The 56,536-nt window shown below is 41.8% G+C and overlaps 1 long non-coding RNA gene across 2 annotated transcripts; it reads left to right on the forward strand.

Moving 5' to 3' along the window:
- The first annotated feature begins 664 nt into the window (after positions 1-664).
- Positions 665-29,341, forward strand: LOC147358417 (uncharacterized). 2 transcript variants are annotated; one of them, XR_015141637.1, is made up of 4 exons: positions 665-5,253; positions 6,923-7,110; positions 16,642-16,961; positions 28,767-29,341. It is a non-coding gene; the product is annotated as an uncharacterized LOC147358417 (long non-coding RNA). The 2 variants fall into 2 exon arrangements; XR_015141636.1 differs by lacking the exon at positions 28,767-29,341 and having other exon boundaries at positions 16,642-19,505.
- The last annotated feature ends 27,195 nt before the right edge of the window (positions 29,342-56,536 follow it).

The raw sequence follows: 56,536 nt of genomic DNA on the forward strand, positions 1-56,536 counted from the left end.
GACCCAAGAGACATGGGTTCACTCTCTGGGTCAGGAAGATCCCCTAGTATGTGAAATGGCAACTCACTCCAGTATTCTTGCCTGGGAAGTCCCATGGCATTCATGGAGTCACAAAGAGTTAGATATGACTGAGCACACACACATGTAATAGTAACTTTATATAATCTAACTTTGATAAATGTTTGCAAAAGTGCCTGAAAATTATAAACAGTTGGCTTTGGCAAGCTGGTACAAGCCATCTTCAGCACACCACTGACCTTACCCTTTCCAACTCAAATCTGTGGTTCCCTAATACCAAGAATGCTGGGGACAGGAGAAGACATGCCGGTATGCCATGCTTTTTAAAGTACAGAGTCCAGGGCCCCACCCCTGGAGATAAGTCTGAGATGAGACTTGAAACTATAGAACGAAACCATACCTCCCCAGGTGATTGTGATGTGTGACCAGATTTAAGAACTATTCCTCTGGCACGAGTGCCTACAGTTCAAGCCAGCTCACCAGGATCCATCATGTCAGGGTTTGCAGCAGGAGTCCCATTAACAGTCGTGTCTGCTTTTGCCTCACCTTGTTCTCTGCTCCTTCATTATGTCCCTTTAGAATCTTCTGGTGGAGAGAGGAGAAAGCATGGAGGCCAAGGAGAATGAGTTCTTGTGTTTAGGATCCTGGGGCTCAGCCACTTTTCCTACTACTGTTAACACAGGGAATCTTGGCTAGCACCCCTGTGGATCATACAGAAGTAGATTCTACCCCACTTTCTCAGTTCCTGACTAGAAATCAAGACTCTTAGAAAATACTGGAAAAGCAGAACTAGATATGAAAGGCTGTGGGCTAATTAGTTGGAACTGACTCATGGGTAAGTTCTATCGCCTATAGCCCATATTTTCATGTCTTTGTTTAGTAAACCTTAGCAGCAAAGCTCGATTGGCTCTTGTGTTGGTGTGTAGGCTATTCAACAAATGTAAGAGAACAGTAGCTTCCATCCTTTTTTGAAATTAATTCATGAAAACCTGAAATTAGAACACAGGAAGTGGGGAATGATGTCATCTTTTCAAAAGGACTTTTGCTTTATGAAAAGCAGAAAGTCACCTAAAAAATACCCTTCAGATAATTTTATTTATTTTTTGTGTGTGTAATAAAGTTTTATTAAAGTATAAAGGAGATAGAGAAAGCTTCTGACATAGACATCAGAAGGGGGCAGAAAGAGTACCCCCCTTCAGATAATTTTAAATGGTGCTTGCAAAATCCTGATACATTGTATTGTAGAAATACTCCTATTGCATTAAACAGACTAAACCTATATTCATTGTGCAGTACCCAGAACCTGTGTTCTTGTGTGTGTGTGTGTGTGTGTGTGTGCGCGCACGTTCAGTCGTGTACAACTCTTTGCAATCCCATGAGCTCTCCAGGCTCTTCTGTCCATGAAATTTTCCAGACAAGAATACTGGAGTGGGTTGCCATTTCCTACGCCAGGGGATCTTCCCAACCCAGGGATCCAGCCTGCCTGTCATGTCTCCCTACACTGGCAGGTGGGTTCCTCTACCACTAGCACCACCTGGGAAGCCCCTGTCTTGTTATAATTGTGCAATAGAAAGTACGGGCCAATTGGGACAGAGTTGGGGAGAGAATTGGGGAATTACATACTATCCTAAGTGTCTTTGGCAACAGTCAAAACACTAAAACCTTTTTCTTTGCTAGACTGAGAGTAATTTGCAGGCAACAGGCGTGAGCCAGCAATTTTGAAACTGCTTTTGTCCCTGTAACACATCCTGGCCAGTGAAATTACTCATGAGAATTAAGGAACCTTCGCTTGAGTGAAAGTTTTAAATTCTTGAAATGTCCATCATAAAGCATATATATAGGGGGAAAATCTATGGGTTGTGGAGCAGAAAGCCCAATGCATGAAATCAGATAAACCTAAAGTTGCATAGACTCATAAAATTCTATTGTTTATTTAACCACTTTACCCAGAATTTCTCATGGAAAATTTTAAAAGCCAGTTCCCCGGGATGGAGGGGGGGGATCTTTCAGGGTTCATTAGAAGTCAGATCGTTTTCCTGAGCAATTTCCAAGTCTTCTGATGAGCTTTAAGTACATTAGTGCATATGAGCTATGCTACAGATGGAAGCAAAAATAGGAGATGATTAGGGCTTGAGTTTTTATTTTTTATTTTTTTAAGTAATGACATTGCTATCTAAAAGCTTCCTTAAACTCTGTGAATGTATAATTTCAAAGGGAGAATGTCTAACTTGATACGACAGGCAGGCTGCTGTTGGACGTGGAGAACAGAGGTTGGAAAGAGAAGCACGCAAAGCATGAGGTTTGTTTTACTAATTTTCTAGTAGTGCTTCACGTCTGTGCCGAGACCATTTACTCTTACTGTCTTCTACCTTAGCTGCTCTGACCTGGAAACCTGTAATAGTCTGTGCAGCAGCATGCTCATGACACAAAGGGAACCAGCAGATCTGACCCCTTTCCTGTCCCCTACCTCCTCCCCTGGGCTTCCCAGGCGGCACTAGTGGTAGACAACCCACCAATGCAGGAGACGCAAGAGACCCAGGTTCCATCCCTGGGCTGGGAAGATATCCAGAGGAAGGCATGGCGACCCGCTCCAGTATGCTTGTCTGGAGAATCCAATGGACAGAGGAGCCTGGTGGGCTACAGTCCATGGGGTTGTGGAGTCGGACATGACTGCAGGGACTTAGCCCACAGCATGCACACACCTCTTTCCCTATCCTTGTCTATCTGACAGGTCGCATGTGAGGCTTCCTGACTCATGTCTCTGCCCCTGGGCACCCACTATCTTCCTATCTACAAGTGCCATTTACATTGCTCTTTGCCACCTGGATCCCTCATGTCATGACCTTATGCAAAGAGATCCTGTTCCAGGGAGGCTTCCAGGATGATCACCACCCTGTAACCCTCTGCAGACCAGACTACAGAACAAGCACCGCTGAGCCTAAGGTCACTGCTGTAGGTGGAGGGGTAGGCTGATGCCCTGAACTGGCACTAACTCCTGACTAGCCTCTGCATACTCTGTATGCTGTCCCTGGGGCCAAGAAGCAATGCCAGATGGAGCTAATTGGCACAGAATCTGACTTTCAAGAAACAGAGCCCTTCCTGACCTGCCCATGACTTTCTAGCCTCTCCCTTAATCATGTCCCTCTGCTGCATCCACGTGGATCCATCTGTTGTTTGGCCTCTCCCAAAATGACCACTACTTGCCTTTTAAAATAAGGTTCAGATCAAGCATCACTTCTTGGCTTTGGGATGTATTCTGGAATCTTCTAGATAGAGTCAAACAGCCCTCAGCACACCTATAAATGCCTTGTGGATCTTGCTTTATGACACTTCTAGCTTTATCTAATCATGACCTTTCTTATTTGTCATATTGTGAGCTTCCTAAAAGCAGACCATGTTTGTTCAACTCTTATCTCCCGCACCGAACAAAAATGCCTGACATATAGTAATTCTTCAACTAGTGGTTGAATGAATGAATGACCTGTTGCATGCCTGGGAATTAAAATGAATGAATATGAAGAGAGGAAAGAAAGAAAAAAGATTGTCTCTGAGTTCAACTCTTAAAGAATTCTAACACCATCCTGTGACCTGTGCGAGTGACCCCCGTCTGTGATTGATGCGGGCTGGCAGTCTGACAACATGTGACTCAAGTATTCCTAGGAATATAAAGCCTTGAGAGAGGGCAAACATACCAGTCAGGAAGAGCTTGAAACAAAAATTATCGTTAAACAAACACTGAGGGAGAGCTGTCTTTGGTAAGAAATAATGCCATAAGAATGCCTCAGGATTCAGAACAAATAAATCTAGATAAAGAAGAGATTGTATCAAAAGGAAACCTATTTTATTAAATGGAAAGGTAAGACGGGTGATTCATAGCTCTCCTGGGTTAACAAAGTCCAGCAGGTAAATCAATGACATGGTAGTAAAAAATCTACAGCTGCTTAATACAGAGTGCTTTTGGCTCAGGGGAAGAGAGGTGTTTCATTCAGCTTGACAGCATGTATGCCACATAGCCGTTTGGTTGATAAGGTCAAAGAAAGTATCTCTATACTTTCCAAGTTGATGGTAGTACTTATCAAAGACCACTTAACAGCCTAAAGCTGCATAAAACAGCGTAGTTGTGTTGGTTTCCCCCAAAAGGTCATGTGTAACTCGTGGATGTGCTATGTTGCATAAGGACAGCTGTAACCAGAGTTATGTGTCGTTCCCAGCCCAGCCCCACCCTGCTCCAAGAGGATTAATGATGGAAAAAACCTGAAGGGCACAGAAGCAACACTCATTTTAATGAAACTGTTCTGTAGTCATTAAGCATTGAAAAGAGGCTGAATTCAGGATCTCTCGGGCCATAGTGCTATATATAGTGCTATAGAATCAAGATAGTATTACAGATTGCATCAGTATCATTCTGCAGTGAATTGGCAAGAACTTTCCTGGTAGAGAGTCTTGTAGGGTTTGGGGTTCTTACTGAACCTGTTTTTAGAAATGGTCAAGCATGTTATCTTTTCCTCTGCAAAGATCTTGCTGGACTGGTGTTGGGCTCAGTGAAAGACACTTGCTTTTCAGGAACCTAAAGCTGGGAGTCCAGGGCAGTCAGAACCTCAGTGGCTTTGTTTGAAAGACCACTGCTGCTGCTGCTGCTGCTGCTGCTAAGTCTCTTCAGTCGTGTCTGACTCTGTGCGACCCCATAGACGGCCTCCTACCAGGCTCCTCTGTCCCTGGGATTCTCCAGGCAAGAACACTGGAGTGGGGCTTATTTTTCTAAAGTAGTCTTGAAACTGGCTCTCTTTGGTCTGGCCTCTTGTGTTCCCTCATCCAATATCATTTGACTATTTCAATGCACTAATAGGTGGCAAAGAGATCCCAAGCTGATCGATGTTTTTTTTTTTTTTTTAATGATTTTAGGCTTTACTGCCAGGATCATCCCAATTTACACCATTGCCATGAAGTGCTTGTTTGTCTATGGTGATGTGTGCACTAAATAATGCAGGGAAATCTGGCAGGTGGTAGGTAGAGAGAGCAGGCACTGGCTACCTTTCCTGTTGGCTCTTTGTTCATGCTGTTGACTTTCAGGTAGACTGTCATCTTCACCCTTCTTCTCTCACCTAAGCATGTGAAAAGGAAGTTGAGACCTCTGATCTGCCTGTTATCCTGTATCCATGGTGGTTACAAGCACTTACCTTAGAGCCAGACTGCCTGAGTTCCTACCCCAACTCCACTGCTGCTGTGTGACACAGGGTAAGCTGCTCAACCTCTCTCTGACTTGCTCCCATCTGAAAAACCCGGGGTCATCATTATACCTTCCTCATAGGGTTCTGGAGAGGATTAAATGACTTAATATTTGTGAAGTACTTGAGTGTTAGGTACTGTTATTTTTAAGCCCCCTTGGCATGCAGATTCTCAGCTCTTCACCCTTGCAATTCCACACGTAGAACTTATAGCTGAAAGAGGTAGGTCTGGTTGTTCCCCTTTTTTAATAAAGGAGAAAACTTAAATCCAAAGAACAGACAGAACTTTTCCCAAAGTCACATGGCTGTTAGGGATAGGGGGAGGTCAAGCATTTGAGCTCTGCCAATTAAGGCATCTTTTTAGTGGTCCGTGGTTTGTGGGCAGTGAGAGGATCAGATTTCCATATAGCAAGCTGGCTATTTCTCAGATGAACTAGTCTTATCTGCTTAGGCTTTCTGAATGGGCATAAAGGGGATGACTTTATAGTTTAAGAACATAATGCCCAAGTCAGTGTGCAAACTCAGGAGGAGACACAAGGATTTCAGAGGACGAAATTACAAATAGCCAGGGGCCAGAATGCCCCTATTTAGAGGGCCCTGGGACTCTGGTGGGAACTGATGACTTTATGGTGACCAAGGGGGGCTGCACAGGAGGAGGGGGAAGTGGATTTGCCAGCCAGGACTTAAAAAAGAAGAGACCTGTGGTTCATAAACCTATTCAGTTGGGCGGCCAGGCAGTAAAATGGGCATCTTTTATTATATAATCCACTCTCACACAGTACCAACATAATATTCTCACCATCGCTCCCCCAAGATCCTGACTGTCCTTATCAACCAGACAGAGTAGGGCCCCTCTTGACTGCCTCTTCTGCCTCCTCCCCTCATTGGCTCCTTCTTGATCACCCTTAACATCAATTTCATTGTGACTGAACCTCAGTCTAAAGATCAGGATGAAGCAGTGTGAACTGCCATGATAGGAAAGAAAGAAAAGTCACCCTTTGGATAACACTAGTCCACAGGCTTAAGTTGCCATGGTTACAAAGGTTATGCTTTTGTGGAGGGGGAGGAGGGGGAGGGGGGCAGCTGTCAACCTTGCTGGTCAAGTGGTCTCCCAGAGCCAGGGACACAGGGTCACCCCCAGGATGAGGAGGAGAGCTCCTCTCCAAGTCTGCAGAGCACACGCTTGCTTTATTTTTTCCTATTCTTTTTAAAAATTTGTATTTATTTAAAACAGACTTTTGGACTCAGTGGGAGAAGGAGAGGGTGGGATTATTTGAGTGAATAGCATTGAAACATATACATTACCATATGTGAAACAGATGACCAATGCGAGTTTGCTGTATGATGCAGGGCACCCAAAGCCAGAGCTCTGTGACAACCTGGAGAGATCGGGTGGGGAGGGAGGTGGCAGGGGGGTTCAGAATGGGTGAACACATGTACACCTATGGCCGATTCATATTGATGTATGGCAAAAACCATCACAATATTGTAAAGTAATTTTTGTTGCATCAAGATAGATTCTTCAATCACCTGAAGGGTGAGGATAACTTACTGTTGTTTATCTCTTGGGTTCTCAGGAACTGGCAGTTACCACATGTTGTCAGTTAATTACTTAATTGAATCTTTATGCCTCCCTGAGCTCTGCAGGTTGGAAAGTTAAGTGTAGTGTTTTCTTTTAGGACTGCGCCTGCTCACCTTTGAAATAGCTGAGAGTGGCCCTGATGTTGGCTTCCGGCAAGAGGCATGGACCTCCTTCCCTCTGAGATCTGGCCACCTCCAGTAGACCTGTCTCCCCATTTGTTTCTAACTAGGATGTTGCAGTTAATGCTGGTGTGAAAATGATTAGCCTGAGAAAGCCCAGCAGGATGTGAGTAAATTAAAGAGTTGGGTTTTTTCCCCTGGGTTTTTAAGCAAAAGGAACCTACAAAACTAAATAAAAAGTACCAACATTAATGAATATAGGGGCAAGTCCAAAGCCGAGATAGCATTTTTGCTCTAAGTAAATCCACAAAGGGAATTTCCTTCCTTTAAAAAAAAAAAAGCAAACTATTAGAAAAACTACTGCTTTCACCATTCTCTCTATGCCTATTTTTCCACTTCTGGGGTAAAGTGGAGAAGGGGTGGGGACTCTTGGAAGCTAACTAGGGAGAATACTGTCATTGGGTTAGATGGTTCAGGAAATTTATGATTAGATACTCAGAGCCTTTATTAAAGGGGAAACAACTTGCTGCAATTGATATGGGTCAGAGGACTTGATCACACGGCCAAAGTGACACAATCAGGATGAGACTACCCTGAGGGGATATACTGCTGCTGCTGCTGCTGCTAAGTCGCTTCAGTCGTGTCCGATTCTCTGTGACCCCATGGACTGCAGCTTACCAGGCTTCTCCGTCCATGGGATTCTCCAGGCAAGAACACTGGAGTGGGGTGCCATTTCCTTCTCCAATGCATGAAAGTGGAAAGTGAAAGTGAAATCGCTCAGTCGTATCTGACTCTTAGCGACCCCATGGACTATAGCCTACCAGGCTCCTCCATCCATGGGATTTTCCAGGCAAGAGTACTGGAGTGGGGTGCCATTGCCTTCTCCCGAGGGGATATACTACTATGTTACTAAAAAGTCTGGAGACCCCAATTTCTTAGAGGGAGAGGGCCAAGCTTTGGAGTTGCCTGCCTCAAGCATTAGAAATCTGCTGACTCTTGTCCAGAGCTATAGAGCTGGCTGCCTCAGCAGCCCGAAGTCTGGGTCCCTGTTTGTTGAAAGAGGTCAGCCAGCATTCTGACCCTACTCAGGTTCCTGATTACTTTGAATTAGGTGGCCTGGAAAGCCCCAGAGATTTCACATCTGATATCTGGAAGTCAGTTGAAAGAGAAGCTTAGCAACCCCATCCCCAGAGACAGTATAAAGGTCAGCACCTTCTAGCAGCTGGTTCTGGTCTCTGGAGTTTGAGTGTCTGCATGAGGCCAGCCCCATGGGGGGTCATGCATTTCCATGTGGGGCAGGCCACATGGCATCGTCTGACTCTGAGCAGTATAGTTTCTGAGATTTGCCTGCTGAGAGAGACGCTACTTCCTTTATTGTTGTTGCTTTGAAACACAGTTTTGTTTTATTTTGCTCTTGCCATGGAGACTGTAATAAATAAAGAGAAGCGTGATTTCTTAATGGTCTCCATCTTCAGATGTACTTTTCTGCCTGATTACCTCAGAGCATGCAGCTCATGGGAATAAAGAAGGGGGAGAGGAAAGGTGAGCTTTGGCAGGAATAGGCAACACATTCAGGGCTGGGAACCAGTGTACTCTCAGGCCAGGTTCTGACATTTGGTGTGTTTTTGTTTGCAGAAGGATATGATATATGCATTATGCAATTAGAAGCAATTTCTTTTTGAAAATTGAGTTAAATCCAATTTTTTGTATGTTTTGGCTATCCTAAAGAGGGGTTGGTTTTCAATTACTTCAGTATGGTGTTGCACAGACTCATTCTAGTGGAATCCAGTTAGATGGTCCGAACACTTGTTCCAGAGGTTGACATGTGTTTTGATTTACACTATGCCTGGATGGACCGTGCATACCCTTCATTCCTATGGAGGATGTGAGTTGCAACAGAAGACTTGGGATAGCAGCATCCTTGCTAAGCTATTGAAGGAAAAAAAATAGGATTTTTCTGATTAATTCCCAAATCTAATACTGCCTTTCAGATAGGTACCATTTCAAGTACCATTTCAAGTGCGATTCTCAATTCTGGGTCTACAACAGCCTCACTTGAATGGAACGTTAATCCCATCCATCTTATTCTTCTCACCCCCATCACTCCCAGAGAGACCAGTGTGTCTTGGGTGGGGACCTTGGGATGGATAACAGGTGCCTTTGAGCCTCAGCCACGGTTGAGAAACTGAGTTTAAAAATGTAGTTGTTTTTTTTTTAAGGGTAATTTGTTTTAATGACAAATAATAAAGAAACCTAAGGATACAAAAAAGGAGATGCTTATAGAAATAGAAACAACCAAATGTAAAGCAATTGCCCTTCAATTAAAAAAGAAAATAAATTTTAAAAAAGACAACTAAATAATGTCCATGATCATAAGGCACCTTGCTTTTATAATCTGCTGCCTTATCTCGTGGGCTAATTTGGCTTTACATCAAAGTAAGTGCTATAAAACTATAAAATTCAATTTTGTTATTGAAATCAAAAGCATGGGAAAAAGCCACCTCCAACTATTACAGGAAAAGAGTGCCATTTCACTGGGTTATATCTGGCCTCACATACCAAGGTGATATGTATTAGTCTGCAGGCAAGGAATTGTTAATTATCTGGATAGTGGTTGGCTTGTTCCTGGTAAATATAGTCTCAGTTGGATATGGACGCAAGCTTTATAAGGATTGTTCAGTACATATACAACAGATAAGCTGATAACAACCACTTAACCATGTGCTGCGTACTCTTCTAATGCTTTATTTATATCACCTTCCAGCATCTCTACAAGGAGGTATCATTGTTCCTGTTTTACAAATGAGAAACTACGTACAGACATTTGTCCACATTCACTCGGCTAGTTGACAGGGTTTGGAACTCCGATCTGTACGGCCCCCAAGCTATGCTGCAAGCGCCGCACACAGGTCTCACCCCTGCCCCGTGGAGTTGGCCATACTGCAGCAATAAAGACCGTGGAGCTGACAGCTCTGCAGCTGCTTCAGAGAGAGATGTAGAGATTTATGCACAAAGATGTGTGCCTAAGATATGTTATAGCAAAAGGCCAAATATTCTTGTAAAAGTGGCAGAGATGACTGAAGAGCTTTATTAAGCATGTATTAAGTATGTGCAGTGGAGCATTACCATCCGCTAAATCTGGGTGGTTTTATTGACCTCTCTATTTTGCTGTATGTTTGAAATATTTCATTATTAATCATTCTTAGGCAAAAGGAAATGGAAGAAAGCAGGTAAGTTCTGCATTGTGAGTTGTTCAGGTAGTTTTTGCATAAACTGGAGGGCGATAATTGCTGATATGACCTCAAAAGAGATAAGGGAGCGAAAGGAAGGTTTGCTAATTAGCTACTAAGAAGAGAGAAATGTGAGAAATAATTAAATCACCTGGTTCGGTGTGCTCCTCCAACGCATCCTCCCTGACTGTCTCTTCCAACTTAATGACTCAGAGCAATCAGCCAACGATACACTCCGGGAGAAGAGAGATCTTGTTAAACTTCGAGTTTGATGCCAGTGATGCATGCATTGTTTTCACAAATTATATTAGTGCTCATGCACTGGAATTGCTGTACTTTAGACACTCAAAATTATGGACCAACTATCTCTAGTGGTTGCCTGGTTTTGGAGTGAACCTCAAAGGCGAGCCTTGGCTAGGAAAGATTTTTCCATATTCCAGCAGCTTTTGTTCAAAGCATATTTTGTTTATACTTCCTTCCAAGTTCAATGTGACACGGATGGTTGTGCTTTGATTTTTTTTTCTTTTTTGGGGTTCATGGAAATCATAAATGAAGTTTAATTTTTTAATCTTGCCCTTCAGAGCAGCTGACACATCTCAGCCAATGTTTGTTGTATGTGCAAAATATACGGAAGGGAGGAGTCAATTAAAGCCAAAAGGAGTAACAGAAAGGAAATACTTGAGAACAGAAACCAATAAAATAGTAGGGAAAATGAATAAAATAAATTGGTTTTTTAAAAGATTAATAACATTTTTAATCCCCTAGCAAAATTTATCAAGGGAAAAAACCCCACACAAATTACCAATGTTAGGGAAAATATTATATATACACACACACACACACACACACACATAAGGAAGGAGTAGCTATTTCAATGGCTATAGGACATTAATGTGGATGTCTTGTTAGAGCCGTTGATTTGATTTTAAGAAAGCTCATCATTGTCGTTTATTCTTTAAGTTGTGTCCGACTCTTGTAACCCCATGGACCGTGGCCTGCTAGGCTCCTCTGTCCATGGGATTCTCCAGGGAAGAATACTGGAACGGTTACCATTTCCTTCTCCATTTAAGAAAGCTACTTATATAAATAAGCTATGACAGAGGGAGTTATCCACGTTTTAGTGAGACAGCTTAACTCTCCTGCTAAATTAATACATCTACTTTGAGACTTTAATCTCCAGGAGAAGTGGCAACAGAAAGGGCAGTTGAAGAAACACTCCTTGTACACATTCACAATGTTTATTTTTATAAAATCAACACTGTAATATAATTCCACTTTTATCTAAAACAAAATGTATAAATGCAATTAACACTAGAAGAATATACAAACCAGAATATTCATAATGACTAATTTTCTCTTTTAGATAATATTTTAGATTATTGGATTTTACTTTTCCATGTTTTCTCACTTCTCTGTGTCAAGCCTATACAACCAGTTTAGAATGAGAAGTGAAAGTTGCTCAGTTATGTCTGACTCTGTGACTCCATGGACTATAGCCTGCCAGGCTCCTCTGGGATCTTCCCAACCCACACATCAAAACCAGGTCTTCCGCATTGCAGGCAGATTCTTTACCAGCTGAGCCACAAGGGAAGCCCTTGTTTTGTTTTCTTTGGCTACAGACATGTGGGATCTTTGCTCCTCAACCAGGGATCGGACCCACACCCCTTATGTTAGGAGGTGAAATCTTAATCCGTAGACTGCCAGGAGAAGAAAATACAGTAAATGTTTCAGGATCAAGAGAAAAAAAATGAATATACACCAATGTTTAAGGGTCAAGAAAAAAAGAAAAATGAATATGCACCTACATGCGACAGCTGGACCATTTCTAGTGATGGAATGCCTTAGGTTTCATTGCTCCATTTGCAAATGAGGAACACAACACCTCTGTGAGAACAGCCACGGAGGTGACCAGGAGTGACTTCTGGCTGTCCTGCAGCTTCTGCAGTGAAGAGTCTAGACAAATCTTCCTCCCCAAGGAAGGCTTTGAGGAGTGGAAGCTTCAGGAGAAAAGGGCAGCCATCCACAAGCAAGTCTCCTACCACCTTACCTCGAGCAGCATAAGGGCAGGACAAAGTGTAGCCGGTAAAACATCTCACGCAGAGTTGAATGGCAGCGACGTCCTGGCTCTTCCAAGACACTGTAGAGCAGATATTTATGGATTCACAGACAGTCACTCAGAGATGTAATAGGCAGCCAGTTCAGCATCTCCTGGGAGCCTTTGAAAATGCAGCTTTCTGCATTTTCTTTGTCACTCAGGGAGATTTGGGTTCAGTGTTTAAAGCATTCCAGCTGATTCCTACACTCTGGTTTGTAGGATCTACTGTAAGACAGACTTTTACAGACAGGAGAACTGAGTCAATGGAACTGAGTTTTTCTTTTTTTATGCTGGGTATTCTACATGACCATTGTCCTTCATCAAGTGTCTTCCTTCAGAAGTGCCATGGCTATCCCATTGCCTTCGCTGAAAACATCGCTGTGACTCACTTTTTAGAACTGCTTTCAGAACACAAGGCATTCTTTTAGCCACCCTCAAAAGTATGGTGGCAACACACTTTACAGAGGAGAAAGGAGTGCTAAAGTAATTTGTTATATATTTTTGAAGTATTTATTGACTGAGAAAGGTTTTGTTACATTGACAGAATGACAAAAACTCCTGTTTTATTCAAAAACATTTTCAAAAATTATTTCTAATAAACTGGATGTAACATATATATATGCAGAAACTTTGAATGTCTAGATGTTGATTATATGACCATGAAAAAATAGCAATTAGAATAGTTAATCCTGGTACTCATCCTTGTTCTTCAGTTTCTTAATAGTTTTTATCCTTTAAAATATAAATTTTTGTTGAAGTATATTTGATTTATATCAATCATATATCATTATATCATGATATAAATATTATATTTATATCATTATATTACTCTCATAGTGATTTGATACTTTTATAGATTACACTCCATTTAAAATTATTATAAACTGTTGGTTATATCCCCTGTACTCACATTATATCCTTGTGTTTTCTTTATTTTATGCCTCATAGTTTGTACCTCTTGACCCACTTCCTCTGTCTTGCCCCTCCCCCTCACTCCTCTCCCCTCTGTAACCACTACTTTGTTCTCTGTATTTCTGTTTTGTTTTATTCATTCGTTTGTTTTAACTTTTTAGATTTCACACATAAGCGAAAACACGGAGGATTTGTCTTTCTCTGACTTCAGCATGATACCCTCCAGGCTCACCCTCAGGATGAACCTGGAGGGTATTATGTTGTAGTGGATGGCAAAGTTTTCATTCTTTTTCATGACTGAGTAATACTCACAGCAAAACTGAGCAGCAAGTGTAGAGATTGTCCTTACCCTCCTGCCCCCGCACATGCACACATTCCCCCGCTGACATCTCCCACCAGCGTGGTACGTTTATTGAACTGACACACCATTACCACCGAGTCTGTGGTTTATATTCGGTTCATTCTTGGTCATGTACATTATATGTGTTTGGACAACTGTGTACTGACATGTATTCATCATTATAGTATCAGGCAGAGTATTTCCACTGCCCTAAAAATCGTCTATGCCCCACCTAGTCATTAGCCTTTTTTAACTCTAAAACAGTCTCAACTAGTATTTTTCCAAAGAATTTTTTTAGTGTATTTCTATTTTTGTGTGGATTTTTTCCCTTAAAATTTCTTAGATAGTCAAATTGTAATTTCTGGCTAATTTAAAATTCTTGACGTATTCAGTTGACTCTTATTTGTAGTTAAAAAAATATATTTTTAATTGAGAAAATAAGTTACAGATGCTGGTAAGATCAGGATGATTTATGTTAGATGAAGGATATTCTCAAAACTATTTTTCTATATTGAAATAGCTAAATATTTCAGCTTGAATACTTTAGATACTACCTTTCAGCTTCAGTTTGAAGTAACTTTTTTGACAAATATTTTTAAAGACAGAATTTACCATAAAGATTGCTTGTATTAGGACTTCGCTGATGGTCCAGTAGCTAAGACTCCTCACTCCCAATACAGGGGGCCCGAGTTCAACCCTTGGTCAGGGCTGCAGCTAAGACCTGGTGCAGCCAAATAAATATATAAGTAAATAAAAAATATTTTCTAAAAAACTTTGCCTGTATTTATTATTATTTTTAATGCTTCACCAAATTTAAATGGTGAAAAATCATGGTTTTTACTTCTACTTCACTCCAGCAGACATCAAATTATCTAATAAAAAATAGATGCTCCATCAAATTATTCTCCTACATGTTGAGATACTCCAAACTCAATTACCAATTTTCCAAATCAAATCTCATATATTGTTTGAATGCTCATTATTTTACTTGTTTAGTCCATCTTTCTTTTAATAAGAAGATATTTCAATGTCTCCTCATTGGCAAGCTTTCCCTTATTCATGGCAGTTCCCCCAAAATTCCAAATGCTGCACTTTGAGGGCTTTCCATTTATTGCATACTTTAAAGATTTCCAACTGATTTTAAATGAAATTCAACCAAGTTTTAGAGCTCTCATTTCTGAATAAATAAACAGAAGTTTGATATATTTTTGGACACTAGTCTTAATCACCATCAAAAGATCCTACTTCTTAATTCTGTAATATTAGGGGGTTTGGTTTCAACATCCAAATTTTGGAGGACTCATTCCATTTGCTTTCCAATATTAATAGCTCTTTGAAAAAGAGCTAAATGCTGCTCTCTTTTGGGCTTCTCAGGTGGCTCAAGTGATAAAGAATCTGTCTGCCAATGTCATGTAGGATATGCAGGCAGGCGACGTGGATTCAATCCATGGATGGAGAAGATCCCCCAGAGGAGGAAATGGCATCCCACTCCAGTATTCTTGCCTAGAAAATCCCACGGATAGAGGAGCCTGGCAGGCTACCGTCCATGGGGTCTCAAGGAATCAGACATGACTTAGCAACTGAGCGCACACAGCACACACAGGTTGATAAACAAAATAAAAATTGAAAGACCTAAAAAATGTTTTACATCTGATTCATTATGAACAGCAAGGAAGTAAATCTCATGTTACTGTGCCAATGTTTGAGGGTTTTTTTCATTTTCAACATTAAACTTGTTACAAAATTTGGTAGTTTAGTTTTTGTATCTGTGTATGTATAGTTTGATAGCTCTAGCTTCTTTTTTTTAACTGGTAAAATACTGTGACTTGTTTGTATAAAATTATGGCGTATGTGTTTAACCATAAGTTGTGACTTGACTCTATAGGCTGTTTTTATTTAATAAGAACACTGTTTTTACTATATGACTGGAGAAGGCAATGGCACCCCACTCCAGTACTCTTGCCTGGAAAATCCCACGGACCGAGGAGCCTGGTAGGCTGCAGTCCATGGGGTCGCTAAGAGTCGAACACGACTGAGCGACTTCACTTTCACTTTTCGTTTTCATGCATTGGAGAAGGAAATGGCACCCCACTCCAGTGTTCTTGCCTGGAGAATCCCAGGGACGGGGGAGCCTGGTGGGCTGCCGTCTACGGGGTTGCGTAGAATCGGACATGACTGAATCGACTTAGCAGCAGCAGCAGCAGCATGCTTCACCAAAATTTGCTTTTATATTAATGGAAAAGCAAATAAATTTGTCATCACTGGTAAACATTTCACTTGAATTTATAGAAACATTCAAAAAAACCTCAAGTGTTTCACTATGAGCAGGATAAACTTCCAAAACTTTCCTTGAAAGTGAAAGTCACTCAGTCATGTCCAACTCTTTGCAACCCCATTGACTATAGAGTCCGTGGAATTCTCCAGGCCAGAATACTGGAGTGGGTAGCCATTCCCTTCTCCAGGGGATCTTCCCAACCCAGGGATTGAACCCAGGTCTCCAGCATTGCAGGCGGATTCTTTACCAGCTGAGCCACTAGGAAATTTGGATTTCAAAAAGCAAATTAATATCAGAAAACAACTGATTTTCTATATGAAGTATCAAGTGACAGTGGTGGGTAAAATTGGAATTATTTAACTATTTGCAAAGTTCCCACTTTTCCCCTTTCAGTTTCAAAACACTAATTTTAAATGTGCACAAGAAATCTGAAAGTAAAAATAAGTGAAATTAATTTAAAAAAATATTCAGTCAATTTAAGTGGAAAAGCCATGCTTCATAAAGTGATGTATAAATGTACATTCTGTAGCTGTAATCAGTATCTACAGACACATTGTTTAAATATCCACTTAGCTCAAGAGGGAGGGAATATATAGTTATAACTGAGTCACATTGTCGTATGGCAGAAACCAACACAGCATTGTAAAGTAATTATCTTCCCATTAAAAAATTTTAAAATATCCACTTATGATTAAGTAGGTGACGATGCTTCTTCTGCAGCAGATTTGTACCTTCTGGTTTTCAAGTAATTGTGATATCACTATGACACCCTAAATAAAAGGGATATTACCCTTAGTGAGGATTGTCAACAAAGGTCAGTCTAATTGAGGCTATGGTTTTTCCAGGAGTCATGTATGGATGTGAGAGTTGGACTATAAAGAAAGCTGAGCACAGAAGAATTGATGCTTTTGAACTGTGGTGTTGGAGGAGACTCTTGAGAGTCCCTTGGACTGCAAGGAGATCCAACCAGTCCATCCTAAAGGAGATCAGTCCTGAATGTTCATTGGAAGGTCTGATGTTGAAGCTGAAACAGCAATACTTTGGTCACCTAATGTGAAGAGCTGACTCATTTGAAAAGACCCTGATGCTGGGAAAGATTGAGGGCAGGAGGAGAAGGAGACGACAGAGGATGAGATGGTTGGATGGCATCACCGACTCAATGGACGTGAGTTTGGGTGAACTCTGGGAGTTGTTAATGGACAGGGAGGCCTGGCGTGCTGCGGTTCATGGGGTCGCAAAGAGTCGGACACAACTGAGTGACTGAACTGAACTGAATGAGGGATTTGATAGTAAATATGGCACCCCACTCCAGTACTCTTGCCTGGAAAATCCCATGGATGGAGGAGCCTGGTAGGCTGTAGTCCATGGGGTCGCTAAGAGTTGGAAACAACTGAGCGACTTCCCTTTCCCTTTTCACTTCCATGCATTGGAGAAGGAAATGGCACCCCACTCCAGTGTTCTTGCCTGGAGAATCCCAGGGATGAGGGAGCCTGGTGGGCTGCCATCTGTGGGGTCGCACAGAGTCGGACACGACTGAAGTGACTTAGCAGCAGCCAAACATATCTGTGTACGTTACACTTATCAATTCTCTTGAGACACAGAAGCATAGTATTTCATTGTTCACTAAATGTATACGTTCAGTTTAGTTTTGAAAAAAAAAATGGCTCATTGTTGCCTACAAGATTTATTGTAAAATAAGTGCAAAATAAGATGGTCATAGATTTATACTGAGTGATGACAAAAATCACAGTGCAAGACTATTTTGACTTCTCCCTGTGTACTCTCCAGTAGGACTGGGCAGTGTCTGTTTTCTGCATGTATTTCATAAATATGTAACCTATGATTTCCATTTTCCTCTGACCCCAGTGAATGGTGGCCTGGCATTATCAATTTCACAGACTGTGGCAAGACCATACAAAACTAGCTGCTAGTGTTTGCACGAATTTAGCAGCGAATAAAATACCCTACTCTACCAGGCTACTCCAGAAGAATCTGGAATAGAGTCTCCTGCCAGTTTGTTAAATTTGCCCCCAGATTCACCTTTGTGTGTCCACTAGCATGAACTGCATAAGGAAATGCAAATGAGCCCCTATCTGGGGAAGTCTGAGGCCAGGAGGGAAATAACCTGCTGGAGAGGAAGGTGATGGCAATTAAAGAAGGGATCGCTATATCAAGTGGCTACATCAAGTGGCCAGCAGGGTGGGCACCAGCAAATGAGTGACTCATCACACTGGAGACCAGAAGGAAGTAAATTGTTCCGAAATTCTTCTGTCTGTGCTCATGAGTAAGAGGCTTAATTATGCTGAATGGAAGCATGATCCCACTTGCATGAAATTCTACAAATTTCATATAAAAAGATCAAGCATTTGTTGCCCCCAGGGAGTGTGGACAGAGGTGATTGGGACAAGGCATGAGGAAATTTTCTGGGGTGATGTTAATATACTACAGCCTGGTAGGTTTGGATTAAACAGTTGTATGCATTTGTCAGATCTCAATAAATGTCCGTGTTAGATTTGTGCATTTCATTGTGTATAAATTTCATCTTAAAGTAACAAGTTAAAAATATGCATGATGAAATATTTAGGGTGAGAGCTGGACTGTAAAGAAGGCAGAACACCAAAGAATTGATGCCTTCAAACTGTGGTGTTGGAGAAGACTCCTGAAAGTCTCTTGGACAGCAAGGAGATCAAACCAATCAGTCTTAAGGGAAATCAACCCTGAATATTCATTGGGAGGACTGATGTTGAAACTGAAACTGCAGTATTTTGGTCATCCAATGCTAATAGACAACTCATTGGAAAAGTCCCTGATGCTGGGAAAGGAGAAGAGGGCTTCAGAGGATGAGATTGCATCACCAATGCAATAAACATGAACTTGGGCAAACTCTGGGAGATGGTGAGGGACAGGGAGCCTGGCATGCTGCAGTCCATGGGGTCGCAAAGAGTCAGACACGACTGGGTGACTGAACAACAACAATGTTTTGGCATCTGCAATTTACAAAATAAGATAGATTGATGGATGGACAGAATAGATGGATGGGATAACCTAAGCATAACAACGTGTCAGCGGTAGAACCTAGGTGGTAGATACGCAGTGTTCACTAGGAAATTATTTCAGCTTTACTGTTTGTTTGAAAGTGTTCATAGTAAAATGGGGGATAAAACAGCTTCCCTGTGCACAGTGGTAGAAAGGGTCACTTTCATCTGTTCAATCCTATCAGTATTCACAGACAATAATTCTCACTGGTAATATTGTTTATGAATATGTGTGGATGTCAGTATAAATGGAGGCAGTATTACTTTACTGTGATTACAAGTAGAGTGTCAGGACCAGTATTGGTAGATTCTGTGGTATCTTTTCATTTTGTAAGTGAATATCTTATGATAAATAAAATTTTTGTTCTCTCTGTGTAACACATATATAAATAAACACATATATATATATCAAGCATATACATATGCATATGATATATGTGTTTAAAGGATATACACCAAAAAGTTAGCCATAGTTATCTTGGGATGGTAAATTATGGGTGATTTTTAAATATATTTTCTTATTTTGCCCATATTTTTAAAATTTTGCCCATAATTTAAAAAATTTTCTCCAATGATCATCTATTTCTTGTGCCATGCTGTAAGTTTTCAGAGATGTTCTTTATTAAATGCAATAATAAATAAAAGCAAACAAAATTTTTTCATATGGATGTAAATATTTTGACCTTTTAATTAATCACCTCTTGAATTATGTTTCTGTGGAGTATACTTGGGCATTTTTTCAAATGATGGTAAAATACACATAACATAAAAAAATACCATTTTAACCATTTTAAGTGTACTGTTCAATGATATTAAGTACATTTTCATTATTGTGCAACCATCACCATCATCCATCTTCAGAATGCTTTTCATTGTGCAAAACTGAAACTCTATACTGATTAAACAACTCCCTGTCCCCCTGTCTTTCTCCAGCTTTTTGCAGCCATCATTCTGCTTTATGTCTCTGTGCATTTTGAATACTCAAAATATCTCGTTTAAATAGATTCATATAGTATTTGTCCTTTTGTGACTGACTTATTTCACTCAGCATAATGTCTCCAAGGTTCATCTATATTGTAGCGTGTGTCAGAATTTCCTTCCTTTGTAAGACTGAATAGTATTCTATTGCACGTTATATCACTTTTTTTATTACCGGTTCATTCATCCATGAACCAGAGAAGGCAATGGCACCCCACTCCAGTACTCTTGCCTGAAAAATCCCACGGACGGAGGAGCCTGGTAGGCTGCAGTCCATGGGGTCGCAAAGAGTCGGGCACGACTGAGCGACTTCACTTTCACTTTTCACTTTCATGCATTGGAGAAGGAAATGGCAACCCACTCCAGTGTTCTTGCCTGGAGAATCCCAGGGATGGGGGAGCCTGGTGGGCTGCCGTCTATGGGGTCGCACAGAATCAGACACGACTGAAGTGACTTAGCAGCAGCAGCAGCATCCATGAACACAATGCTTCTATCTTTTGACTGTTGATAATAATGTTGCTATGAACATAGGGGTACAAATATCTTCTTGAGCCTCTGCTTTCAATTGTTTTAGGTATGTCCCCAGAAGTGAAATCACTAGATTAGATGGTAATTCTGTGTTTAACTTTTTGAGGAACTGCCATGACAGATTCCAGAGGGGCTGCACACATCTTACATTCCCACCCACAGGGTTGCAATGTCTCCACATCCTTGCCGACAGCTGTTATTTTCTATTTTGTTTTAATTTTGTGGTAGCATCCTAGTGGATGTGAAGTGGTATCTCATTGTGGTTTTCATTTGCATTTGCCCAATGACACTAGTGATTTTGAACATCTTTTCATGTACTTATTGGCCATTTTTGTATCTTCTTTAGAGAAAGATCTATTCAAGTCCTCTGCCTATTCTTTTAATTGGGTTGTTTGTCAGTTGTAGGCATTTTTTCTATATTCTGCATCTTAACCCCTTATCTGGTATATGATTTACAAATATTGTTTACCATTCTGCAGTCGCCTTCTCACTCCGTGTCCTTTGACACACAGAAGCTTTACATTTGGATGTAGTCCAATTTATGTTTTTCCTTTGTTGTCTGTGCCTTTAGTGTTGTATCTAAGAAATCATTGCCAAACCCAATGTCATGAAGCTTTTCTTCTATGTTTTGTTCAAAGAGCTTTATAGTTTGCTCTTACATTTATTATATTTAGATCATATATCATTTTGAGTTTTTTTTTTTAAATAGGTGATATACGAGAAGGTGCAACTTCATTCTTTTGCATGTGGAAACCTAGTTTTCCCAGTAATGTGTATTGAAAACACTGTTCTCCCCCTGTATGGTCTGGGCACCCTTGTCAAAAGTCATTTGACATATTTCTATTCTATTAAATTGGCCAACTGTCTGTATGCCTGAACCACGCTGTTGATTACTGAGTTTGAAATCAGGAATTGTGAGGCCTCTAGCATTGTTCTTTTCCAAATTTGTTTCCGCTCTCTAGGGTCCTTTGAGATTCCATAGGAATTTTAAGATGGATTTTTCTACTTTTGGAAAATACATCATTGGGGTTTTAAGAGTGATTTCATTGCATCGATAGATTAGTTTGGATAGTATGGACATCTTAACAATGTTAAGTCTTCTGTGAACACTGTCTTTTTACTTACTTGTGTCTTTAATTTCTTTCAGTAACATTTTGTAATTTTCAGTGTATAAATCTTTGACCTCTTTGGTTAAGTTTATTTCTAAGTATTTTATTGTTTTCAATGCTATTGTAAATGAAATTATTTTCTTTTCTTTTGAATTTTTTTTAGTGTATAGAAATGACACTGTTTTTGTGAGTGATTTGGGGGTATTTTTCTCCTTTTTTGGAGTTGAATATGTTCTATATTTTGATATGAGTGGATTACACTGGGGTCAGTTCAGTTCAGTTCAATTCAGTCTCTCAGTCGTGTCCGACTCTTTGCGACCCCATGAATCGCAGCACGCCAGGCCTCCCTGTCCATCACAAACTCCCGGAGTTCACTCAGACTCACGTCCATCGAGTCAGTGATGCCATCCAACCATCTCATCCTCTGTCGTAGTCCCCTTCTCCTCCTGCCCCCAATCCCTCCCAGGATCAGAGTCTTTTCCAATGAGTCAACTCTTCACATGAGGTGGCCAAAGTACTGGAGTTTCACCTATATAAAGATTCACCAATCTGGCCAGCTAAGATTTTTGTGCTTTTCTGCATGTAAATTAATCCTAAACAAATGGAAATTTATTATGATATATTCCAAACATCAAAATAATTGTGTAGGATTATCCTTCCACAGAACACTTTAAAAACCAAGCCAGCTAAAGTCTTAAGTGTAGACAGGTTCTTTATCACTCTATCCCATCCGAAGTAACCTCCAATCTGAAATTGCTGGGTATTATTCTCTTCATGCTTATTATAATGAAAAGTTCACATTATGGGTTCTCTTCCCGAATCTTGAAATCCTTATTACTTTTCTATTTGAAATTTTAGGGTCAATTTATTAAGCTCAGTGATGAAAGTTATCAGAAGAATATTTTCCTGAAGATTATGTTTTCTTAGAAAAAAAAAAAAAGCAAAACCCTCTCCACGTAGCCTCAAGTGTTGTTCAGACAAGTCTGCCGATGGCATGGGCTGTTGGTCATTTTCTGAGCCAGTGGAATTGTTACCTGGACCGTTCTCCTCAGCCTCTTGCTCCAGGTCACGCTTCTACTGGCACAAAGCCTCTCTGACCTCCACGTGTTGGCAGCACCTCCTACAGCTGGATCTCAGATGTGTCACAATCATGATTTGTCTTAAATCACTGATTCCCGCTTAATTTTTTCCACTTGTTCTTCCACTCATTTCTTTTATTTGAACATTTTCTTGTTTCCTGAGGCAAGCTTGCATCACTATAAAGTTTCCTTTTAGAATTTTTGTTGTGCCCCACAGATTTTGTATCATTGTGTTTTTATTTTCGTCTCTAGGTATTTTTCTAAATTTCTTCTTTAATTTGTTCAACGACACTTTAATTGTTTAGTAGCATTTTGTTTGGCTTCTATGTGTTTTTTTGAAGTTTTTTTTTTCCTATAGTTGATTTCTACTCTCACAGTTTTGTGGTCAGAAAAGATGCTTGATATGGTTTCAATTTTCTTAAATTTACTGAGAGTTGTTTTGTGGCCTAACACATGTGACTTAGCACTCCTGAGAAACCTGTATGTGGATCAAGAAGCAACAGTTAGAACCTTACATGGAACAACAGACAGTTCAAAATTGAGAAAGGAGTATGCTGCTGCTGCTGCTAAGTCACTTCAGTCGTGTCTGACTCTGTGCGACCCCATAGACGGCAGCCCACCAGGCTCCCCGTCCCTGGGATTCTCAAGGCAAGAACTGGAGTGGGTTGCCATTTCCTTCTCCAGTGCATGAAAGTGAAAAGTGAAAGTGAAGTCGCTCAGTCGTGTCTGACTCTGTGCGACCCCATAGACGGCAGCCCACCAGGCTCCTCCATCCATGGGATTTTCCAGGCAAGAGTACTGGAGTAGGGTGCCATTGTCTTCTCTGGAAAGGAGTATAGCAAGGTGGTATACTGTCACCCTGTTTATTTAGCTTATATGCAGAACACATTATGGGAAATGCCAGGCTAGATGAGTTACAAGCTGGAATGAAGATTGCCAGGAGAAATATCAACAACCTCAGATATGCAAATGACACCACCCTAATGGCAGAAAGTGAGAGGAACTAAAGAGCTTCTTGATGAAGGTGAAAGAGGAGAGTGAAAAAGTCGGTTTAAAACTCAGTATTAAAAAAATAAGATCATGACATCCGGTCCCATCACTTCATGGCAAATAGGGGGGTGGGGGGTGTTGGAAGCAGTGACAGATGTCCTCTTCTTGGGCTCTAAAATCACTGTGGATGGTGACTGCAGCCATGAAATTAGAAGACGATTGCCTCTTGGCAGGAAAGCTATGACAAACCTAAACAGTGTATTAAAAAGCAAAGACATCACTTTGCCAACAATGGTCTGTACAGTCAAGGCTATGGTATTTCCAGTAGTCATGTATGGATGTAAGAGTTGGACCATAAAGAAGATAGAGTGCCAAAGAATTGATGATTTTGAACTGTGGTGTTGGAGAAGACTCTTGAGAGTCCCCTGGACAGCAAGGAGATCAAATCAGTCAATTCTAAAGGAAATCAACACTGAATACTCTTTAGAAGGACTGAAGCTGAAGCTCCAACACTTTGGCTACCTGATGCAAAGAGCTGACTGCTGGGAAAAGACCCTGATGCTGGGAAAGATAGAAGGCAGGACGAGAAGGGGAAGACAGAGGATGAGATGGTTGGATGGCATTATTAACTCAAAGGACATGAGTCTGAGCAAAGTCCAGGAGATAGTGAAGGACAGGGAATGTTCCATGTGCACTTGAAAAGGATGTATATTCTGCTGTTTGGAATGATCTATGTCTACTAAGTTCATTGGTCTAATGTGTTGTTTAAGGTCAGTGATTTTATGTCTGGATGATCTGTCCATTGATATCAGTGGGGTGTTAAAATCCCATATTATTATTGTGTTAATGTCAATTTCTTCTTTTATGTCTAAATATTTGCTTCATGTATTTAGAAGGTTCTATCTTGTGTGCGTATATATTTTTAATTGTTTTATCTTCTTCTTGGATTGATCCCTTGATAATTATGTAATGTCTTTCTTTGTCTCTTGTTACAGTTTTTATTTTAAAGTCTATTTTGTCTGATATAAGTTTGCCATCTCCTCTTTTTTTCTGTTTCCATTTGCATGGGATACCTTTTTCCACCCCATCACTTTCAGTCTTTGTGTATCTCTAGATCTGAAGTGACTTTCTTTTAGACACTGTATAGATGGGTCTTACTCAGCCACTCTATCCCTTTTGATAGTAGCATTTAGTTCATTTACATTTAAATTTATTATTGATAGGTATATAATTCTTGCCATTTTGTTAATTGTTTTGGAATGGTTTTAGTAGTTCTTTTCTGTTTCTTCTTTTGCTCTTTTTGCTTGTGATTTTATTACTGTCTTTAGTGTTGTATTTGGATTCCTTTCTCTTTTTTATCTGTGTATCTATGGTAGATTTCTAGTTTGTGTTACCATGAGGTGTGTGTGTGTGTTAAGTTTCTGATCTCTTAAGTTTTAATACATTTCAACAACCTTGCATTTTCACTCCCCTCATCCCCACATTTAATGTTTCTGATGTCATATTTTACACACTGTGTGTGTGTGTGTGTGTGTGTGTGTGTGTGTTCCTTAACTACCTATTGTGGATATGGATGATATTTACTACTTTTGCTTTATAACCTGCCTGCTAGCTTTATAAGTGGCTCATCTACTACCTTTGCTGTATATTTGCCTTTACCAATGAGATTTTTTCTTTCGTAATTTTTATATATCCAGTTGTGACTTTTCTTTTCTGCCTAGAGAAATCCCTTCAGCTCTTCTTGTAAAGCTGATTTGGTGGTGCTGAACTCTTCTAGATTTTGCTTGACTGTAAAACTCCGTCTTTCCATAAAGTATGAATAATAGCTTTGCCGGGTAGAGTAATTTTAGTTGTAGGTTTTTTTCTTTCATCACTTTAAATATATTGTAGCACTCCCTTCTGGCCTGCAGAGTTTCTGCTGAAAAGTCTAATGATAGACTTGAGGGAGTTCCCTTGTGCATAATTAGTTGCTTTTCCCTTACTGCTTTTAAGATTATCTTTAATTTTTTAACTACATTTTAACTACAATGCGTCTCGGTATGGTACTCTTTGGGTTTATACTGTTTGGGACTCTCTGTGCTTCCTGGACCTAGGTACTTGTTTCCTTTCCAGGTTAGGGAAGTTTTCAGCTATTTCATGTCTTCAAATTTATTCTCTGCCCCTTTCTCTCTTCTCCTTCTGGGACTCCTATAATGTGAATGTTAGTATGCTTGATGTTGTCCCAAAGGTCTATTAAACTGTTCAAATATGTTTTTTTCCTGTTCAAATTTTAAAAATTCTTTTTTCATATTTCTATTCAGTTTGAGTGATTTCCACTACTTTTGCTTCTAGTTTGCTCATTTGTGCCTCTATAGTATATAATCTGCTGTTAATTCTTTCTAGTCTGTTTTTATGTTGTGGCTGTGTGCTTCAGCTGTGTTTGGTTCTTTTTTATATTTACTTTTTGTTAAACTTGTCACTGGGTTCTTCCATTCTTCTCCCAAGTTTATAAAGCATCTTTATTATTATTACCTTGAACTCTGTTGGGTAGATTGTTTATCTCCACTTCATTTAGTTCTTCTGAAATTTTATCTTGTTCTTTGATTTGGAACATAGGCCTCTGTTGCCTCATTTTGCCTAATTCTGTTTTTATTTCTATGCATTAATATTTGGTATGTTGGTTATACCTCATAATCTTGGAGAAGTGACTTTATGTAGAAGATGTTTTATGGGGCCCATTGACATACTCTCTTTTGGTCACCAGAGCTATACACACTGAGAGTCCTCTCTGTGGACTGCATAGCCCTTCTGTTGAGGAGGACTGACTACTGTGAGCATGCTGGTATAGGTTTGACTGGCTTCTGGTCTGGCTGGTTACCAGTCCCTGCCTGATGTGAGGCTACCTGCTTCTAATGGGTGGGGCCAGGTCCTGGCATAGCTGGCTGCATGACCTGGGGAGTCCTGGTCATGGTGCTAGTCCATTGGTGGGCAGGACTGTGAAGCTCTAGTCATCTTGGGGCTAGTTCTGGCCCACTGGTATGCAAAGGCATGTCCTGGGGTCACTGACTGCCAAGGTGGATGTTTTGAAGCTAGTATCAGCTTGCTGGTATGCAGGACCAATTTCTGACATGGCTGACTATGGGGTTCAGGGTGTCCTGGAGCTGGGGTCAGCTCACTGGTTAGTGATCCATGTCCCCAGGATAGTTGGAGGTTCAGGAGGGTCCTATGCAGCTGGTCTGTGATGGATAAGTCTGTCCCTACCTGGCTAACTGCTTTCCCTGAGGTGTCCCAGGACTGGTGCCTATCAGCTGGTGGGCAGAGCCAGGTCCTAGTGTTAATAAGCTAGAGAAAGTATTCCAAAATGGTGCTTACCAGCACAAGTGTCCTTGTGTTAGAATGAACTCTGAAAAATGGCTGCTGCCAATATCTGTGTCAGCTGTGCACGCCCCAGTTGCCCCTTCCTCTTCTTGGGGCTCTCCAAGATCAGCAAGGGGGTCTAACCCAGGCCCCTTTCAAATTACTTCTGCCCTTGGTCTCAGAGCATGTGAGATTTTGTGTGTGCCCTTTAGGAGTACAGTCTGTTTGCCACATCCCTGTGGCTCTACTGGCTTTCAAAGCCTTATCTTCCTGGTGCAGAAACCCTGCGCCAGGGAGTTCAATATGGGACTCAGACCCTTCACGCCTTGAGGAGAACCCCTGCAATTGTAATTATCCTCCGATTTGTGGGTTGCCTGCCTGGGAGTATGGGTCTTGACTATACAGTGTCTCTACCCCTCCTACTCATCTCACTGTGATTCCTTTATATTTTTAGTTGTGGAAGATCTTTTCTGTTAGTCTTTTTCCACAGGTCATTTTCATTGATAGTTGCTCTGTAAACAGCTATAACTTGGTGGGCCATGGGATTAGGTGAGCTCAGTGTCTTCATACTGTGCCATCTTGGCAACCAGCGATGTATGTTGATTCTATATCCTGCAACTTTGCTGAATTTGTTGTTAGTTTTAACAGCTGTGTGTGTGTGTGTGTGTGTGTGTGTGATTTTTAGGGTCTTTACATAAAGATCATGTCATCTGCAAATAGAGATAATTTTACTTCTTCCTTCCCATTTTGGGTGACTTTTATTTCTTTTTCTTGTCCAATTGCTCTAGCTAGGATTTCTAGTATTATGTTGAATAGAAGTGGCAAAAGTGGGCATCCTTGTCTTGTTACTGACCCTACAATAAAAACTTAATCTTTCACCATTTAATATGTTAGCTGTGGAATTTTTATATGCAGCTCTTATGTTGAAGCAGTTTTTTTTCTATTCCTACTGGGTTGAGAATTTTTCTTTATCATGAATGAGTGCTGAATTTTGTCAAAGGTTTTTTTCTACATCATTTGAGATGATCATGTGTGACTTTTTAATTCATTCTGTTGTTGTGATAGTGATTACTTTTCATGTGCTATACCATCCTTATCTCTGGAAATAAACCCTATTTGATCGTAGTGTAAAATCCTTAAAACATAATGTTGAATTCTGTTTCCTCATGTTTTGTGGAGAATTTTGCAGCTTTCTTTTCTTATAGTATTTTGTCTAGCTTTGATACAGACTAATGCTGGCCACAAAGAATGAGTTTGGAAGTGTTTCTTCCTTTTCCATTTTTTGGGGAAGAGTTTGAGAAAAATTAACGTTAATTCTTCTTTCTGCGTTTGGTAGAATTTACCAATGAAACCATCTGGTCCTGAACTTCTTTTGGTTCAAAAGGTTTTAGTTAATAATTCAATCTCCTTCCTAGTAACAGGTCTGTTCAGATTTTCTGTTTCTTCATGATTCAGTCTTGGTAGGTTTTGTGTTTAGTAATTTGCCCATTAAACAAAAATGTTAAACAGGGTAATCAATGGTATAATCAGTGAGAAATTTTGCTCTCACTTTTATCCTCATCAATTCATTTCCTTCCTTCCTCCACAGATAACCAATTGTATTTATTCCCTGGGTAATGTTCCAGTGTTTTATACACTATTACTATGAATTGAAGTATATATTTTTCCTCCTTTCTGAAACAAAAACATCTTTTGTTTTTGTTTGTTTTCTGTTAAGAATGTATTATGAGGTTCTCTCCATTGTGAACTTTCTTTGTGTGAATAAACTATATATTATTATTGAATTAAAATATTAAATATTAAAATGACAAAATTGTTGCCTCAGTACATCAGAGATAATGATTTCATTGTTCTATGGTGTGTATTGTTGTTGATAAAAAGTATTCAGTCATTTTTATTTTCCATTATTTTTCAGGTGATCTTTTTTTTCAGGGCCTTCCTGGTGACTCAGTAGTAAAGAATCTGCTGCCAATGCAGGAGATGCAGGTTCAGTGCCCAGGTCAGGAAGATAGAAGATCCCCTGGAGAAGGAAATGGCAGTACACTCCAGTATTCTTGCCTGGGAAGTCTCATGGACAGAGGAGCCTGGTGGGCTACAGTCCCTGGGATCACAAAAGCGTCAGACATGACTTAGCAACTAAACAACAACCGCAACATAACAACAATCTTTTCTCTTTCTGGTTGTTTTTCATTGACTTTGGTGTTTTTCATTTTCCTCAGAAATTTCTTATTTATTTTTATTTATATTGTCTAGGACTCTTCTGAACTTGTTCTGTCTGAAAACTGAGAACTTGAATCTTTCTTCAACTGTGGAAATTTCTTATCTCTTATCCTTTTTCAAATTATCATTTCATTCCATATTCTCTAGTCTTGCTTTCTGAATTCTATTAAATGAAGTATGACATGTTGTAAAAGTCCAAGCAACACCATCTATATCAGATGTCTTATGAGTAGTAATCTTTAGAACTATATAAATAGCAGCCTGATTTTATATCTGCTGGCTTTTTTCAATCTAGCCTCCATATTTTCTATACATTTGTATTTGCCATCTGTTCTCTGTGATATTGTCTAAGTAGTTTCCTCAGTTTTATTTTACATTTCACTAATTCTTCATTGACTACGCTAAAGCCTGTGACTGTGTGGATCACAATAAACTGAGGACAGTTCTTAAAGAGATGGGAATACCAGACCACCTTACCTGTCTCCTAAGAAATCTGTATGCAGGTCAAGAAACAACAGTTAGAACTGGACATGGAACAACAGACTGGTTCAAAATTGGGAAAGGGGTATGTCAAGGCTGTATATTGTCACCCTGCTTATTTAACTTATATTCAGGATACATCATGTGAAACACCAGGCTGGGTGAAGCACAAGTTGAAATCGAGATTGTCGGGAGACGTGTCAATAACCTGAGATATGCAGATGACACCACCCTAGTGGCAGAAGGTGAAGAGGAACTAAACAGCCTCTTGATGAAGGTGAAAGAGGAGAGTGAAAAAACTGGCTTAAAACTCAACATTCAAAAAACTAAGATCTTGGCATCCAGTCCCATCACTTCATGGCAAATAGATGAGGGAAAAATGGAAACAATGACAGACTTTGTTTTCTTGGACCCCCAAAATCAGTGCAGATGGTGACTACAGCCATGAAATTAAAAGACACTTGCTTCTTGGAAGAAAAGCAATGACCAACCTAGACAGCACATTAAAAGCAGAGCCATCACTTTGCCGACAAAAGTCCATCTAGTCAAAGCAATGGTTTTTCCAGTAGTCATGTATGGATGTGACAGTTGGACTGTAAAGAAGGCTGAGTGCTAAAGAATTGATGTTTTTGAACTGTGATGCTGGAGAAGAGGCTCAAGAGTCCCTTGGACAGCAAGGAGATCAAACCACTTAGTACTAAAGGAAATCAACCCTAGATATTCATTGGAAGGACTAATGCTGAAGCTGAAGCTCCAATACTTTGGCCTGATGCAAAGAGCTAACTCATTGGAGAAGACCCTGATACTGGCAAAGATTGAGGGCAGGAACAGAAGTGGGCAACAGAGGATGAGATGGTTGGATGGCATCATTGATTCAATGGACATGAGTTTGAGCAAACTCTGGGAGATAGTGAAGGACAGGGAAGCCTGGTGTGTTGCAGTCCATGGGGTCTCAAAGAATTAGACACGACTGAGTGACTAAACCACAGCAGAATTCTTCTCAGCAGCTTTCTATAGTGTTCTGTTTCTTCTGTTTAGACTACTAAAATGTAGTCTATTTTCATGACTTCATTTCCTTTCTGTTCTTTGTCAAGCATGTCTTATTATCCTTGTCTTTCATTATGGATCATGTTTCTTCCTCCCATTTCTTAAAAGCCTTAATTTTTTGAAAATATTTATTTTATTGTCCCTTAGATTATTCTAGTAGGTCCAGCTGCTAGGGGGATAACTTTTTTGTTTATGGTGCCTTATGACTCCTGTAGTAGCTTATTTACTCACATAGTTCTTCAGTTTACTGCTTTTGATGTTGTGAGGTTGTCTTCAGCTGGAGGCCCATGTGCTCTGTATTTTGGGAGGGCTTTCAATAGTTCTGCACCAATTTGATGATAATTCCTTGGACAGAAATTAAGGCCAGTAGTTGAAATCCAATCACCATAACCATGTTTTCTACAAGCTTGAAGTATTTATATCCCAAGTGCAAATTTATTCATCACCTATGACCTTGGCAAAGCATAAGCTTCCTTTCTTTTCTTTCTACTTTTATGCAAATTATTGTACTGTCACACAGTGGATAAGTTCTTGAAATTTTTGTTGAATATCAAAATCATACTTTAAATGCAATGCTGCTGCTGCTGCTAAGTCGCTTCAGTCGTGTCCGACTCTGTGCGACCCCATAGACGGCAGTGCTAGATGTTTTCAAAAAGTAAGCAATCACCTTCTAACCTACCAAATATGGTGTACAAGGACCCAATGACTAGGATGTTGTTTTAAATTTAATTTGGTATTGCCCATTTAAAAAGTGATTAGGCCATCTTGATATATTCCCCTGTACCCCTCACACCACCCACCTACAAAGCAGAAAATTCAGCAGAAATCTGAATGTTGTTCAGTGACTCTCAGCTGTAGTTGAATACTGTAGTTAGAAATTCACACCCTCCACAAAAAAAATGAACTAAGGGTTTGTGTTTGCATATGAATTCAGAGGTAGCCTGGGAATTGGGGGTTTCCTAACTGTGGGTCCCCTGAGCCTTCTTTTTGGTGATAAGCCAGCTTCTTGTGAAAAGTCAAAATGCCTGTGTTTTGGGTGTGGCTCCCAAATTTGCTTCTGTAAGTAGTGTGACTCATTTGTTGGGCTCACTTAATATAACGTGGTGGGAAGTTGTGGGAAGTGAGCTACTTACCAGGAGAAAAATATAGTACTTTGGGGGTTTCTAATGGCTTTGCTGAGACGAGGTGTCTGATGAGCTGAAATGGCATTAACACTTTGAAGGATGTGTTCTGTGTCTGGAAGAAGACCTGAAGATTGAACATCCATTGTATGTGGGATCCTGAGCCAGATGCTTTGCATTAGAAGATATTGTTTTTTAATCCTCATTAAAACTTCATTTGATAAATAAAGGGTCTCAGGTTTACAAAGTTGGAGTCTTGTTCATGGTCACTTAGGCAGCAAGTAGGTAAGGTAGCTGGGACTTTAAAGTTCATATTCTTTCTGAATCCACTTGGCCTGGAAGGATGCACAGGCATGTTTGATTTAGTTGACTGGTCAATTCACTGCTAGGAAAGTACGTAAAGGGCTTAAATCAGCAAACTTACCACCTTAAGAAAAATTAAAGAGAAACTGTGGTGAAGGGAATTTTTTTTCCTAGTAACAGTTTTTATCACTTCCTTTGTACTTCCTGCGCCCGATGCTCTGTCTTCACGATCAGGCTGGGCCCTGCATGAAGTCCTTGTGCTCCATATATATTATTTGTCCCTAATGTATTCCCTCAGTCCTTGTATGAGGCTGAATTCTGATGCCTGGAATGAGTCTCAGCAGACGTCAAACTGGTGTGTCATTATATGAGAGCTCCTGAGCTGACTCCCATGAGCTGTGACTCATTGGGCTTCTAATTATAACTTGTCATGGCTTCTCAGATAATGGGTTTGTCTCAATGATTTCCAAAGACAGATTAGATCAGCCCTATATTTTGTGGGTCTTGGGTGTTCAGCCAACTAGTGTTATTCTTTGTGGAAATAGAGAAGAGACTGACACTGTTCACAATTTGAGTGGTGCCTCTGAAGTTTTCACAGGAACTTGACGTTGCCTCTCACCAAGTGCTCCCAGGGTTCAGATGTCAGTGGTGGAGTTTGGCGGTCTTGCTTCAGGTCTCAACACAGGGGTGTACGAGTTTTGGCATCACGAGGACATTAATACACCATGGCTGTAATAGTGGTGATGGGTGGTGAATTTTACACCCCAAAGAACCAGCAACTCAGGGAATACCAGTAGACAGGGTGAATGGAAGGGAGGCCCAGAAAAGGAGAGAAAAGAGTGTCATCTGACCTGTGGAAGCTGACAGAACTTATACTTGTGGGGAACTTCCTCGTGACTTTTGAGAGTAACTGGGGAGACACTGCTTGCTGTCAGTGGCCCTGAAAAGCAGATGACAACAGCCTCTGAAACACAGGCTACAATGCCCCACGACACTGAGCCTGAAGGGAACCCGAGAGCTCCAGCATTAACTGGCACACTGTACAGACCAACCACGGCACAGGAAGACTAAGTTACCCTCCAGCATTACACAGCTTCTTAGAGCCCTTTTCAGTCCCCCAAGTAGCGTTTTTGATGCACAACAAATATCTAAGTTTTTCCTCAAAAATTAAAAATTTTATGTTTATGATCCAGTTGACTAAAACTAGGATAGGGGTTGGTATCATTTAATAAAACCTGGACAGTGTAATTCCATTGCACATTTTCAACTGTAGGATCTTCAGACTATGACGTGATGTGTCAAGCTCTGTATTATACAGTTCACTCAGAAACTGTTCTAGAAGGCTCAGAGCTCTGGATTTGGAGGTGAATCAACACTGAGAGTTTGCTGACACTGGTGTTGCCCCTGCTTTACTTCTGCACTTCAGATGCCTCCTCAACCCTGACCAGACTGCTGAGACAGCCCGCGATGGGGTGGGGATGAAGAGGGACCAGAAAAAGGGCACAGGGACCTGAGGGCAGGTCTCCGTCTGAGTCAGATTTGAAAGAGACCAAGACCACATGCCAAGCTGAAAGGGCCAAGGTCAAAGCAGACCCAAACTGGGACTTCCTTGCGGTCCAGTGGTTAAAACTCTGCACTTCCACCGCAGGGGCACAGGTTTCCTCCCTGGTCAAGGAACTAAGATACCATATGCTGCGTGGTACAACCAAAATAAAAAAAAAATTAAATAGCACAGGCTTCTTATATTTAAAAAAAAAAAAAAGGGGACCCAAACTTGGGAGCAGAATGGAGACAAAGTTCAAGGAAATAGGGGCTAGCAAAGGAGAAGGGTCAATGGAGGGAACAGCAGAGAGATTTCCTTTCACTTTCAGCAGAGAGAAATCTGTTTTGAACCATGAATGCTGGGGGGCTGAGGCTGCTGCCGCTGCTAAGTCGCTTCAGTCATGTCCGACTCTGTGCAACCCCATAGACAGCAGCCCACCAGGCTCCTCCGTTCCTGGGATTCTCCAGGCAAGAATACTGGAGTGGGTTGCTGTTTCCTTCTCCAGGGGGCTGAGGGGATGCTCTCAAAATAATGTGGATTTCATTAGCTTCCACCTAATCCACGTTGGCGCTAACTGGGGGCTTTTGTTTAGGACATTTAACTGTTTGCTCTCTCATTGTTTTTAGTCTCCAAACTTTTGAACACCCTTCCTCTGCCCTGGAATTGGGAGATGGGGAGACGGGAGTGAAGAAGCTTTGACCATGCAGGGTTGAACCTCAGATAGTGTAACAGGCTTTAGTGCGTGCAGGTGGGGGTTGAGGGTGGCATGACCTCTTCTCTGAACACTTGTTATCCTACTGGGACTGGCAGCCTGTGAGTCCACAAAGAGCCTGGGAGTCCACCACTCGCTCCAAGTCTCTCACTTTACATCAAAGAGGGGAGGAAGTGTTCTTTTGTTCCCGTCTGTCCCTTTAAAATGTATGCTGTCTTGCTATTTTTTCTCTTTCTCTTTCTTTGTCTATCTCTTTCTCTCTTTTCCTGTCTCTCAGTATTTCTGCCTTCAATGCTGGTCATACCTTGTTTTCTGAGGATTTAAACCTCTGTCTTCCTCTCTAAGTCAAATCCAATTATTAGTCTCAGCGACTCAACTCTCAGATGGCCAGCTGTCTGTTCCTAGTTCTAGATTCCTTGACTCCCTCACAACCAATGGCCACCCTCCCACCCCACCTCAGTCACCCACTTTTCTTTTAACTGTCATCACCAGAGGGAATACAACCTTTGGAATCTATCAACACCACTCTTTCTGATTATCACCTCTGACCTTCTATCTTACCTCTTCGACCAGAGATATCATACTTTATCTCAGAGATAAAACCTACTTATCCCCCATCACTCTAGCCCTACTCAGCAGCATTTTCTGCAGTGCAATGACGTGAATCCACTATGCGTATTACATATACTCCCACCCTTCTGGATCTACCTCTCTCCCACTATCCCCCCGCCATCCCACCCATCTAGGTCACCACAGAGCACTGAGCTGAGTGCCTATACGGCAGGTTCCCACAAGCTATCTGTCTTACACATGGCAGTGCACATACATCAATCCCAAACTCCCAGTTCATCCCACTCTCCTCCCTGGCTCTGTGTCCACCCACTGGTTCTCTACATTTGCGTCTCTATCCCTGCCTGCAAATAGATTCATCTGTACCATTTTTCTAGATTCCACATGTATGTGTTAATATATGATATTTGTTTTTCTCTTTCTGACTTACTTCACTCTATATGACAGACTCTAGGTCCATCCACGTCTCTATACCTGACCCAATATCATTCCTTTTTATGGCTGAGCATGGAAATACAAAAAAGCCCGAATAGCCAAAGCAAACTTGAGAAAGAAAGATGGTGATAGGACTGGTCTCTGCTTTTGTGTCCCCTTCATGGAGAGACCTTCTCTACTTACTCTCTGCAAATACACTCCCATTGCCCCGCTCATGATTCTCCATCACTGCACTCTGCTTCTTTTGTTCCATCACTCATTGTAGTTATATGTTATTTGTATGCTTGCATCTCCCACATCAGACTGTGAGTCCCATGCAGGCACAGGGCATGTCCGTCCGGTTTACTGTGGTGTTCCTGAGGCCTGGCACAGGGCCTGTCATGCACAGGCAGTGGTCACTTGATGGAGAGGTGGATAAATGCATAGCACTGAGGATGACTGAATAATTTCAAAGACTTCCCCAAGTCCCTCAATGATGGAGCACACTGCAATTTGGGAATAATGATACGAGTAAAGGAGGGGAATTTAGCCACAACTAGTTTCATCAGAGCCAACTTGGTTTGTGTTGGAAAAAAGGAAATCCTAGCTGGGCCACCACTGCGTATTCCCTCGCGGTGAACTGGCCTGTCCCAGGTCAGGCTTGCTTTCCTGGCCCCAGTTATCCACTACTGGCTAAGTCCTTGGGTAGCACGGTTTTTTCCCTTTCGGTCTGTGGTTTGTAACTCAGGGGAGGTGCCCCGTTATCAGTTCTCTTGGGCCTCACATTCAGGATGTTAGGAAACAGGAATAAAGTATAACTCCTTTGGAGCCATGTTAACAGCTGTGGTTTTTGAGGAAGTTTGCTCCTCGCAGAGCCAGACTCAGGAGAGAGGAGACCCACAGCAAGGACAGTATTCGGACCTTCTTGGAGAATCGCATCACCCCACCATCACATGTGTGTGTGCGCCTATACACACGTGCATACATATATACTAGAAGGGCCTCGTCATTTCTAAACCTGGGAGAATCTTTAGGCAGTGTTCAGTATAACCTTCTCATTTGATGGAGAGAAATTGAGGCCACAAAGAATCCACCTGCGATGCAGGAGACCTAGGTTTGATCCCTGGGTTGGGAAGATCCCCTGGAGACGAAAAAAGCTACCCACTCCATTATTCTGGCCTGAAGAATTCCATGGACTGTATAGTCCATGGGGTCGCAGAGTCGGACATGACTGAGCAACTTTCACTCCACACTCAAATAAAATAAAAAAATTGAGGCCTCGGGAAATTTGACATGTCTAACCGTCTATACCTAGTTAATGAAAAAACTGGAGTCAAACAAAAGTCAGGCCTTCTTCCCCCATATCTCACTGTCTGAAAGGTTCACTTCAGAACATAATGTTTGATTTTTTTTCCTGATTGATTATGAAGTAACACAAAGAGGAAGATGCCAAGTGCTCTGGATTCAGCTGACCCTTAGTAGGATCATCTCCAGCTTGCCTTCGAAGCGGTGGCACTCGGGGAAGGCCATTGTCAGCAGGAGCCTGTCTCTAGGTGAAGTCCCAGCCTTGCCCTCTGACCTCAGCCCAACCCTTGAACTCCTACTTTGTTAGTTTCTTTGGTTTCAGTTGCGACTTATCAACCACCAGCCAGCCTGTGGGGGTTCTTCCTCCAGCCTGTTGCCTGTGGTCCTGCCTTCACCACCTGGCCCAGCCCTGCCATCACTCCAGCCCCCTCATCTGGCTTAGTTCTTGCCTATCCTGAGCATATATTTGTTGTTGTTGTTGTTATTTAGTTGTTCAGTCATCTAACTTTTTGTGATCCCATGGACTACATCACACCAGGCTTCGCTGTCCTTCACTATCTCCCGGAGTTTGCTCAAATTCATGTCCATTGAATAATGCCATCCAATAATGCCATCCAATCATCTCATCCTCTGTTGCCCCCTTCTCTGCCTGCCCTCAATCTTTCCCAGCATCAGGGTCTTTTCCAATGAGTCGGCTCTTCACATCAGGTGGCCAAAGTATTGGAGCTTCAACTTTAGCATCAGTCATTTCAATGAATATTCAGGGTTGATTTCCTTTATCACTGACGGTTTGATCTCCTTGCTGTACAAGGGACTTTCTAGAGTCTTCTCCAGCACCACAATTTGAAAGCATCCACTCTTTGTTGCTCAGCTTTCTTTGTGGTCCAACTCTCACATCTGTACCTGGCTTTGACTATATGGACCTTTGTTGGCAAAATGATATCTCTGCTTTTTAATACCCTGTCTAGGTTTTTCATAGCTTAGAGACTTATTTAACAGCAAAAAATACTCTTTATCTGACAAATGTCTTGAGATGCAGAGGGCAACTGGTTCCCAGAAGTCTTGATTCCTTAAACTCTGCTTCCTTCATATGTTCTGGAAGGAAGCCATCAGAAGAGAGACTGAGCTGCCTATGGTTATTTGAATCATTTAATTCAAATAGTTAATTGATTATCTAACAATGGGCTTATGACATATTCATAGATCAGCCCTAAAACAAGCTTCTGCAATCCTGGGAGACTCTCCCAAGTTGGAAGCTAATTCCTAAATATGATTGAACATGTTTCACAAAGGACATTAGATGACGTGCCGTGCACCATGTGGAAGCCACACGGAATGCGACCTTCTTTGAGACCTAGTAACTAGGCAAGCAGGCCACCGCTAGGGGCTGTACCCCAACAATAGTCCCACCAGCATCATTTCTGGTGAAACATCTCATTTCATTTATAGGGGACAGTTTCACACACACTCCTTTTTTTTTTGGTTTGTCTTATTTCAGTGGTCTCATCATGGACAGGCAGAGGAATCCCTTACTAAAGGCGATAGGTGGCATTTTCTCTAAAATCTAAGCCAAGAGCTGAAGAAATTCCAAAATCTAAGAAAGCAGTTCCTTTTCTGGAATATGAAGGTGTGGTAGACTGAATAGTTTCTCAAAGCATTCCTCCACGAAGGCTGCCGCACAGCTACTCCATCAGTTCTGGGGAGTTGTAAGCCTCCCGCCACTTCCCAAATCAAAGAGCCAGGCACAGCCTGGGAGAGTTGAAACCCGAGGGCATGCTGGGGTCAGTGTTAGAATCAGTAGGGAACAGGCTTGGTCTTGATCAGAGAGGTAGGGGTGTGAGGGAATATTCTGAACTAATTCTGAGTCACCAGCAGGCTGATTTGTCAGCTGGGGAAGGATCTAAAGAATAGAAACAGAGGAAAGGGAGTGTCAGGAGGTAGGGACACTCAAGTTGGTTTACTAAGAACATGGGAATAGTGAAGAGGACAATCTGATTGATTTTGCTGAAGAGTATCTTTCTCATCTATCACATGTCACCCTCAAATCCATGTCTTAAAAGTGCTGCCTTGCATGGATCTCATAAAGGGACACTTACAGTTAACAGAAAAATGTGAAAACTTTCATCTTCAACTAGCCACATGGAAATCTCTGCTGCTTTGTTGCTTCTCACTGGGGCTGGGAGAATAGAGTCAAAGGCACTTGGCTACCCAATTCACAGAAAATCTTGGCTTGTCTTTAGGTTCTATTGTTCCTGCCCAGGTGGTGAAGCTAAAATGGAATTGACTGTGGTCTCTCCTATTTTTACTGTGCCATTTCTCTAAGGATCTCTGAGTCTTATTTTAACAACAGAAAAGTATTTTCCTTTGTTGACCAAGAGTAAAAATAGTCTGAGACGCAGCAAACAATGGAGCCTGAAGGGTTCTAGTTCAGGCTAGAACTGAACTAGAGCAGAAGGACTCTACTTTCTTCAGAAATTTTGGGGGATAAGCACCAGAAAATGGATAGAGAGTGAGAGGGGGTAGGGAAGATGACAAGGGAACCCCACTATTAAGAGTCTGTTTACGCACATGGTGGCCCGGACCTGCGGAGATCTGGGTAGAGACAAGGGTGAAGTAAGACTGTGTTTTGGAAACTGTGGTAAGAAGGAGTCGATGAGTCAGTGCTTACTATCCCCAGAAAAAGATATTGCTCACTGGGGAGGCTTTGGGGCAAAGCCTGTACATGCGTCTGAGGGTGGGGTAGGAGAGGCAGATTGGCAGGTGGAAATTTGGAGGGAAAGGAGTGGAGGGGAGACAGACTGTGAATGAACAACAGGTGGGAAAGCACATTGGGGAAATAGTACCGAAAGTGGGACTCCAAGCGGAAAGAGCTGTCAAAACAGAAGCAGAACTCTGGTGCCGTGCTGACAGTGAAGGGAGATTTGCAGGTTGTATGGGAAACCCACAGGCTTAATTTCATTTTTTTAATGCTTCTAATTTTAATTTCTTTTCAATCCAACGTGTGAAATAGTTGTGGCGTAGAGCATTGTTGCCTTGGCCACCTTAGGGCTATACTTAACGTCCAACTTTAGATTTTAACCAAATATAGCATACCTGGAAACAGTCCTTTATTTACCGGTGGCTGAAATAGAAGCTGAGTCACAGAAGTGACACAAACACATCTGGTACCTGTCTCAGACCTTCCTGAATCCCCGGGCTGCTGATGAGCTTGGCCTTCGCTTGCAAGGGTCTTCAAATCGCCTCTCTGTTAATATCCACCCATCTGGTTCAGGAATGATCCCCCTCACACTGGTTCTTCTTGAGTTATTCTCCCAGACATCAGTGACTATATATTTATGGTTGACTTTCAGAGTTGAGCTATAGGACCTTTAATCAACACAAGTGTCACCAATTCCACTCGCTGTTCTACACGTGGGTGATAGAATAGAACTGTTTTGAAATCTCAACTTTGCTTAAGTTGGATTTCATCTGTGCTTGAAGGGAAGGGGGAGGAAGAATCCATCTGGTTTGGAAAAAGACGTGTGCCCTTTCCCTACTTCGTTGTAATCACCTACAACCATTGTCCACTTCCCTGAGTCCCTAGCGCTGATACAGAAGAAGGAATAGACTGGGATGGAGGGTGCCACTATCTCAGTGGCTCAGACTCCATTAAAAAAAATTGGGGTGGATTTATATCTGTAAGTCGTGGTAGGTTATCTGATTATTTTCCAAACATTTCTATCACAGGTAAGACTGTAAGAATGCTCCCATGTAAGATTTGCCTACATCAGGGGAAATCAAGACAATCCCCTGGGTGCAAGAAGATACTAGAGCCTCTATTATCTTTAGTTTTATCTTACCCCTTATATTTTTTATTTTTGTGTATATGTTATAATATGCATTGCATATTAGTATATTGATAAATGTATATTATCTATCAGGCCTTTATCTATCATCTATTAATAATATCTATATCTCATTAGTCATCTGTCTCCCCATTTTTTATCATAAAGTTCATTGAGCAGCATTTTTGGAAAGGCAAATTCATGTGAGAGTCTATTTCAGTAGGCTTCATGTGAGACCTAGGAAACTGTGATTATCTGATTCATTTATTTTCATTAAGGAACTTTGTCTTAAAGGTAACCTTACACAAAACCCTAACATGTCAGGAACACAGATGGGACCCCTCTTTTGAGGTAGGACTGGAGGCAAGGGTAGGAGAGGGTCCCAGCCTCCAAAGTTTCCCTTTCATTTGTTCTCCCCTCTGCTCTCCTTGGTCTGTGTAAACTCCCACTTGGAAACCACCTTAACAGCTTCTGCAAGATGCGTCTTTGGAGGTTGACTGGCTCCCTGTTTCAAACCTGATTAACAGGACATGGTTCCTGTATTCAGGTTTGATCTTGTAAATATTTCCTACTAGCTGGATCCATCCCAGTCTGTTTTTCAGGGCACATGGTAATCACTCCCTCACAGCCCAGGCTAAGTGAAGGGACTGACATTGTAACAGACTTCTTCCTCCTAAGAGAAGGCGCCTTCCCTGGTAATTTCCTGCCTTGCAATTACTGCTTCATTTTTCCCAACACAGTCTCTTCCCCACAGTAAACAGCCAATGTATTCATGAAGAGTCATGTTCAATGCAGAGTATGATCAGACTCTTGCAGCAAAGACTTCTCTAATCTTATTTCAGACTTGCAATTAACTTCCTCGGCAAAAGGAGATTCTGCTTAAACTAAATGAAACCCCCAATCCTGGGAACACCTCACCCTTTAGCTAATGCAGTTATAATTTTCCTTCTGAATTTGTTTAGAGATGGCTCATGTCCCGAGGGTAATTCACATTGTCACTTATAAAGTTATATTTTCTTCACATTTAACCTTAAGGGACAAAATTGCCTATAAAAATGGGGGAAATTTAGGGTGTGGCAAATGGAGATAAACTACTCAGATCCCCCTTCCCAGAAAGGACTCGCTGCCCAGTTGCCAGGAGGATAACTAGTTGACAACCTCACCTCTTAGCAACTTTTAAACTCAAGTCACACTCTAGTCAAAGTGGCTCCAGCTCATAACTGAGCAAGGTCAAGGGATAAAGTTATGGCCATTTCCATCTGATAGGGATAAGCTCCAAAGGCAATCTTGCTTTGGATCAACGTTTGGGGCTAACAGAGCTTGGACCACAGTCAAGCAGCTTCCTCATGACCATCCTGCTATCTCACCTTCCCTTTGACAGATGTCACAAAACCTCATACCCCCTGATTCTGTGTTAGCATCTGCTTCCCAGAGACTTAGAGTTTGAGGGGGAAAGGGAGGAAGCAAAAACTAAATATCGGTTGCAATATTCTCCTAGATTCCTTGAATTTATTATTCCCAGCCTGTGGGTATGAATAGCCCCTAGGGAACCTAGAGTTACTGCAAGGAGCCTGCAAACATACCCATGTGCCCAACATCACCTATAGGCTGAATGTATAATATGTCCAAATATTTTAAATAATATATGTGCTATTTTCAAAATATATGAACAACAATAGACTAAAACAGTTTTAAAATAGTGCATTTTTAGTTCAACAGGCTCTAATAGTTATACATATATGCACATCCAGGGAAATTTTTTGCACTGAAGAGGTGTTGTTGTGTTAAAAGGACAGAACCACTGTGTTCCATGATGTGGCCTCTGGTCTTCAGACATGAACTGGGAATTTCCAATTTAATTTCCAGATAAACTTTGGGGAATGTTATATAATTCTCAGATGTAACCATCTCTAATCTGACAAATGTTGATAGCTGAGGGGTATTAAAATGGCCAATATCAAAAAGTAATGAGACATTCATTGTATGGCTTCTTGCTACACTCTCAAACCTCCTAAAATGTGCTTGTGTGTGCTAAGTCGCTTCAGTTGTGTCTGACTCTGTGTGATCTATGGACTGTAGCCCACCAGCCTCTTCTGTCCATGAGATTCTCCAGGCAAGAATGCTGGAGTGAGTTGCCATTTCCTACTCCAGGGGATCTTTCCAACCCAGGGATCAAACCCGAGTCTTAAATCTACCTGCATTGCAGGCAGGTTCTTTTCCACTAGCGCCACCTAGGAAGCCCTAAACATGCTTATGTACTGGCAACCTGGAGTCTTGACCTTCCTGTTCAGAGATATAACTAGGAAAGTGTTTGACAGGTTTAGTACCTCTATTTGTTTGGGGATAAATTGCCTTGTCTTAGCATAAATATAGGGAGCAGGTACCATATAATTTGGATTACCATTTAGGTAGACTCATATCTGAAAGAGACCAGCCATCCTGTCCTGCAGAGGAGAATACTGAGACTTCTTCTGGGGAAGTGTAATAGCTTGTCCAAAGCTATAGCTAATAAGTGGCACATATCTCTCTTAACAGTAGAGAGGAACCAGATTATAGGTTATGATTTGAGGTGTAAAAGTCACTAGCTATAGTAGTCAGGATGTGCTGAACTATGCTGCTATAACAAATAACACCAAAAGGTTAGTAGAATAATATAAAGGAAGGCACCCAAAGTTTCATCCAAAGTCCCAAAGTCCATTGTAGGTCTGGATGATTCTCTAGAATACCTGTGCCCCAGGGATCCAGGATGCTTTGAATTTAGGACACTTCCATTTCAACAAATGACTTCACAGTTGCCACCACAGAGAAAGAGTCTGCTGTAAGATCATTCATTGTCAGTTAAACACCTTGGTCCATCATCAAACACAGGTGATAGGTCCTATTTAAAAGGAGAGGAGAGTTGAATAAAAATAAGCACTCAACATCCCTACCTCGGGCCTCCCAGATGGCGCTAATGGTAAAGAACCCACTTGCCAATGCAGGAGATGTAAGAGTTGTGGGTTTGATCCCTGGGTCAGGAAGATGCACTAGAGTAGGAAATGGTTACCTACTCCAGTATTCTTGCCTGGAAAATTCCATGGACAGAGGAGCCTAGTGGGCTACAGTCCATGGGGTCACAAAGAGTTGGACACAACTGAGCAGTCAAATCTGATCCTAGCTTACCACAGCAGCCTCCCAGAATGCCAGCAAAATTTCATTAGTTATTGTTAGGGTAAATTTCACAAGTTCTGTAAGCATACTAACTTATTAAGTCATTATCACTCAGCATAAATCATGAATTAGTTTATCATTTTGGTTTAGTCAGTAATACTTTGAAAAACTGAACAGCTATAGTGGGAATATACTTTAAGATCCCCTCTTAATAAAAGACAGTCAGGGTTTGCCTGGAAGGACAGAGTCGTGCAGGAGACAACTGGGAGGCCCCAGGTCTGGTGACGGATAGTGGCTGGGGACAGTGAGTATATGAAGGAGAAGACATTCTAAGGGCAGAAAGAGCACTGAAAGATGGCAGAGGCTGGCTGTGACCAACTTCCTGGAGTTCATCACTTTGCCCCAGGCTGCCCTAGTGAGCAAAACAACTTTCAAATGTCCGTGGGTGTATTTGAATGATACCAAGTCTTATAGACTTTTGGTCTTGTGTTTGTCTCCAGTCTGCCTTCCCTCCCCAACTGCCAGATACTGCTTTGAAATAGCATTTTGCTAGCCTAGACTCCTGGGTTTCCTGCCACGTTTTGGTGTCTGCAGTGCTATGGAGACCAAAATGGCAGAGAGACACACTGCAGAAGGAAGCCCAGCTTGATTTCAGTGTGCATTGATCCTTCCCATTTTCCAGGCTACTCCTTCTGTTGGAGGTCACCCATCACTGCTGGGAGCTTTGTCAGGTTTTGAGCTGAGTGTTCACCCACGTTCTTTAAGCCATCTTGGCCTATGAAATGGACTTGGATACCATCTCTTTTGAGCTCTTCCACATTTTCACTCTGAGCTGAAAATATTAGTTAAGAGCCACTTCTGCCCCAGTGGATATGAGATGTTTACTTTCAGACTAAGACGCATTCCAAATGGGGGTCAGATTAGAACAGAACGAAGTTGAAGGGTTTGGCCAATTTAGTCTAATGGAAATTTTCTTCAAAGATGGAATAGTAGACATGTGACTTTCTAGTACAGTTTGTGATCTTGGAGTCAGACTGCTTGAGTTCACAGGCTGACTCAACCATTTACTAATTATGTGTTTATAGACAGATTACTTAATCTTTCTGGGCCCCAGGTTTTCTTTAACTTTAAAATAAGAACAACTGCATCTACTTCAATAAATTTGAAGCCATTAGGGGCACTCAATAAAGTGAAAGTGTTAGTTGCTCAGTCATATCTGACTCTTTGAGACCCCATGGACTGTCGCCCGCCAGGCTCCTCTGATCATGGAATTCTCCAGGGAAGAATACTGGAGTGGGTAGCCAATCCCTTTTCCAGGGGATCTTCCCAACTCAGGGATCAAACCTGGATCTCCTGTATTTCAGGCTGATTCTTTACGTCTGAGCCACCAGGGAAGTCCAGGGGCACAAGATAAGTATGAACTATTATGGTTTTTGTTGTGCTCTAAAGAGATTTGGGGACAGAGGTCTGATAATTTGACATCTAAGACCACTATTGTTGTTATCAGTAATAATACTATAAGATCTAACAGGACATACTGGCAGGTACTTCAGTTTCCTCATCCATAAAATGGACCAATGTTAATGGCCTTCCTACCTTACTAGATTATGTGGTGCATCGAATGAGGTAAGAGATACCTTGAAAAATAAACACATACTATGGAGATGGGAGATCTTATTCGTACTGGGCAAAGTAATAGCAGCGATAGCAGTGGTAGTTGTAGAGTGTCTATCCTGTGGCCACTGAGGTTGATACAATCTCTGCATGTGACTCTGATGAGCCAGATTTCATTGGGGTGGGTGGGGCTCCTGCACTGCTTAGACAGAGCCTCGTGCTAATGAGGGCATTGCTTTCCTTTTTTTCCAAGTTATATTTATGGATTTTTTTTCTAATTTGAAAGTAACACATAATCATTATTGAAAAATTTTTAAATGTGAAGAGGCTTTAAGAAGGGAATTAAAATCACCTGTAATCCTATTACTAAGAGACCAGATGACTTTGTGCTGTCTTTCTCACTCTACCCTCCCCTCCTGTCTCTGGTTCTCTATGCATATACACATATGCATGTGTGCACACCTACACACACACACACACACACACACACACACACACACACAGGCATTGTGTATTAAAGTGGTAGTACAGTTTTATAGGCTTTTGTCAATGAATGGCATGTCAGGAGCATTTTTTACCTCACTAAATGTTTATCACAACTTTCCTTCTCCTCGTCTACTTTCTGAGTATATGGAGCCCTACCTCCTAAGGAAGGTCCCCCCACCATACCTCATCCCACCCCTCTGGCTTTGTATGAGTCTCAGGGCATTATTTTCTGATGCCCTCAATATTTCTATCCATGGAGTCAGAGGTGCTTCTGCCAGGAGTATTTAGTCTCTGAGAGGTCAATGCCAGAGCCTGGTTTCCAGTTCAGAAAACCACAGGATGAGCAAAACCAGGTTCTGAACCAGCAACACACCAGACTCTGATGGTGGGCAGGCCCTTGCTCCCTTTCTTGCCTAAAGAGTCTTTTTGAGACTGCATTTGCTTGGCTGCCCCTGGTTAGGAAATAGTAAGAAGCTTGCATTCGTGGAAAAGGGAAGGAAAAAATAGTCACCAATGCTTTCATAAAACCCAGCCTGCCACAGTTCCTGTTTAAGGAGGAGGACTCATTTTTACCTAAATTGAAAATACTTGAGCCAAGATGGGGAGGGGAGTAAGAGATAGGGGGAGGAATTGCCCTTCTGTCCAGAGCCAGCTAGGGATGTGCATATACAGTGAAATATGTCAGGGCTCTCATTTGGGGGCAGGGGGACAGTTCTTTGGTTCCAAGCAAAAGAAACCAACTTTTGCTCCTTTAAGAAAAAAAAAAAGAAAATACACACATATATACATCACGTCTCACCCTCATACATATTAGAAGGCCACAGAGTAGCTCACAGAATGAAACAAAAATCCAAAGAATCTGGCTTTGTACAGGACAGGAAACTAAGTGATTTAGGTGGGAGAGACTAAAAAACTCCCCATCGGTTTTGGGTCCCTGTGTCCCTTCACTAGGATTGATTTTTGCTCCCTGGAGAGTAAACTGGCCTTGCTCAGTGACATGGCAATTGCTCCACCCTCTGAAGGTGAGGCACTTGCTTCAGGCTCTGTTAGAAGGGAGGACAGGATGCTAAGCAGGCCATAGAGCAGATGTCTACCTTGCTTTTCATCCTCAGCCTCGCTGCTATAATTAGTTCCCAGGGCTGCCTGGATTTACATTCATCTGAATGGAGTCAATGTGTTTCTGTTTTATAGCAACCTTGATAAAATTAAACCATCTAAACATCACCCAAGACAAGATCTCTGGCGTGTCTCTGTGGCCCACTTGGAGAACAGGTGCTTAGGCCTTCCTGAAACTGTCTTTTACTTCACCTGGCTTCTCTTTAAAAGCCCCATGCTCTGGATTCTGGGAGTTTGCACCCCCAAGGGCCCTGGTTACCCAGCCTAGTTCTTGCTTAGGCAGCAAACTAAAAATAAGTGTCCCCAGGACCGTTCACGTTGGCAATGACGGTTGGGCTGCCACCTCACCACAAAGACACTTTTCATTTGGGGGTTTGGAAAAGGGAAACACTTAAGTGCTAGTTTATCAGCCAAAAGAAGCTACGACCGAAAAAACACAGCACCCATCCCACCCACAGACTTCTGGTCAAAGTATCAGTTTACAGGGGAAAGTTTAGCCTGTTATAAATTAAAGACACAGAGGTGGTTCTTTATTTGCACATTTGTGGGGTTAAGGGGGAGATAATGTGAGCCCACAGCAGCTGCCCTTCGGAAGTTTCCAGGGAAACTTTAAAAGAGAACAGAATGTGTTTTAGAAAGTGTTAGAAAGAGTTCCCTTATGATCTTATGTACAAAGCAGAAATAGAGTCACAAATGTAGAGAACAAATGTATGGTTACCAAGGAGGAACTGGGATTGACTCATATACACTATTGATACTATGCGTGAAATAGATAAAGAACGAGAACCTATTGCATAGCACAGGGAACTCTACTCAGTGCTCTGCGGTGACCTGAATGGGAAGGAAATCCAAAAGGGAGGGGGTATATGTATGGCCGATTCATTTTGCTGTACAGTAGAAACTAACACAACATTATAAAGCAACTATACTCCAATAAAGAATAACCTAAAAAGAAAGAAAATAAATAAAAAGTGTTAGAACATTTGCCAAGTACAGAGGAACAAAGAAAAGCCTGCAACGACATACAGGATTAATAATTAGGTGTGTTTCCAATTCTGGGTTTTAGATTGGGTTGAGTTTAGGAGTCAACTTGCTTCCATTCCTGTCCTATTTGCTATCACTTGGGAATGAAGCCTGGAGTAAAGTAAATGTTTAGTCAGTGTAGCTAGGACACTGGTGGGGGGCTTCCTTTAACCACTTAATATAACAGGTTTTCCCCATGTTTGAAAATTTACTCCCCAGTGTTAGTTGAACAGCTTTATAATATTCTGTCAAATGGCTGGTCCATTACTGAAGCAGGCCTTTGGCACTGCACATAAAATATTACATGTAACGGGAATTTTCGTGCCTAAACTGGAGGCACCATTTGTCCAAGGAAGGTCCAGCCTCACCGCTTCTTGCGTGTGAGTTCTTCATACTGTCGCTTTTTCTTTCTTCAAAAGCAGCTCTACATTGGATGGAGTCTAATCATCCAGTTCATAGGTGATTCGACCCTAATTATTCCCACTCTTCTCTTTCCTTTTATGTTTCTGAAAGTCATTTGCAAGATTGTTAACAAGGGTATGGGAAAATTAAAAAGAGGAAAATTTTATTGTAAGTACTTACTGCCAAGTTTGTAGAAAAAGAACATGCTGGGGGACTGTAAGAGCCAGAGTGAAACTTACTTAGGAAAATTCATCAGACAAATCTAGACACGGCTTTAAAAAAATATCAGAAGTGTTCTTCTATTTTTTCAAAATATGTTTTACATCGCTGTTGTAAAACATGCTATCATTAGGCACTTGTTTATGACAAGAATAGTTAATGATATTTTTTAAGGCAGAGAAGAGGATTTACAAGCCCATATATATTTTTTTTTCCTCTAGAAGTATACAATCTTCCTCTCTTAGCAGCTCTGAGGGCCTCAGATATTAATGGTGTTCATCTTTCCTACTCTGGTGATCTAGTCACCTAGGCATGCATCTTTAGAGTATCTACTAGAACAACAATGATCAAAACAGAAACAAGACCTATCACTAATTGAGTGCTTGCTGTATGCCAGATACCAGTCTAAGACTTTGAGAGAGAGATTTAACAGAGGGAAGATGTGTACTGCAGATTCAGTGGAGCTATTTGAGGAGATGAGAGCCACAGGAAGAGTGGGGGGATAGGATGCTGCTGTGGGTGAAGTGTGGAAGAGCTTAATCTATTCTGGATGGAGATTAGTGAGAGGACTGGAAGGTGGCATCAAATATAGCTGGAAGAATATTTAATATGAATGAAAGTGAAAGTCTCTCAGTCGTGTCCAACTCTTTGCGACTCCATGGACTATCCAGTCCATGGAATTCTCCAGGCCAGAATACTCGCGTGGGTAGCTGTTTCCTTCTCCAGGGGATCTTCCCAACCCAGGGATTGAACCTAGGTCTCCTGCATTTCAGGGAGATTCTTTACCAGCTGAGCCACAAGGGAAGCCCAAGAATACTGGAGTGAATAGCCTATCCCTTCTCCAGCGGATCTTCCTGACTCAGGAATCAAACTGGGGTCTCCTGCATTGCAGGCAGATTCTTTACCAACTAAGCTATCAGGGAAGCCCCTATTAAGAAAGGGACAAGATCCAGTTCACATCTTAAGAATATACACATCTCTATGGAGATAGATTTCAGGGGAAGAGGGCTGTGTCCAGGAAGGCACTGTGGATGTTGTTGGGGCAGCAGGTGGTGGTGGCCTGGACTTGAGGCTCTGGTGGAACCGGACACAAGCATATGGACTTGGGATGCATTTTGGAGATGGAATTGACAGAACTCGCTGGTAAATTGTAAAGAGGAGTCAGGGTGAGAGAGACATACAGACCAAGCCCTGCATTTTTCTATTTGAGCACCCAGGCAGTGGTTGGTGCCACAGTCTTATGACATGAAATCTGGGGGAGTAACTGATTCATGGGGGGAAGATGGAACTTTCTATTCTTACCTTGTCATTTGCCAAAATGGACATGCTGACCAAAGATAAAAGCAAAACTAGAAACTTAATGCTTTGATCATTTTTGTGTAGTAAAAGGAGACCAGACAGGCCTAGAACGACTGTTTCAAATTGTTCAACTTCATTTACTTAACCATCTGCCACTGGTGGCTTTAGCTTCCTAATTGTTAAAGGAGAATTAATATTGACTGTCCTGCACTTTTGTTGACATAGTATATAGGCTGCTCCTCACCCAGTCTCTGGCACATAGTAATTCCATTTCCTAAACATCAGTAGCAATTCTTAGAAATAACTTACACAGGGCAGAGCTGTCACATGCAATAAACCGCCACCTGCCTCGTGAGGGGCCAGTACGCACAGTAGCCTGGGTGACAGGCTAGATCCGTTACTCTCTATCCAAAATCCCACATTTTAATGCTTTATTCCTTCAGCAAAAGGCTTCTTCTTTTACTGAAATACCAAGTGGCCTTGAAAAGAGAATAGTTTAAGGCATGTATGTCATTGCTAGAAAGTCATCCTAATGTATTAAGAGCATTGATTCTGGAGCCAGACTCTGTGGGCCTGAAGCTTATCTCTGCACTTAGCTGTGTGACTTTGGGCAAGTTACCTGACTCCTCTATGGCTCAGTTCCCTCATCTGTGCAATTGGGACATTACTGATCCCTATCTCATAGGTTTGCTATGAGTTTTGAAAGAGCCAATTCACATAAAGTCATAGAACAACGCATGGGAAAAAGTAACCACAGTGTAAGTATGTGTTAAACAAAATACAAACAGTTAAGGTGTTAGAAAACATGGCTTTGAGAAGGTGAGAAGACAAGGATGAGGTCGAGGAGGAGAAAGAGGGAAGAAGAGAGGCCAGGCCTCCAGAGGAAGTAGGATCAATAAGAGGTGGTGGTAATCCTGAGAACTAAACACAGGCTTCTCTATCTGCTGTATGGTTTTGGCTTGTCAAGCCCCCAAAGAAAGAAAATTCCAGAATGGCCCCAATCCTAAATATTAGATCGAATTTTTCCTCTCTTAGAAGCAGCCTTAATCCACGTTGGGCTCAGGCAAGGTAACACGCACAGAAACATTTCTGCTGCAGCCTCTCTCCACTGGCCTTCATAAAGGTTGTGTCAAGGTGTCACCCCCCCCCCCCGCCCCCGTCTGATTTGGCCTATGTATGCGGTTTCCTATGGCTTATCAAGGTCTCAACTGAAATCCGGCCACAGACTGCTCCCCCAGAGACTCAAGGAACAGTTCATCATTTTTGGCATTAATTTAAATGGACCGGGGAGTCCAGAAAATGTGAGTTTCCTTTCTTCTTATCATTTCTTCAATGCTTCATGAGCTGCCGCATCTAGACGGCAGTTGGTTTTTGTCATTAATCCCCGACTGAGCCAAACCAGGGACTGAGCATCAGCCTCTTTGAAGAATGGGGCATTCGAAAGATGCTGGTGCATCCAAATCTCCCATAATTCAGTCTCTGGGTGGTGTGGTGGTTGCTTATTTTTTTAAAGAAACTGTCAAACTGCTTTCCAGAATGGTGGTACCATTTTTGTATTCCTATCAGCAATGTGTGAGTGATCTAGTTTCTCTGCATCCTCACCACACTTGGAAAAATAGAGGGACATTCTTTCTTTCTTTTCTTTTTTTTTTTGAGGGACATTCTTTAGATGCTGCTAGCAACTGCCATCCAGAGATTGCATTCTTGGCCATTTATCCAAGTGAAATAAAAATTTCATGTTCACACAAAAACTTGTACTCAAATTTAGCGATTTTATTGGTAGTAGTCCCAGACTGGAAACAATCCAAGTGTTCCTCAGGGGGTGACAGTTTAAGCAAACTGAGGCCCATCCACACCACGGAATAGCACCCAGCAAGAAAAAAGAGTAAGCTATGAATTATTTGTACAGGCAACAACCTAGATGAATCTCCAAAGAATTATGCTGAGTGAAAAATGCTAATCCCAAAAGATTATAAATACAGTATGATTCCCTTTGTATGATATTCCTAAAATGATCAAAGAGTCAAAAATGGAGAACAAGGTAGGAGCTTCTAGGGGTTTAGGAGGTGGGAGCATGAAAGAAGCAGCTGAGGCTATAAAAATATACCTTAAGGAATCCTTATGGTGACAGAAATCTTCTGTATGTTGACCACATCTGTCCATATCCTGGTTGCGATATTGTACCATGATTTTTACAATATACCATGGGGAAAACAGGTAACAGTATCTGCATTGTTTCTTAAAACTGGATGTGCATCTATGATGATCTCAAAAGTTTAATTTTAATAAATAGAGACAGGATAAAATCTGTTAACTGATTCCTAAATTCATCCTGAACTCTTTTAGGACCTAAGTAATGCCCTTCAACCTTACTACATTCCTTGTTCTAGAATTTTTAGTTGTAGGAAGACCTAACGAGACGCAAAGTCAGGCAGACAGATACATGCTTGCCACACAGAGTTAGTCTCTCAGCTCAGCTGCTGTTCATTCCGTCACTCATTCACTTAACAAACATTTAAGGTGCCCCTTCAATGGCACTCCACTCCAGTACTCTTGCTTGGAAAATCCCATGGACGGAGGAGCCTGTTAGGCTGCAATCCATGGGTCGCTAGGAGTCGGACATGACTGAGCGACTTCATTTTGACTTTTCACTTTCATGCATTGGAGAAGGAAATGGCAGCCCACTCCAGTGTTCTTGCCTGGAGAATCCCAGGGACGGAGGAGCCTGGTGGGCTGCCCTCTATGGGGTCACAGAGTCGGACACAACTGAAGTGACTTAGCATTCATGTATCAAAGACTATTCTAGGCGCTGTGGATATGGGGAGAGAGACAGCAGGCTCTGTGCCTGAATGGAGCTTATATTATAGTGGGAAGACAGGCAATATATAACACATATCCAGCGAGATGATTTCGTAAAGTGGTAAGAACTAAGGTTGCCATAAAGCAAGGTGATATAGACAGCTGCTTTCAATAGGGCAGTGAAGGGAGGTTTCTGATCTGAGAGTAAGTGATGGAACAGAGCTCCAGAGCTGAGAAGAACATTGCTGCATTACATTTATAAAAACCACTCTTGTGATATGATATCACTCTTGTGATACACTGAAAGGAAATGAAGGTGAGAGTGAGGGTACCAGTTCACAGGCCACTTCAGTGGTCTATGCATGAGGTGACGGCATCCTCGACTAAAGTTTGGCAGTGGAGTCAATGGTACCATTTTCCAAGATGAACAAGACTGTGAGGGAAGAGGGAATCAGGTTGGTTGGCAGAAAGAAATCGAGAGTTCTGTTTCAGTTCAGTTCAGTTCAGTAGCTCAGTCATGTCCGACTCTTTGCAACCCCATGGACTGCAGCTCGCCAGGCCTCCCTGTCCATTACCAACTCCCAGAGTTTACTCAAACTCACGTCCATCATGTCGCTGATGCCATCCAACCATCTCATCCTCTGTTGTCCCCTTCTCCTCCCGCCGTCAATCTTTCCCAGCATCAGGGTCTTTTCAAATGAGTCAGTTCTTTGCATCAGGTGGCCAAAGTATTGGAGTTCCAGCTTCAGCATCAGTCCTTCCAATGAACACACAGGACTGATTTCTTTTAGGATGGACTGGTTGGATCTCCTTGCAGTTCAAGGGATTCTCAAGAGTCTTCTCCAACACCACAGTTCAAAAGCACCAATTCTTCAATGCTCAGCTTTCTTTATAGTCCAATTCTCACATGCATACATGACTACTGGAAAAACCATAGCTTTGACTAGACAAACGTTTGTTGGTAAAGTAATGTCTCTGCTTTTTAATATGCTTTCTAGGTTGGTCATCGGAGAAAGAATTTCAACTCACTTCAGTATTCTTGCCTAGAGAATCCTGTGGACAGAGGAGCCTGGTGGGCTGCTGTCCATAGGGTCGCACAGAGTAGGACACGACTAAAGTGACTTAGCATACATGCATGCATTGGAGAAGGAAATGGCAACCCACTCCAGTATTCTTGCCTGGGGAATCCCAGGAACAGAGAAGCCTGGTGGGCTGCTGTCTATGGGGTCACACAGAATTGGACACAACTGAAGCGACTTAGCAGCAGCAGCTAGGTTGGTCATACATAGCTTTTCTTCCAAGGAGCAAGTGCTTTTAATTTCATGGCTGCAGTCAGCATCTGCAGTGATTTTGGAGCCCCCAAAAATAAAATCTCTCACTGCTTTCATTGTTTCCCCATCTATTTGCCATGAAGTGATGGGACCAGATACCATGATCTTAGTTTTCTGAATGGTGAGCCATGTTCATTTTGATATGTCTAGTAGACATCTGCTCTGGGCCACAAACATTGTTCAGCTTCTTTCTTTTTCCCCCTCTGTCTCCCCCTGCCAGGGCTCCAGCAACTCTGGGTCACTCTTCCATGTTCAAACATGAATGGAATATCACACCATGAGTTGGCTGTCAGCACAGCAATGATGGTTTGGATTCTGCACACTGGGAGTATAGAATTATTTCCCTAAGGGTGAGCTTTGAACAAGGGGGAAATGGGAGCCAAAAGGGAGGCAGACAGATTAAAGTCTTCCTTTTTCCTTCTCCCACGGGCTACTCTAAGGTACAATATCTTCAAGCAACTCTCCCAGAGAAGTGCCATGTGCTGAGTGAACACAGCTTCTGAGCGACTGCTGGTCTCTTGGCAGCTCTGTGCGAGGGGAAAGCCAGGTTGGAAGAGCAGCTCATTGCATTCTATCCACACCTTCCTTGGCCTTCTTTCCCTTTTTCTCCTACACCCAATACCCTGGACTCGCATCTCCCAATTAAACTGTTACTATGCTAATCCTTGCCTTGGGCTCTGTTTTATAGAGGACCCAATTAAGACAACATCCAAACGGAGATGTCAAGCAAGAGGTTAAAGTCTAGAACTCGGGAGAGAAGTCAAGGTTGGAACAACTAGCTTGACAAACTTTAGGAGATAAATTGTATTTAGGACTGTAGGGCTGGTGCAGTCACTTACAGAAAGAGTGTGGATGGAAATATATGCCAAGGAGCAAACCTGGGTACTTTAAAATATGAAATTTAGGTCGAGAGGGGGTGGATCCAGCTGAGGGGAATTAAGAATCAATAGCCAATGAGTTAGAAGAAAATCTGAGGGAATGTAGCGATACAGGTGAAAGAAGGGAATGTCGCAGAAAGATGAGAATAATCAGGTGGCTGGACGCTAGCTAAGAGGTCTAGTAACATGAGAGACAGAAGAAACCACAGGCTGGACAACACAAAAGTAGCAATGGTCTTGATGTGAGCAGTTTCAGTAGTTTCAAAGTGGGTCAAGGAGAAAAAGGGAGATGAGGAAGTAGAAACAGCCAACATCATAGACAAGTCTTTACAGAAATTTAAACAGAAATGGAGAGGAAATAAATTGGGTAACAGCAAGGAAGTCTGGTTGTGGACACAATAACTGGGAAATGGCAGTGGGACTGTGAACTGTCTGAAAGTCAAGAGACCTGTGTTCTGATTCTTTTTCTGCCATTAACCAGCTAAGGAAGCCCTGTGTAAATCAGTTCCCTCTCTGGGCATGAATTTCCTCATTTGTCATAGCAAATATCTCTCAGATCCTTCAAGCTCAGAAAAGCTAGGTTCTATGGAGGCATTGAAGCTGACAGAGAAGGAACAGTGAGTGGGGAAAGAAGGATCTTTGAAAGGTTAGTATAACTTTTTCAGTTCAGTTCAGTCGCACAGTCATCTCTGACTCTTTGCGACCCCATGAATCACAGCATGCCAGGCCTCCCTGTCCATCACCAACTCCCAGAGTTCCCCCAAACTCACGTGCATCGAGTCGGTGATGCCATCCAGCCATCTCATCCTCTGTCGTCCCCTTTTCCTCCTGCCCCCAATCCCTCCCAGCATCAGAGCCTTTTCCAATGAGTCAACTCTTCGCATGAGGTGGCCAAAGTACTGGAGTTTCAGCTTTAGCATCATTCCTTCCAAAGAACACCCAGGGCTGATCTCCTTTAGAATGGACTGGTTGGATCTCCTTGCAGTCCAAGGGACTCTCAAGAGTCTTCTCCAACACCACAGTTCAAAAGCATAACTCTTTAGGGGGCAGTAAAAGGGTACTTACCTCCTTGGGTGGTAGGAAGGATTAAATAGATAATGTGTCCAAAGCACTTACAATGCTTGACATAACAGTAAGAACACAATATAACTTATTGCTGTAAATAATAGAGGTTGTATAGGTAGCAGCAACTAGCAGGGGACTGGGCATATTGCTACTGCACACATGCAAAAGTACCATTTAGAGCACCAGGCTGGAGGCAACCCATGGACTGAGGTCTGGTAAGGCTGCCCTGGAGCCTCAGATGGTAAAGAATCTCCCTGCAATCCAGGAGACCTGGGTTTGATCCCTGGGTTGGGAAGATCCCCTGGAGAAGGGAATGGCTACCCACTCCAGTATTCTTGCCTGAAGAATCCCATGGACAGAGGAGCCTGGCACGCTGCAGTCCATGGGATCAAAAAGAGTTGGACACGACTGAGCGACTAACACACTACACTATGGACTTTATGACATAACTCAAAGCTGGTGCTTGGATGATATGAGGGTCCACCAAAATGGGAAGATATTTTACTTTTAAAGATGTTTTCTAGTCCATATAAAAGTAAAGTAGGCATGCCAAGAGTGAAGAATAGCAAAGACCGCCTCAAAGAAAAACAAAGCTGAAGGGCTTACTGGACCAGATACACAGATTTATTAGAAAGTGACAGTAATTAAGACAGTGTAGCATTAGCACAACAATAGGCAAATAAACCGATAGAACAGAGTAGACTCTAGAAACAGATCCGCGCATATACGGGCACTTGATTTGTGAAAAAGGTGGCACTTCAGGG

Source organism: Bos grunniens, chromosome 15 (assembly GCF_055505025.1).
Source record: "Bos grunniens cultivar Pamir isolate PY7600 chromosome 15, Bosgru_T2T1.0, whole genome shotgun sequence".
In the NCBI taxonomy this organism is placed as follows: Eukaryota; Metazoa; Chordata; class Mammalia; order Artiodactyla; family Bovidae; genus Bos; species Bos grunniens.